This window comes from Bidens hawaiensis, unplaced genomic scaffold, assembly GCF_021521415.1.
Source record: "Bidens hawaiensis isolate Kalapana, Puna unplaced genomic scaffold, B.hawaiensis_p1.1 tig00038524_1, whole genome shotgun sequence".
Lineage (NCBI taxonomy): Eukaryota > Viridiplantae > Streptophyta > Magnoliopsida > Asterales > Asteraceae > Bidens > Bidens hawaiensis.
In genome coordinates this window covers 1,148-73,236 of record NW_027496759.1, presented here as the reverse complement: position 1 = coordinate 73,236, position 72,089 = coordinate 1,148, and the positions used below count along the sequence as shown (strand labels likewise).

The following is a 72,089-nucleotide window of genomic DNA, read 5'->3' as shown; positions in this document are numbered from 1 at the left end:
GGGATTTCTTGTGTTGCTTTCCCTTTTTGCACGATAAGCATTGGTCTTCAAAGTTGAAATTTTTCAAGGGAACACCCAGCACCAGCCCATTCTTGACAATGTAGTTCATTTTCCGAAGATGAATATGCCCCATTCTTCGATGCCATAACTCGGACTCCGATTCAGTTGCTTTTGACAGAAGACAAGATTCTTCTGTTGCCATCTCAGTCGACCTCATATCCATAACATACGTATTCTTTTCCCTTGGAGCCTTCATTACTATCCAATCCTCTGGTATCTTGAAACCAGGATACAGTACGCTCGCTTCATTCTTGGTAAAGTGCACAGTGTAATCTTTGTCACAGATCTGCGATACACTCAGCAGATTATGCTTCAGTTCTTCAACGAAATTCACTTTCTCTAACGTCATTTTACCATTAGTCACCGTCCCAATTCCAATAATCCTTCCACCACTCTCTCCAGCAAAACTTACTCTTCCTCCCTGAACAGGTTTCCATTCGTGTAACAAATTCTTGTTACCCGTCATGTGCCGGGAACAGCTGCTATCCACAACCCATAGATTGTTTGCAGCCCTGTTCAACTGTTCCTGCACGATTAAAGCAGAGGATTAAAATCTGGGGACCCAAGACCTATTGGTCTTGGGTCGATACATCCCGTACTTTGGCTGTCCAAAGTTAGTATTAGAATGATTTCTGTAAGTCCTAAAATGATACCTTCTTGTAGATTGACTATGAGGCCATCCAAACCATCGTGAATTAAATGATTTATTACTAAAGATTTGGTTGTTAACAGGGAAAAACTAAGATCGATTTCTTTGAAAACCTGGATTAGTCGAATGTCTGAACTTTGATGAGTTTTCATTTTTACCATTATAGTACTTACTGTTAGTTCTATTCTCAGTTTTCGAAGACCTCATACCTCTGAATCTCTGCTTCAGAGGGCAATCAGCAATCAGGTGTCCTAATTGATTGCATCTTAAACAACTCCTGTGTTCAACTTTCGTATCAACAACTCCTGTGTTCAATTCCTGTGTCTGAACTCTGATACCACTTGTAAGTCCCCCCCCGGGGCGTCGCCAATCAATACAAGATCCGCACGATGTCTAGGAGTGCGGAATCCTCCTAGACTCGTTTATTGGTGTAGAAGACGAAGAACACAGTTACACATACATAAACACATGAACAAACACAAGAACGGGATAAACGAATCTGCAGATCCTTTCAAATAATAATCATAACTCGTTACATACCAAACACGAAAACAAAGACACGGCCGACCCGAGGTGAGCTCTACCTCGGGTCGTCCCACACGACTCTGCCTCTCTGTTTCTCTCAAGACAATTGAACTACACAAAACACACTCTAACTTTTCTGATTCCCAACTCTAAACAAGACACACCTATATATAGATACACAACTTCGCGGGCTTGGGCTTGGGCCTGTAGGCGAAGTTGTTATAACTTCGCCTAAGGCGAAGTTGTTATAACTTCGCCTAAGGCGAAGTTGTTCTAACTTCGCCTATGGCAGAAGTTGTTAGGCGAAGTTGTTATAACTTCGCCTATGGCGAAGTTGTTCTAACTTCGTACTTCGTTTCCGCTGAACAGAATTGCATAGCGACGGTCACAAAATGCACCAACAACAGTTATAGCGAACTGTGAACAGTGTTTAACGAATCAACTCTTAACAAGGTTAAGATTGACCAAATGGCAAAACAGATAACGAATGAGATGAAGGTTTAGTGAATCACAAGTCAACTTAATGAATTGACCAAACGAATCACAAAGGATTAGTTTAGCGAATCACAAAGTATTAGTTTAGCGAATCAAATGATAATCAGTAACGAATCACTAAGGAATGCTTAGCGAAATAAGATAACGAATCAGCTACAGTTGATAGCGAATCAACTATAACGAATCAGGTTGTTACAACCGTTTGTAACAAACTCTGACACCTTATGCCACGTGGCAAAGGTTGTTAGGACACAAATCCCAAGTTGGACGTGTGTCACACGAATCAGATTAGGCGAATCAGTCACTATAACGAACAGGCTAGCGAACTACTTAAAATGGGTAACGAATTGACAAATTCAGATAACGAGTCAAGATGAAACATCTAACGAATCACCATACAGATGATAACGAAATACGTTCATCTTCAAATCTTCAAACATTCAACATAATTTTCCAGAAATTATGAAGATCAACCCTAGAAACCCAGAAATACCAAATCTGTAATACTACCTCGTTACTCAACCAAAACGCACAATCAACCTACCAAAATCCTCGTAAACCAATTCCAAATCCAGTACACTATACCACTAAGCCAATTAACATCGATTACCAATCCAATTTGACCAATAACAATTCCCTGTTTCGGACTTAAACCGAAACCAAAACTAAATCACACAAATCCAATCCAAACCTCAATTCCACTTAACCACACCTATCCAATACCTTAACCAACACAAACTCAATCCAATTCGTCCATAATTCAACCAATTTCAATCCAAAATCGATTCAAAACTTCTTAAACAGAAAAACTTAATAAAAACGATTACAAAATCAATACCAAATCAAGTGTATGAGCACCAACAGCTCTGATACCACTTATTTGAACCCGATGACTCGTATCAATAACAATAACCACTAACAGATCTCAGATCTGTGTTTATACTATTAATACGATTAAGAATCTAGCTCATAATTAACATTGATTTAGTGTTATATATGTATATCTATTATCAATATATTATCTGTATAATATTAGGTGAAGCTTGAGAGAGAGTTTGGACAACAATTCGTTAATTAACTCTCCAAACTTCTTATTGAATTGTGAGCAGGAGTTCACTATATATAGAAGGTGATATGGTTCGCTAACATCCCCTAGCGAACCAGCCTCTCCTTCGTTACATACATTAACATAGCGAAACACCCCCTGATTCGTTAACATCCCCTAACGAATCAGGAAGGAATACATTTAATGTCTAGTTTGCTAACATCCCCTAGCGAACTAGACTATAACTTAACGAACTAGCTATTAAATAAACTAATTATTACATTAATTAATAAACAAACGTTAACGATAAATACAAAGACCCTAGACGCAAAACCGTGCACTAACAATTTTTATTGACAATAATGCTGCATATTTTACTGTTAAAAATCCAGTTCAACATTCCAAAACTAAGCACATTGAAATCAGACATCATTTCATCAGAGACTGCAGTGAAAAAGGTTTGATTAAAATGCAAAGGGTTGATACAAGTGACAATTTGGCTGACCTATTCACCAAACCACTTGATAGAACCAGGTTCAACTTTCTTCTGAAAGCCCTGGGAATGATCAACTGTGATGAAATCGGATTAAGGATGTGTGCCTGGTTGTGTGTCTCTCTGTGATAACTGATTATTTTGTTAGAGATTACACGTATTGAATGTTTAGTGAATATGCTTGACTATGTTACTTAAGTATGATATTTGAATATGCTACTGAATATGTTAACTGTTATATGCTTTAACTATGTATGCATGCAAACATTGACACGTTTGATCTGATTGATAGGTTTGCATGATTATCTGTTGATGTGCATGTGTGATGTTAAAATAAGTGTCTGTGTTGTGATTTACTTGTTAGAGTAAGCTTATTTGACATCACTGCTTGAATGCTTGAATATGTGTATTATCTGATCATATGATGTTATTAGGATAGGCTAGACCTTGAATGTTAGTATTGTCTGCTTGTCTTGATGATGTTATGTTTGATTAAGCTTTGATTGTGTTACAACTGTTTGTGTCAAAATAAGTTTTATGTCAAAATTAAATGATAAAATGAATTTTCTAATGAATTTTTGCATAAATACTTTATTTTGGTCAAAACATGAGCAAGTTGATTAATGGTGTAGAGATATGATAAGATTATTCAGTTCAAGCTTTAAAAGAAGCTTAAAAGAAGGATTTTTAAAGAGAAGTCTCAAGAAGTTGTTTTTGCTGAAAATTATATCATTTGCCTAGTTGGAAGGACATGCACTTGTGTATGTTTGGTCCTTAAATTTCTCAGATTCAAAGGATAGCCATTGTCCTGAAAACTGAATGCATTTGGGGCAATTATAACTTGTTTCTTATTCCTTCACTTAAAACTATGTCAATAGCTCTAACTTTGAAAGGACATATATTCACATGTATGTTTGGTCCTGTTGACCACTTTTGGTCAAATAGGATAGCCATTAACCTGACAATGAAGAGATATTGGGTGATTGAATATTAAACTGTGATTAATGGGAAATGATAGTACATTGACTACTTAGCTGATCATATGGAATTAATAGGCTAAAAAGACCTTAGTATATTCATTAACATGTATGGTTGCTTTCCCATGATGATGTAAAATCTAAGGTGATATAAACATAATGAATATGCTAATTTTTATGTGGAGATACATAATTGTCTTTGCATGTCTCAAGATAAATCTCTCCGAATGATAGGCAGAAAAGTGATTACCCAGTCATACACGAGTCTGTTGTTATTTGGTCAACCAAAAAATGAAACATCTTTAAATATGACAAGGAACATACTTTAAGAAAATTTGAGAAAATATCAAAAACAAGGGGAAGAATGAATAAATCAACCAAAAGTTGATAAGTGTTTTAAATATTTTATCAAACAAGAGGGTTACAACAAGAACTACAAAGATGTTGGCAAAATCTGTCTCATCTTGAATGAAAGGCATGTTGCTAACTGTAAGTCCAACGTTCAACCTCTATATATGTTTGAATCTAAAAATACAAAAATACAATAAATTCTGTCATACAAAAACTATTTTTGACCAAATACAGGAGGTTGGAGTCAAATTTGGGTGATCTGGGGAAAGCCAAATAAGCTTTGAGAAGAGATATGAGGCATCATAGCACAGTGTTGACAATTAATGCATTATGCTTAAATTGAACCTTAATCATATCACCAAAGAAATGAAATTCATGCTAAGTTTATACCTGCTGTTAACCTATCTATGTTGTCATAATAATGCTGAGAGTGAAGTATTGAGATAGCTACTTAGTCAATATGATCCCATTCTTGAGATCTTTTCAGAAAATGGAAGAAACTGTTTTGAAGAGAAATATAACTGAAATTTGATCTCTAAATGCACCATTTGCTTTTAAACAATGATCTGAAAAGAAAAATATATTTTGACAAAGTAGTTTAAGTCAAAAGGTGTTGCATTTTGCCTAAAATAGGTTGAATATGTAAGTTCGGGTAAGATTTAATGCATTATAACCTTCCCGGGCACAAACTGTTTGAATATGTATTTTCGGGTAAGGTTTAATGATTTACAACCTTTCCGGGTACAAAACAGTTGATTATGTGTGAATATGTTGTTTCGGGTAAGGTTTGATATTTTTCAACCTTTCCGAGTAAGCTTAGTCATTTTTGACTAACTTTATGATTTTCGGGCATGCTTTGAAGTGTTTACACTTTCCGGGTAGAGTACACTGTTGTACTCATTTCCCGAGCAAGCTTGAAGTCTTGAGATAATTATGTGTTATTATAGCTAGCTTTTAACAAGAAATTCTTGTTTCGGGCAAGCTATGCATGTTATATGCTGATTGTGATTCCAAGCAAACTTTATGAACTTAGTCAAGTACATCAAGTAAGCTTTGTGATTTGTGTGAATATGTTGTTAGGAAAGGTTTGTTAATCTTTCCGAGCATGCTTAGATATTACTATTTAAGTTTGTCATTTTTCGGGTATGGTTTGGCATGTTGAAATCCCTCGGGTAAGGGCATACCTGATGATTGAATGTGTTTATCCTAGCAAGCTTAGTGCTAACATAGGATTTTCGGGCAAACTCTATGAAATTTTAGACTATAGCACACTTAAATGTTTATGTGTTTTAATTTCATTCCGAGCATGCTCTGTGATATGTGTGTTTATGATTTCTTTGAAATTACCAGTGTTTTCAGGCAAACTTTGTTTTCCGGGCACACTTTATATTTCGGGTACACTTTTGTTCCCTCAATATACTTGGTAATTTCAAAACTTAACTTTCCGAGTACATTGTCTGCTAGAAATCCTTTTCCGGGCACACTTTGTACTATATGAAGGTTATTCGGGTATACTTTGCATTAGAAAGGTGTTCGGGCACACTATTCTCTTGAATGGTTGCTCGGGCACACTATGTTTTCAAGTATGCTTGATTGAATATGTTAGTTAGTATGATAAAATTGATTATGATTCTTATTAGGGTTTATGCTAGATAAGTTTTAATTTGAAATTGAGAAATCTATATGGGTGTCTTGACTGATTCCTAGTAAGGATGTTTATTTGATAATTATACTTGATTATTTGCCTTGTGATTAATTTCTCAAGAAATCTAGTATTTCGGGTAAGCTCTCTTCATTATGTCTTAACGTTAAACTAATTTGCTTGATCGAGCAAGGTTTATAAATAGAAGTATTCGGGCAAACTTTGTATATTCAAAAGTGAAAATTTTCCAAGCAAAGTTTGACCGGGTAAGCTTTGTAAGTGGATGTATACCGAGTAGACTTTGAAAAGAATAATTCCGAGTAAGGTTTTATTAACTTAAAAGATAAATATTGTATACCGAGTAGACTCACTACCAAGCCCTTAATATTTTCAAGATGAAAGCTGCTTCAGAGATAATCAATCGAAGACAAGACATTCATAATGCAAGAAAGAGACAAGATCAATAGAATAGGCTTTGTTTTGTAATGTCTTCGGACAACTTTCTGATTATGTAATTTTGCTTATGTTATTTGAATATGCAATTTTGATTTTTGATTTGATGTATATTTTTACTGAGTGTAAGTAACCATAGAAATGTTTTTGGTCAGCTGAGGTGTTCCAATCTAGGGGGAGATTGTTGAGTCAAGAAATTGACCTAAGGGGGAGATTGTTGAGTTAAAGATTTGACCTAAATGAAGTACATGGAAGATTGGAATCTTCTCAACCTCCTCTGATTTCGCTAAGTAATGGATCCGAGCACACCTTAGACATCCGAGCAAGCTTTTACTTAGCCGAGTACGATATTTTGCCTACCGGGCAAGGTTTACTTCAAGTAGTCTTCTTTAGTGGATATCCGAGCAGGGTTTGCAAATTAGTGCATTGCTGGGTCAGGTACACTAGTTTATGTAAATCCGGGCAAGGTTCACTTTATCAAGCAAGTCTGTTCTTCAGAACCAAGTATTTTACTCTTCCGAGTAAGGTTTGGTTGACCAAGTCCAAGAAGCCAAGTGATTGGAAGACCGGGCAAGGTATTCATTAATAAGTATGATCCAAGTATGCTTGATAATCTAAAGGAATATCTCTAAGTAATATCGGGCAAGGTTCAGCTCAAGCAAGGAACAGTACTCCCGAGTACACTTTGCTAATAAGTTATTTTATAGCAAAGAGCTGAAATAGGTCATTGAAGAACAAGGTTGCTCGTAAGGAGTTGTCGGGCAAAGTCTGGCAAAGTCAAGAAGACTGAAGTCTACTCGGTGAGTATTTTACTTGGTAAAATACTCTTCAATTAAAGTCTACCCGGAAACTGATCCCGAGCACACTTCTATGTTACCAAGTTATGAAGGATGGCCGAGCATACTCGGAAAGACAAGATTGGTGCAAAGCCTACCCGGAAGACTTGTTTTACACTTAGTTTTTTTGAATATGTAATTTGAATATGTATGATTGTATTTAGGGTTTCTAGAAGGAATGACAGCTGTCATAGGTTGGCAGGCCTATAAATAGAATGTTTAGGGCACGCCGCCAAGAGAGAGAGGACACGGACTTTGAGCCTTTACACTTTTCGGATAAGAAAGAATATTTCTTGAAAGTGACGGCTGTCCTAGGATTCCTAAAAACCCTAAATTGATTATCCACTTTGTATGATGAAAATTATATAGATGGAAATCTTTTGAGTGAATCCTGTGTGTGCTTTCTACCTTTGATTATTCTTTGCAACCGTATGTTTGTTATTGATTCCGCCTTTAACAAACGGATATCTTTCTAAATATAGCAACCCGTCATTAACTCTCTTTTTAACACATTAATCTGTGTGAGTTATGACATGATTAATTAAGATCCAGCTGAAATCGAGGGGCCCGACAAAAGACAAAGAGCATTTAAAACCCACTTTCAAAAAGTATATAAGAGGGAGTTAGGCAAAATTTTCAACATTATTTTTCCATCTCTCTCCTTCCACTGCAAACTGCTTACTCTCAAGTGGATATCAAGTGGATAATGTTACTGTTTGACAGCTAATTAATATGCAAATACAACACTAATAATTGTATGCAAAATACATTATTGCAAATACAACACTAATAATTGTATGCAAAATACATTATTGCATATATGTTATACAACAGTAATGCACATATGCACTATATCGATTTTTTTTAATTTTTGTATATAATATAACACTATTGCAGATATACAATACAAACAACTATATATATGTTATTCAACACTATTTCAAATATCAATATGCACACTATTGCACATATACATTATAAAAAAAGTCGGTGTATTGCATATGCATTACTCGTTAAATTTTTTTTTTTTTTTTATTTTTATATTTTTTTGTGGTGAAGAATAACAACATATAAGAAGGATGAAAGAAAAAAAATTTGAAATTTTTTTTTTAATTAAATTAAAAATATTTCATTATTAGTTCTCTAGTTCTCTCCATAAAATGGAGTTCTCTCATGATTCTTTCCATATATATATATATATATAGTTATACACATACACACAAAAATACTTATTTTATCTTATTATAAAATATTATATATATATATATATATATATATATATATATATATAGTTATACACATACACACAAAAATACTTATTTTATCTTATTATAAAATATTTATCACTTAATTTCATAAATGTAGTCAACAATTGTAGTTATACTAAATACATAACTACTCGATTTCTTCATGGCGTGTTACAAAGTATATAGTGTATGTAAAGTATTTTACCTAAACATTCGTAAAAATATATAGGCTATTAAAAGTAGATATGTATGTTTGATAACTAATCTCTTAACGACTTATAAAAATATATGTTATCTTTAACTTAGTACTTCCCCTAAAATAAATATATAATTTCATATATATTTATTTGCTACTATTTAAATTACAAATTACAAAGATAAATATATTATTGGAATTATATATTTATAAAACGAACTACATCAAACACAAGCATATCACCAACAAGTCGTCTCACATATAAGTTTAGTTTGTTGGGTGAACAGGTAGCATAAACCGACATGCTTGTTTAATACGTTGAACCGACCCTAAGTTAGTCTATACTCAGTGGCGAAGCTTGGGCTTCGTCACGGCGGTGACCGAAGTCACTGACCTAAAAATTTTTTGGTCGACGATTCGGTTCGTGTTGGGTCGACGATTCAGTTCGTGTCGGTGGTTCAGTTCGGGTCAAATTATGACATCTATATATCTAATTTTTTTTCATTCATATTCAAACGATTGTTTTTACAATTAAAATAAACTAGATAATTTTTAACCAACAAGACCTAAAAGATTCATAATAATGCGATAGCCGAGAGGAAGGGTGAGTAGCTTAGAAAAAGAATTACAAAGCATTACGACGACCTTTAAGATTTTTGAATTCCTCAATTATGGATTTCGAATCAAATGTTTCGGCAATTTCTTTTTCTATGTAAACCACCAAGATATTCGTAAAATACTCATCTACCATCTTATTGAGAAGGCGATTCTTGCTTATTTTCATAATTAACCGACTCACTAGTTGAAGCTCTATGACGTTTACTCGTTTGTTCATCATCTGATTTTTTTTTTGAAAAAATATAAATAAATAGTATCTTGCTTTTTTATGATTTACCTAATTAAGAAAATTAAACAAGATAAGTTGAAGTAGAGTTTCAACATACAATACCAATTACAAGCTTAGTTGATCAATTTCCCCAAATCCTCAATTCCACAATTAAGCCCTAAGTTTATAGTCCTTGATCATTAATCAATATAAATGCAATACAATGTTTAACAACAACACAAAGATAAAACTATTACCTCGCTGACAGGGCTGCGCAATAGGCGGTGGAGGCGGTGGACGGAGGATGGCAACGGCTGTGGCATGTGGTGGTCCCCGGTCCGATAGGAACAACCGAACATGTTACAAGGGCGCAGGTGATTTTATAAAAATCTAAACCCTAATTAGTAATCAATCCGCGTTCTTTTTTTTTATGTTTTCTTTAAACAAGATTTATTTTTACAAATAGCCCCCTCAATTTGAGTTTTATAAAAACAAAGTTTTTTACTATATTTTGTAACTTTTGTTTATAAAAACTACGAAGTTTTAAAAAAACAAACATTGGAAGTATCGTGAAAATACATCGGTGGTGACCGCATTTAACACCTATAAAAATTTAGGGAAAATCGCTAAAATTTACCCTACTAACGTAGAAAACGGTAGTGACCGGGGCCTCCTCGGGTCACCCCCCCCCCCCCAAAGAGCTTCGCCCCTGCCTGTACTTGTATTAGGTGGAACGTATGTCGTAAACAAACAAGAGTTCTCACCCATCACTCACCGGCGTCAAGGTGAGTTTCACGACCACTTTTCCCCTTTATTAGTTTTACAAACTAAGGGATAAACATACTAAACTTATTTGATAAATTTGATAACTTTGCATGTACTTAGTTATCAACTTTGCATACACTTATTTAATAACTTTTCGTAAGCTTATTTGATTACGTTTAATAAATTTATTTAGTAATTTCGCAAAAACGTATTTTATAACATTACATAAACTTATTTCGTAACATTGCATAAGCTTACTTGATATTATACATAAACTTATTTAGTACGATAATTAGTAAGAAAGACATAGGATCTTTATTCCAGTATGAGTTACACGAGACCCTTAAGATATTCGGATCAATACATTCTATTATCATTAACTATGGGTTTAGCCGAGGAATATGTGGGTATTACCATCAGGATTGATCCCCCGCTAATTGTTAGTCGCTCTAACCAACGTGTTAATTGGAACATATATTATACAATTCGCACCATGATGGCACGGTTATCGAGCAATACATAGTGGATTTGAGTTTGATTATAGGCTCATTGTCATATATTAATTCGTATTCTTAGCTAGTCTAGACGAAGGATTATCAATCTTGTTTAGGTTATCGTATATATCATATTGCATCGCATACACTCAATTATATCGAAAAGGGATTTTAAGTTCGTAAACGTAAACTTTCTGGACAAGGCTATCTTTGGGAAAACACACTCGTAACAAAAAAAGTTTTCAACTTCTTAAAAAAATTTTAATGCACCTATTAATCACGAAGACATAAATAACTTTAAAACTACGTTTAATTTACGTAAACATGAACAAGTTTTAAAACACGTTTTTGTCATGAAAAAATAAGCTTTTGATAAATGTTTTAATCATGAAAGCATATATTTGAGAAATTATTACTTGTTTTATACATTTTAAACATTTGAAACTCAATATTTTCAACTCAATGGGTTTAATCATGCATTTTAAACCTATGAATTCACCAACATTATGTTGACTTTTAAGTATGTTTTTCAGGTTATTAAAATCAGGAAGAAATTTGTGGACATATACAAGCATCGCATTGCATGTAGGATCACCACGTTAATCAATAGCTATGATTACCCATAAACGCCGCGCACCTGCGTTTATGCTTTGGCAAGGAAATTGACAAAACACCCAACTTTAACACCCTTGCTATAAGCTCTAATAGCATATAAGATATCATCTCCACGAGAGCGAAAATAGCCCACCACAAACTCCTCGAAGCCCTACACAACATCATCTTCCAGTGTTCAAAAAGTCACGCCTTACCGGTTACCACTACTACAATAAATAGCATAAACAACCTATATGTTTAATAACAACACATCAAAGAGGATAATAAGCTTCAAATTTTTTATACGCAGCCTCAAGAGATTTGTAGCATCCTTCCAGATCAATCTTGAACGAAGGAGATAACGTCTCATTATCACCCTCTAATAGCGAGCTAACATTCTTGTCAAAACAACCAACCTTAACACCCATGACATAAGCATTAACAGCAGATAGGATGTCATTTCCAAAAGTGTGAAAATAACCCATCACAAACTCTTCAAAGCCCTGCACAACATCATTTTCAGTTTATAAAGCTACAAACATTAAAAACAAAAAATAATAACCTCAAGAATCATACCTTAGGTGGTTTGTTCATCAAAGCAAGCATTGTTTTGGCAGACTTCACAAAAACAAGCTCGTTATAGAATGGAACATGATGTCCCCCGAATAGAATAGGATCAAACGGTTTGAGAATGTTGTGAAACGGCGTTGCATTAAAAAACTTCTGTAACAAGGCCAAAAAACGGACAACATTTAAGGTCTTGGGCACCCAAACGTCACCGTCTTTCAAGAACCGAACTTCACCAGTTATCTTCGAACTTGGATTTATAGAAAGCCCATAAGAGTTATAGTGCACCAACTTAAAAAAAAAGTTATTAGACAGTTGCTATTTTAAAAATAATGTGTAGTAAATTACACAATTCTAAGAGAGATCATAACAACAACGATCACTAAAAAGCCAAACTGCAGCAAACAATTATAAATACGTAAGACCAAGTAATGCAACCAACTGTAACATTGTAAGGTGTAGCAAACCGTAAAGAGAAAAACAGTTTCTGTTATGCAGCAAATTATTAAAAAACCGTTATGCAGCCAATTATTAAAAGCTTTCTATGCAGCCAATTATTAAAAACTGTTAGGCAGCCAAGTATTCAAAGCTGTTAAGCAGCCAACTATTAAGTAAATTAAGATTTTCATTCAACATCTTGATTCTTGATAAATTGTTATATACTACGAACCAAACTTTAAATAGACTATGAACCAAACTCAAATGAAACAAACTGTAATGTAAACACCAAATAAAAAAACAGAAAGAACTCGATAGTGATTTTAAACTCTTACATATCGTAAAATCGTTTTAAAAATTACAAGGGAAAATTCTTGGAGAAACCAGTTTTAAAAATTAACTCGAAACAATTAACCAGATAAAAGCAAAAAAAGAGTTATGGCATATAGGCATGACGTCAGGGTAGTTGCTTGGGAACTGCAAGTAAAAAAAAAGAGACTATCATGGTAAGGAGTTGCAACCGGTCCAATTATCACAGCTCTCAAAAGATCTGTCCTACCATCGTAAACCCTCACGTAAACGTTCTCTGTAGCAACATTAAATATAAATATTAGTATATAGCATGGAAAACAAAAAAGATAAGAAAAGGAAAGTTAAATCTGCAATTTGCCTCCCTGGGTTATATCGTCGCTAGATGGATTAGCCACTGATAAAGATTTTGCGATCTTTGCGCCACTATGTTTCTTCGGCGGGTTCTTCTTACTCCTGCCATCAGTTGACCCGGCGTTGACTCGTTAAAAATAAGCGAAATTACTATGTTACCCTTCAATCCTTTTATAACATAACATCTACCCTCTTTCCCTTTATTATTCCATCTCAGACAACCCCTCTTCCCCGTAATATTCCATTTTCCGGCAACTGATTGACGGATGTCTCAATCCAAGTCAAGTCAATGCTCCTAGGGTTCACCTTCCAAGCCTTCCCATGCAGATGACCTTTGTGTAAGATGCTCATGTGGTGCCGCGACATGTTACCGGATATCCAGGATCGATGCAAACCCGGGTTGTCGATTCTTGTTCTGTGTAAGTGTTTAATTACTCACGAATTAGGGTTCTAGTCTGTTAATCGATGATGATTCCGGCTGTCGTGTGGCTTAGGTCAATTTTAGGGTTGTTTGTTGATGTGCGCAAATTGGTATATAAAATTTTAGCAAATAATGACCAAGCACAACGAGTAATAAAAACCTAGAATACCCTAAACCAAACCACTAGCAACAGGCAAGTGAACCTATCGGGTGTAGAATAGCTATGGGAAGACCGGGAATATCGAACCCTAGAGACACTAATTTAAATAACGAGACTAGTTCTAAAAGCTAATTTAAAATAATAATTAAGAAAATATATAGTTTTGGATTTTTATTTATTTTATTTTAAAAACTAATAATTAATTAAACTAATTACTTAATTAAATTAAAGTAAACTAGAAAATTAAATAACCGAATAAGACTTTAGCAAATTCAAATGAGAGCAAGAGTTACCTAGGCAAGGAATCCGAATTGTGATGACTCGGGCTTTTATCGGTTACGGGAAAATGTTATGGGAACCGGGAATCTAAAGATATGAAAATCTAGGAATCTTAATGGATCCTTAATCACTCTCAAGGTGTCACCGAAAAAAAAATCTTAGAAATCATGTAAAAGCACCGGCTTATTAGTTCACCTGTCAGTTCACCAATTATGATTAATTACCCTAGAAAACAGCTAACCCGTCGGTTTCACTATCTCAATGCACCTAAGTACACGGGGTGGTTTTGAACAGTTTAAAGGACACAGGTAAACAGTGAAATTAAGGCAAAAATAGGCAAACCTCCTGTCAGATAATTCAACCTAAAACCCAAACAACGTAGACAAACCCGACAACTTATCACCCGTCAGATATCTAAGTAGGTAAGAATATGAACTTTTAATAATATGCCAAAAATCAGTTTCTATGGTAAATGAGCTCAATAAACCATAAACAAGTTGCAAACACACAGTAAACAACCCTAACATGCAACCTATAATCGAATGACACTCAATAAAGTAACATGTGAAACATTCATTTAGACACAAATTAAAAATAAATACGCATGAGACACATCCAATAAATATATTCAAGACTTTTAATTAATCAAAATCCCATGAACAAAACCCGCAAACCGACAAGTCCAATGCAATCAACAAAACATCATCACAAGCCTAGATAACTAAAAGAGTTTAGTCAACAACCATATTCAAAACAATAAAATATTTATGTTCAATAATAGAGTTCATAATAAAGATAATAAAATCAAACCAATCTTGAAGTAGATATAAACCCGAACACAAAATTGTTGCTTAAATTCCTGCGATGAATAGCTCCCAAACTAAACTAATAATAATAATGCTTGTTCTGCTTTGTTCGCTGTCCACACTTCAAAGAAGACTTCTTGTGCCCACTTGTGTAATGGTGGGCGGCTCCCCTCCCAAGAACCCAACAATAATGATAATATATGGAGGCTCTGCTCTAGAGTCAAAATAATAATATTATGCTTCAGCTAAATCTTGCGGCTCCCCCGAAAGAAAAACCCCCGTAGGGTTTTCTTTATAACAATAATAATGATCTTTTAATTTCTTTTTCTCCAAGCAAACCCGTAACCAACTCTTGCTTTTTTGTTGGCGTTACCAAGAAACCCCCCTTAAACCTAAATGCCTTTTGTATCTATTCATTAATTTTGAAGTGGGCTTCTCCTGAGCTGATAAAATAAAAACAATACATACGAATTAATACATATGGATGAATATAAAGCATTCACTTGGATTATATTATTATTATTACACATATTTTTTTCTTCACGAGATGCTTTTTAAACTTTAGTAATAATAATAATGATCTTAATAATAATAACATAAAATATTGATTCAATTCTTTGCTCGTTGATCTCAAGTATAGTAAAAGTACTCTATTTAAGCTCGTTCAAACATCAAACCTTTAAAATCATAATATGAACCAATTGATAATAATATTCAATAAAAAATATGGCTCAAAAGTACTTGAAAATAGTAGGGAATATATATAATAATATGTAAATTTTTGACCACATCATTTGTTTGTTGATATATTTAGTCCGTTATAGAAGGGGAGTTGTGGATGGCTAAAATGGGCTGATGATCCCATATGCCCTAGTTGTGAAAAGGTAATTCAAGAAATGGTGAATATGATGAACAAGAAAGATGAGTTTGCAAAAATGAAAACCAAAGAAGTAACAAGCTTGAAGATGTTTCTAGGAATTAGTTGGTTTTTGTTCTTCGTTTATGTGTGTGTTTATTGATTAGTTATTAACATTGTATTTGTAGTATGGGATAATGTAATCTTTGTTGTTGTTGTTGTTTTAGTTTATGTTAAATTTTAGAGCTTCTTGTTTCATCTATTTACTTTAAATTTATATTCCACATTATCAGTCATGTTGCAGCCATGATGAAATTGAGAATGTTGAGTTTGGGAAGGATGAAATTGAGAATGTGCAGTTTGACCAAGACAAAAGTCAAATGGAAGACAAGGAATACAAATTGGGTGAAGATGAGTTGATGGCTTATTTGGTGCAAGAAGATGACTTATTTAGACCAAGTGAAGAACATGAAATGGATCCTGGTGATGATTATGACCCTGAGGTTGTGAAAGCAGCTTTCAACTACACCAATGAGCCGGAAGAAGATTACTATCATGATTCATATGAAGACGATCCAGTGTGGGACTCTGATTGGTCAAATGATGATTGTCATTGGAAATAACATTGTACTTGGTTTCTAGTATTGTTTGCATTTGAATTGTGCTTTAATTTGACATGATTAAATGTATTGTAATGTTTGCATGATTTGACTACATGCTACTAGTTTTAAAAGCATTAAGCACCAACTGTGAAAATAGCATACAAACCATCATATCCCAAATCAAACATACATTCTACAAGTCTTAAATTTTTTCAAACACAAACCATGATAACACACACATGGTACCAACAAGTTCAAACAAAAGTCTTAGATTGTCTCAAACACACCTTGTTGACATCATTATGGTTGACTTGGTGCCCTGCAAGTTCTGATGTTGTGTCCGTAACCTCCACATCTTCCACAACTTTTTTCATGCCCCATCCTGGTAAGTCTTCCTCCTGCAGAAAACACTTCCTGAACCTCTTCAATCTTCATATTCATCTTCTTACTAGCTACCAATTTCTTCTTCTCACCTAGTGCCTTCTTCCTGCTCTTCTTCGGTCTGCCAATCTGAGTATGATGTTTAGGTGGAGCTATTATTGTTGGGCATTTTGAGGGTGCCCACAAATCAGGGCCTGGTATGGGCTTGATTTGGTGCTTATACACCTTCTTCCAAGTGTCTAACAAGTAAGCTTCATCAACCCACTTCTCCAATGGACCGACAGGCATGTTGTTTTCTATCATGTCATATAGGGCTGCCACAGCATGTTTGCATGGCATACCTGTCAAGTCCCATCTCCTTCATGTGCAAGTCCTATCCTCCACATTCACCACACATTGGCTTCTCAGACTTTTAACCTATGAACATAATTGCATATTAACAAAAGATTGGTTGTAAAATCATAGTCAGACAAATATTCATACATGGTAAGTCACTTCATCAACCATCATAACCGTCAATTTGCTTGCTTCTGTTTGGATTTCATCTTATGCTTTTGTTGCTTGATGTGTTAATGGGCCCCTTGCAGTGGCTTGCATCTTCTTCAAATTCACAATCCTCATGGTCATATACTCTCTAATATACTCCAAGCATGTAATGATCGGCTTGTCTCTTGCTCCAACAAGTTGCTTGTTGAAAGATTCACAAAGGTTGTTCAGCAACATATCACTTTTTGCCCTTCCTGAAAAATGTGATCTTGACCATCTTGCTGCCGGGATCTCACTAAGCTAGAGAAACATATCAAGATTTGTTTTCTTAATCTCCTCCATTGCCATGTTGAAGTAGGGGACATAAGTGGCCGATGATGCCCTATAAAACAAGCCTTTATACAAATCTCCTCTCCAGGTTTGCCTCAAGTTCTCATGGATGTGTCTACAACAAAACCGATGCTCAGCCTTAGGGAAAACATTCTCAACTGCTTGAATAAGTCCCTATAATAGTCAAATCACCATAATTAGTGTACATGAGTTTGCCTGTTACAAATATATGCTAAGTGTACATACCTTTTGTAGGTCACTTATGAAAGTAAAATTGGCATCATGAGGCAAGTCAAGATCATCTTCAAGTAGATTTAAGAACCATTTCCATGAGTCTGTGCATTCGGCTTCCACTATTGCAAAGGCAACAAGATACAAGCAATTGTTATCATCCGTCCCGACAGCAGTCAAAATCTGTCCGGGGTATTTCCCTTTCATAAAACAACCATCCAACCCAAGAAGTTCTCTACCAAGCAATTTAAATCCTTTATCCAAAGCAGCATAACACACATATATCCTTCTAAATTTTCTTGTTTTAAGGTTAGGGTTAGCACATGGTTCAACATCTAATTTAATGGAACTACCTGGGTTTGATTTAAGAAGCTCATCAATATAGGATCTGAGGTAGGTGTATTGTTTGGTTTGGTCACCACTCTTCCTTTGCATGGCTATTATCTTAGCTCTTCGCATCTTGGATTCAGAAGCTTGTATTTGATGCGTCTGCTGGAATTTGGCCTTCAATTCCTTGGTAGCTAAGTTGGGGGTGGTTTGTAGCTCAACCTCAATCTCTTTGGCAATAGTAGACATTGTGTACAGACCAATTGTTCTACTTCTGAGACACTCGTGTTTTTTTGGAATGGCCTTCACACACCAATTATCCTCAACAGATTGTCTTGAGATGTGCAGCGTCCAAGGGCAAGTGGGTTTCATATCCCTTTTTCTTACCTTCAACTTTTCCTGACTTGACACATTTGGCCCCTCACCAGCAACCAAATTAGGATTGGTCCCCAAACAAATCACTCTAAACCTTAAAGGATCATTCTTTTGATATACAAATCTCTTCTACCATGAAGAGCATAACTCTTAACCATCTCATTCAATGTTGCCTTTAATGGTATTAACTGACCAACAAAAAATGGACACTCATCATCATTATTCATTTCCTTCCCCTTGAACTTTCTTAGCTGGCTATTCAAGACACTCAAGCCCTCATCACCAGAGCTCTCATAGGTATCCATGCAAGGATTTAAACCATCATCATCACTAATATGATCACCTACTACTTCTACCACATCAAAATCTACAATAGCTTTATACAACCTCATGTCAACTTCTACATCCTCCAAGGGTGTTTGAAAGGCAGTCGTATACTCAGAATCACTTTCATCTGATCGATCAATCATAAATGTCATCATCTTCCTCACTATAACTATTTTCACCACTCTCTTCATGAACACTTTCACCACTCTCTTCATGAACACTTTCACCACACACTTCATGGACAGTTACAAAACCAGGTACAAATCCAGAATTATATACCCCAATTTCAGCACCACTAGTCCTGCCATGTTCTAAAAAAAATCTCAACAATGTGACTACCTATACCATCACTACCTCTAACCATATCACAAACATCTTGAAAATGATAATCTTCAATCAATGGTTTTAAACCCAAATCCAAAATGACACACGGATGTTTGTAATGAAAACAACAAGCTGTACCACAACCATAATGTAACTTATAGAGTATTCCAACCAACAAACTTTTACAAAATTCAGAAACTTGAACTTCATCGACGTAAGTTATCTTTCCCCCTTCGTATCTTCGCTGCCCCTCGGTAGCGAAATACCCTCCATGGAAAAGTTTTATGGTGAACGCATGTGAATAATTTTCACCTATAACAACCGTTCAGCCCGTTAACAACCTACAAGAAAATAAAAGTTTGAGCAAACCGTAAAACTTTACCATATAGTTCTTCCGGGTCACAATAGTCACTGTCCGGCCTAATAGAATACGAGGTCGGCATTGCGATGTGTGCAGATGTGATGTGCGATGTGAAGTACGATCGGAAAAAATAGTGGTTCAATGTTCGAACATTGGCCGATATTTGGGTTTATGCAGAAAATAGCCCTAATTCGGGGGTTTTATTGAATCAGGGGAGTAAAAGAGTTCAATAACGAAATTACCTTTCACCATTAACAGTCAACTGATGGCAGGAGTCAGAAGAACCCGCCGAAGAAACATAGTGGCGCAAAGTTTGCAAAATCTTTATCAGTGGCTAATCCATCCAGCGACGATATAACCCAGGGAGGCAAATTGCAGATTTCTCAAAAAGGAAAATATAATCATTCCATACCAGGCATCTGTTCCTTAAGATCCTTCAAATCTTTCTCAATCCTTGCCTCCCATACTTGAGATGGCTGAAACAATCAACTATTATGAGGTTATAAATGTTTATGATAGTAGATTATTATTTGGTAAATTTGATGTCTCGACTGCTTATTCAATGATGACACATTCGAGTAAAAATGGTCTGAAAATTCGGAAACTTTTTCCAACTTTTTAAAGTTTTTGAAACGTCTCATTATACTTTGTGAATCAGAGAGTTCTGCCACAGGTCTCGAGTAAGCATCAAACACGGTGACATCAGCCATCGAAAAAGTGGTTTTTATAGAATTCTTGCAGTTTTCAAGCATTTGTATATAGTAAGGTTTCATCTAAAGTAGGTAAAACAACACAAAGTGAAAAGGGAGGATTCTCACTAAATACACAAGATTCAACGTAAAAGGTTAGATACATTACCCGCTTCTCCTTATCAACATCTCGATCAAGCTTCGATGAAATCCAGTAGCCGTCATAGGGCTGCAAAACACATATAAACCCTTTATATAAATTTAAAAACTAACTAAACATGTTAGAAAGATGAAAGATTAGATTTATAACCGTCTTGTCCTCAACAGGATCCATGTCAATGTCGGTGTTATGGGGCTGCATAACAGATAAAACTTTTTTACTATATCTTTAAAAAGTAAATAAATAAACATGTTAGAAAGATAAAAGGTTAGAATTATAACCGCTTCTTCCTTTGAAGATTGAATACCAATGTTAGCACCTGCATCGAACTGCAAAACAGATTATATATCTTTTAATAATAATAATAATAATAATAATACCTCCGTCTTGTTGTCATCCTTCATCTGAAAATGAAAATGATAAAGAACAAACATGTTTAGATATAATACAAAACTGATTATATATCTTTTAAAACTAAAAAAGGTAATAATAATACCTTCCTCTTTTTGGTTTTGGCATCCATAATCTGAAAATGAAAATGAATAAGAACAAACATGGCTTATAATACCAAAATCAAAACTATATGAACAAAAGCCCTAACTAAAGGTTTAGAAATAATATAAATGAACAAATATAAAACATGAAATTTACACCAAAACCATACAAATGTTTAGATATAATACAAAATCAAAGACATATGAACAAAAGCAAGCCCTAACTGAATGTTTAGAAATAATCCCCTAAAATGTTCAGATAAAATCCTAATCCATAGGAACAACACGCTAAATGAACAACCTCTATAATCTCAGATTAATATTCAAAACTAAAAAATTAAAACCGAATTTGAACATTTAGGGGGTGTTTGGCCTAGCTTTAATTTCTTTGTTTATGCTTATATTTAAAAGTAGCTTATATTATTTTCTATTATTTGATAAGCTATTTTTAAGTGTTTGAATTAGCTTATATTCTACAATTTGATTATACATCTTAATAAGTTGTTAAAACCACCATTCTTTGATTTGTTATCATAATAAGTTGCTTCAATATTATTAATCCACCATCATTTGAGGGCAAATGAGTAACTCAAATTACCCCCTTAAACAAATAAGCTAAAAAATCATATTCAGTTAACCTTCTTTAAATTAGCTTATATAAGCTTATAAGCATAAGCCAAAAAGCTAAACCAAACACTAAATTAAATTTATTATATAAAAAAAGCTAAAAAAGAAGCTTACTTGAGGTGTATTAGGGTTTGTGTTGAGAGCGGCACATTCTCAACAACAATAACAATAAGAAAAATATATGAACAAACAAAAGATAAAAACTCACTAAAAACCCGTTGGTCAAGTACATACATTATTCGTAAAAAAACCTAACCGGGATTAACGGTAGACACAAAACATGCAACCATCTCACAATTGTTTTGGACTACGTTTGCAACTTTTTAATAATCTTGAAACCAAATTTGCAAACCAAAAGAACCATTTTTGCAATACCCTTTTTTATCATTTTAAGTCTCGCCTCTTTATATATACGATGAACAATCTCCGGTTTTTGTGATTCCGAACACTTTGTAATGTTTAAATGGTATATTGGTTTTTATTAATCCCAACTATTTTTTGGTCGTTGCCGGTCCCAACTACCGAACTGGCTCATGATAGTCGCAAATTTTAACGTAATTGTTCCCAACGGTCCGCGACTATCATAATCATAATGTCGTTAGTTGCAGGTCGCCGGAAAAACGTTTTTTCCCGAAAAACTCAACGTTTTCTTTCCAATCATCTTTGTAACTTTGTATCGGAACTTTTGGTACCTTTTGTCTAGTAAAAGCCCCAAATATCGAGGCCATCGGAACCCTAGAACCATCACCGAAATCGGGTGGTGGTGGTTGGTTGGTGGTGGTGGCGGTGTTCAGGTGGTGTTTTCGGGGAAAAGATGTGAGTTTCTCGGCCAGGAACTCTTAAGTTAGATGATTCAAAGGATATTTTGTATACTGATAACTATGTTACTAACCCGTGTAGTACACGGGTGGAAAATAGGAAATTCGTCACTTAAAGAAATTTGATTATATATTTATATTGTATTATTTGTCTAATAAACACAAATAATTTTAACCGACAATATCGTCCGTTCTGGAAAGTAAGTTTATTGAACTTGGCTAAAATCGAATGATACACAAAGTTTATTAATTCATATGCTGGGTATAATGAATTGTTAATTAGAAGATCATCGGGAATTTGTACATTCATTTGTTGTCATTTGGACCCCCACCTCCAACATTCCCTTCACCTATATCCAATAATTAATTCGTAAATTATTTTATCTCTTCAACATGTAAGGATTGGCATCCAACTGTGAGCCTCGTGTTTTTTGATAGTTTAAGTATCTTTCACTTTGGCAAGATGTAGGAAGAACTTATTGAAGTGTAATTTAAAACAAACACGAACAAAAGTCTATACAATCTAACTATTTATTTAACAAAAGTATCATAAATTTAATATTTACAACTCCCTAAATACTTCCTTTTATACAATGTTTATACTTTAATTTGTAGCATTTCGTTGTTGTCAAATATTAATATAAAAAGGAACAAATTGGTTTTTTTGATTGCTAACAACTAAACACTTAGAAACATCAATTGGCTTGTATGACTTGTTTAACGATTCATAGAGCCATAACTTGTATACACTTTAATATTGACTTGAACTTGTTATGACTTCAACTCAAGATGCTAATAACTCATCTGGTATTATAGTATTTTCCATAATACCTTACTGGAAAACCGTAATAGTTCAACATCTCCATTGAATTTTTTATTTTGATATTGAACCTAAAGAGATAATAAGAAAATTATATAATAATTAAAATCAATACAAACAAAAAGAGAAAAGAAAAATAATTGTTAATGAAATAATGAATAATATGATAATCGACTATTAGAGTATCAAATTAAACCTTACCGGAAAATAATTAATCTCCCTTACCGGAATTGGCGATGATGGAGATAGTAATCCGAAACAGAGAGAGAGATTATAATGGTTAGGGTTTTCAATCTTAAGATTTATATAATGTAAATGAGATGATTTAGTATGTTTTGAATTCTAATGATAATTAGAATAATTAATATCATAATTACATAAATATGTTAATTATGGATTGTTTGACCAGATTGTAAAAATATTTTAAGTTATTGTAAATTTTAAAATTTAAAATTGGATATCTTTTTAGTAATAATGAATTTTTAATCATGGTACATTTAGACATTATGGAATGTTTGACCAGTTAAATTTAAAATTTTAAAATTTAAAATTGAAAATCCTTTTAAAAGTAATAAGTTTCAATCGTAGTAATGCTACACATTATGAAATGTTTGACCATTTATTTACAAAATTTACCTTTGAGTTACACTTTAAAGTTTTAAAGTTTATAAAATTATTAAAATGGCATAAAACTTTGAGAACTATGGTTATAAAATGGTGACACAAAATAAACATAACTACATATAATTATGATAAAAAAACATATATATATATATATATATACACTTTTGAATGATAAAAATAGCACTAATGAAGACAATAGAAAAAAATTATTATGTTCCAAAATAGAATTGTCATAGAAAATAGTACTAAGGAAGACAATACAAACTATATTTTAATATATATCGTTGGATAAATTAACCTTACAATATTCCAAGGCATGTCAAAATGCAATTAGAGTTAGATTTAGATTTAGTGACGTTATAAATCATTAAATACATAACAATATGTAAAAGAAATTTAACATCACAAAACATACTTGTATACATTTAATTAAATGGTGACCAAAGTTTGGCTGTTTTTATTGAAATGTAGACAAAATTTGAGTACTTAAAAAAAGTCAACTTCGGGCAATATGTAGTCATTTCGATGGTATAAATACCTAAAAATTATACACATACTTATATTATTGTTTGGGCTAATTATACACATAAATATCTCCGGGATATTTTTTTAGGAATTTATACACATGTATTGATTATTGTTTGGGCTAACTACCATTTCATCTTGAACAATCATTTCGATGGACCAATCTTCTCCTGGCTTTGAAGTGTTCTTCATACCCCAAAGTTTGAGAATATGCACTTTGAGGATACAGTCACTGTTAGGACATTCTATTGGTTCAACATGATGATGTTTGTTGGCTCCATCTTCCTGGTGGTGAAAAAAAACATTAATTTCTAAAAAATAACACTTTTAGCCAAAAAACTAAAAAACAAAATGAATGATATAAACAACAGAAATATAAACCTTAGAAACCAAGAAAATCATTTTAGCTCAATTTGGTGTGATAGTATAAGAATTCTTGTGTGAAAGTGAAGTATTTATATATAGTTCATAGTAAAGGATTGAATTTTGGGAGGAATGAATAAAAAAGGAATGTATATACGGAATTAATTAAAAACATAAAATTAGGGAACTTCAATTACATTAAATCATGGACGAAAATTAGGGAATGAGGATTAAGGGATTTTCAAACTTTTGAATTACTAAAATGTAATGTTGTTAAATACAAAATAATTCAATTCAAATCTTTAATTCTAGACTATATTTAAACATATGGAATTAAATTTTTAATGTGGAAAAATAAGTTACTAATTTTTTTATTTACATGAATATAATTAATCATCAATTCAGTCAATTAAATAATTACCGTATATCTTGAATGATTATCAATTACCATATATCTAATATCTAAAATTATGATCAATTATGATATATTTAAATAGTGAATCATATGGTTGAAATTTATAAAAATAGTCAACATAATATAATTAATAAGCATTTGAATAATTAAGTAACTGACATAAGTTGTGTAAAAATAACTAAGTAATTTCTTTTTTTATGTATTAACAATAACACAATTTTAATATAATAAACAACAATTTAAAAATTGAGTCATTGATATAACATATGATAAGTAGTAATAATTATTACAAATTAACATATATTTCAAATTAGAATTAGCCTCATATATTAAAATATTTGATTGACTAATTTTGAATTATTCAATCGGTCAAAATCCGTATTTATAGTAACCCTTAAGAATGCTTAATCAAAACCTTAATTAAATGATCGAATGATATATCATAATTTATTATAATATAGAAATTCTGTAATTAAAGAATCCTTAATCAAATGGAAAATTTATCCCTAATTTATTGAAATTGATATTTCATAAATATAAAATTAGACACAATTATAGTAAAGTTAAATCCGTAATCTCTGTATATTAGGTTGTTTTATATTGAATCCAATGGATGAAATTTCAATTAATTATCTCAAATGAATTAAACTTGGAATGAAGCCTGATGATTAAACTGACCAGAGGTAACGTTGATGGTGAGCACCTTCATCGATGGTGGACTGTGAATTTGATAGATAAATAAATTGAAGGTAGTGAAAGGTGGAACATGATGGAACCGTCAGTGAGAAAGGAGGCGTGAAAGAGGAAAATTGATTTGGGTTTCTAGGTTAATTAAGTTATATTGTTTTTCGAACGATGACTTTCACAGTTAAGCTATCTCACTGCGCGAACACGTCGCGCCCCACCACCCCACTCAGGCCAACTATGTTGACATGATCGGGATCCACGCTGGCATCCGAGTTTGGCTTGGCGTTCGCGGTAAAAACCCAGTTGGCTCACCCCGCCCGAAGGCACGATAGGTTTTTAATGCTCTGGTAAAATCCGGTCGGAATCAGGATTCGAACCCGGGACACCCGGGTCATCCATCATGTTCTTGGCCATTGGGACAAGCCCCACTGGTTAGGTTAATTAATTAAGTTATATTAAGTTAGATACAGAATAATAAAAATAACATAAATAATAAAAATCGTAATTAATTAATAAATAAATTGGTTAATCATTATTAAATTAAATATTAAATTAAAGTTAAAGAGAATTATTAAAGAGAATTGATTGTATCTTATTTTAATTTAATTTTGATTTATTTTATTCAAATGAAAATTAGAGAGGTGATAGATATAGATGGAAAGTTTATGAAACAACCAATAGGAAGAGGGGAAGTTGAGTTAAAGGCTATTGGTTTAATAGTATGTATAGATTTAGAATGAAATACATCCGTAAATAAATAAAATATACATGATGGCCAAAACATAGAAATCCCTATAATAGTAGCAGAGATAGTGGCAGGAATTATGGATGGTCAAAGTTTAATAAAGGAAGAAATATTAATTCCAATAATTTAAATACTCCCCCTCAAGTTGGAGCGTGTAAGTTTTTAACGCCTAACTTGTCAAGAAGAAACCGTAGTTGTTGACTGCCGAGTCCCTTTTTGAGAAGATCCGCTATTTGCATCTTGGAGTCGATAGGAAATGTTTTAATGTCATGAGAGTCTACGCATTCTTGAACAAAGTAACAGTCCATTTCAACGTGTTTGGTTCATTCATGGAAAACGGGGTTGTTGACTATATGGCGGGTAGCTTGATTATCATAAAACAGGGAGTTGCTCCAGCGGAAGCGACATTTAATCCTTCATTAACCATCTAACCCATAAAACTTCACTAACAGTAGATGCCATGGAACGGTACTCTGCTTCAGCATAGGAGCGTGAGATGACAGATTGCTTTTTCGTTTTCCATGAGATCAGTGCTCCACCGAGGAGAAGGACATAACCGGTTCTAGACCTTCTCGTTTATGGACATCCTAGCCAATCAGAATCACAATAAGTAGTAAGATTGAAACCTCCTTGTTTTGGAAAGAGCACACCTTGACCCAGTGTAGCTTTTAAATACCGTAGAAGCTGAAGAACAGCATTCATATGGGCTTGTCTCGGATCCGCCACAAACTTCGACAAGATGTTCACAGAGTATGCAATGTCTGGTCAAGTGGCCTGCAAATAAATTAACCATCCAACGATCTGGCAGCATCGACTAGCATCAACTTTGGGTCCATCTTCATTTCTGCCTAGCTTGAGATTTTGTTCAATAGGAAAAGAGCTAGGCCTACACCCTTTTAAGCCACATTCTTCTAAAATATCCAACGTGTATTTGCGTTGACTAAGCACCAAGCCCTCGTTAGTAAGAGTGACCTCTATACCAAGAAAGTATTTGAGGTTCCCAAGGTCCTTGATGCTAAATCTATTGTTGAGTTCATCTTTGGTTTGTTGAATTTTAGCTATACCATTTCCAACAAGAACAACGTCATCAACATAAATTAAGGCTGCAACAAAGACTTGACCATGTTGATAAATAAGGAGAGAATGATCGGCCTTAGATTGTTTGAAACCAAGTTCAAGAAGAACATTGGTAAATTTTTGGTACCAGCTTCGTGAAGCTTGTTTCAAACCGTAAAGAGATTTCCTGAGGCGACACACTCTTGTTTCTTCTTCCTTAGCAAACCCTTAGGGAATTTTCATGTATACTACTTCGTGTAATTCCCCATGTAAGAAGGCATTGTTCACGTCAAGTTGGTGGATTAACCCGTTTCTCTTGGTAGCAATGGCCAAAAGTGTCCGGACAGTGACAAGTTTGGCCACCAGGGCAAAAGTATCATGATAATCCACTCCTTCCATTTGTGTGAACCCTTTTTCCACGAGCCGAACCTTGTATATCTCAACTTCTCCATTATGCTTATATTTTATTTTATAAACCCATTCACCATTCTCACTATCAACTATATAAGTGGCAGCTAATTCTGTACTTGCATCACCCTTATAACGAGGGATATCTTCTCTTGTCAAACGAGTCTCTTGCTCACTAACTTGTGCAATAGACCCCAACCGATCTTCATTAGGCTCGACCAATAGGATCCATCATCAGTATAATTATTTTCTTCATCGAATTCATATACATCCTTTGGAGTTTTATTTAGAACATAATGCAAACCATCTACTACAGGATCATAGCATAACTTCTTCACATTAACTCATGTTAAGCCATAATCATCTTTCTCAACTTGGTACCACTCACAATGAAACAATACAACTCTAAACTTTGACCAATAATCAAGTTCAATTATGTCTAAAATTCCACCATAGTAGTTAATATTCCTAACCGCTAGATTATTGTCTCGAGAACTTGCAAAGCTAGGAGTTAGAGCTGTAACTGAAACACCGCTATTTTGAGTCTCCGTCCCCCAATTAGCTAGTTGTCCCGTCCGTCGTCCAATCCCTCACTTCGTTTCTGCCTTAGTAGTCTCAAGAAGGCGTGCTACATTTTTCATCTCGTGATTTGACATGAAACCTATATCGGGCATGATAGCCGTAGTATCTCTTGGATATAGGACTAGGACCCTTATCAAGCCAAGAAATATGATTTGGAACAATGATTTGGAACATCATTATGTATTACTTTGTTTTCGAACCATCTGGCGAACTCATGACTATGGTTGTGTGCTCGTGCCCATCGACTTTGTCCGGGTTAACATTCAATATAAGCTTCATTCTCACTGCATCATCATTTAGAAAAATATGACATGAACATTAGATAACTAGTAATGTTATATAAATTATAATTTTATATAGGCTATAAACTGGTTACTTTTTTTTAACTGCTATAAACTGATTACTTGATATAATTATTAACTTTTACACAATCAGAATTGAATAAGGCATAACGATGTGCTTGTTCCCTTGAATGAACATTCAAAGATACATTTTTCCTTGTCTTCGTTTTTTTACCTCCTAGGGGATGGCCATATTTTTTTCATTGCCTTCTATTAAAAACGAATTCCCGAGACGCCTGTCAAAAAGATAGTATCTAGGCTTTGGGATTGAGCCTTGAGGTCTTAAATTTTACCTGGCATAATTCTAGCATTTAGTTTGTGCTTGACATATTTTATTGTAAAGTGCATTTTCCAAAGGAAGTAAGATAAGTTGATTAAGAAAATAAAATATAAAGTATAACAGGATGAAAAAAAATAAAGAAAAAAAATATAGTGGGTTAAATGCAGAAAAAAGAAGTATAATGGAATTGTGTTAAAAATTAGAAAATGAGTTGACTGGAAAACATATAATAAAAAATATTACGAGTTGATAGAGATAAGATTAAAAGCATAAATGAAGTATTATAAGTTGTTTAAAAATAAAAACTTCGTTTGACAAAGAATTTCATGAATAGCTTAATGTTATTTTTTTCAACTAAACTAATTTGGCTAAAGCCTTAAATGTTCCCAGAACGTACACACTTAATAAATTATGAGCTAGTGTTTCTTATTACTACAGTTTATAGGAAGTCAAGATATGCCCGAAATGAACACGTATCAATACTTTGGGAGTCGACTCCATGACTCAGCCCTTTGATCTTCAAAACCAGTATAATCCTCATCTAACTGCGTAAGCGACAATATTTCTTAAAGAAGCAACTCAATTTCTCTAGGGCCCGGCCCTTCTTCTTAACCGGAAGAAAGCAAACTGTTCTTGTAAGAATTGATTTCTGACGTCGACTTCAACAATTTCCTAAACTCCATATGCTTTTTCTATATCAACGAGCCTCTAGAATTCATATATTTGAAAGTATAAATAAATACCCAACTAATGAATCTGTGAGGAAACAAAGATGTCCCTATGAATATTCAAATCCAATGAATATATCAATGCGACCACCACTTTCATCTTAACTTAAAACAGTTTTGAAAAAACATAAATTCAAATATTTGAATATCCTTCCATACATCAAACATAAAATTAATGTAGCATATTAATATTTGAATAATTTGTACTCAACTCGGCTCCAATTCTGTTGAATGCAGACACAAGGGAGTCAATGCATGCGGCCAGATCCTTGTTGAACGAAGCTGAGAATGTACCGAGGTAACTCTCCTCTGGTGCATCATTGTCAAAACACCCAACTTTAACACCTTCACTATATGCTTTATGTGCCTTTAGGATATCATCTACACGACTGCGAAAATGCCCTACCACGAAATCCTCAAAATTCTGCGTAACATATTTGGTTCATAAAAATATAAGCTTTACAAACAAAACAAAAAAAAACTCAAAAGCTTACCATAGGTGGGTTTTTCATGATAGACACCATTGTTTTGACTGATTTTATAAAGACAAGCTCGTTGTAGAATGGAAAATGAATTCCAATAAATATTTCGAGATCCCTATATATGGCGTCGTTGAGCAAAGGCGTTGCACTGAACATATTTTGTAAGAAGACCAAAACTTGGAGCATATTCGAAGTACCAGGCACCCAAATTTTCTCCCCGAACATTCCACCATTTGGTTTGGGGAGCTCCAAGCTAACAGAACCCGACTTGTCAACGTTTGGAGTGATACAAAGACCATGAGGTCCATGAGAATAAAATTTCACCAACTAGAAGGGAACAAAACATTGAATAAGTTAACCTGCATGTAATTATATATAATCAAGTAGATGAAAGCAAACAAGAGATGACATACAGGTGAGGTCTTAGGGTAGGTGCTCGGGAAACACATGTCAAAGAAAAAGAGACCATCATGATACGGCGTCCCCTTTGGTCCGATTATTACAACTCTTAAAAGATCCCTCCTCCCTTCATAAGCCCTCACAAATATGTTCTCTGTAACCATATAAGATAAAATATACGGTACTATATATATTACTTCTTATAATTTCTAATGATTGACATACCCGGCAGTTGTTTCTCAACTTCCTTCAAATGTTTCTTAATCTGTTTAACCCATCTTTTTGTTGGCTGAAACATGTATATCACATGCATATATGTGTAAGAAAGTAAATAAAATGTTACAAAGCAATCAATATTTATTATTGTTAATTAATTGTACAATTCCGTAATTAAGCATACACATACATGCTCCGCGCAAATTGACCCACGTATTCTAAAAGAATGATCTGAATGGTCCGAGACCGTATCAAATCTCTTGAAGCTTGCATACCTTTCCATCACATTCTCTAACTTAAGTGGCGGTGCCACCGGTCTCTGGCTCTCTTGAGCATCAAAAGGTAACACATCTTTGAGAGAGAAAAGGTCATGAGCACCTGTATTCTTGTAGCTCTCTAGTTGTTTCTTATAATGGATTTCCAGCTAAAGTACCATAGAACAACACACAAGCGAGAAGAGAATCCATATTAAAAGAAAACAAATTATTTTATATTTATTAATAGAAAGGTTTGATTGAAACCCCGTCTTTAGCGCGGATGATCGAAGAACACAACATTTCCTTGACTGCAGTTTCATTCTTAGGAGTTGGAGGGTGGTCTGAATCATGGCACATGTCGGAGTGCTGCAAGTTGTAACAAGAAAAGAGCATCGGATAGGATGACAAGTTAAAATCATGTATAACTTTTATGTATACATGCATTATGCATATATATCTATTAAAGTACTAAAAATAATTAATAAGGGTTATTGGACATTTAATAATCTCAAATATTACCTACCTGCCGGGATTAATCTCAACTCAGGAAATGTTTCTAGAGCATCCTAGCTTTGAACGTATTTTTCTTCAACAATCACATACTAATTGAAATGTAACATTTTATGACGTGGAAAATACATATGAGATTGCTAGAAGATAATGTGTTCAAAGTCTGGATTGTTTATAAACATTTCTTGAGTTGAGACTAATCCCGACCAATAGGTTAAAGTTTCAACAATTAAAATCCAATAACCCTAATATAATAAAACTTACAGATTTGTGGTCATCCTCTTTGTGAGTTATAGTTTTTGGGTCATCTTCGTGAGTTTTATTGTCATTTTGAGATGATGCTAGCAATAGCTTTATTCCTTCTTTGAGCTCCTTCAATGTAACATCAATACCATCGAGCCTACGGCTTAAATCTTCATATCGTTTTTCCGTCCGGGTTGGAAGACGAATTCAATTCAATCCAATCAATTACATGTAAACTCACATATGATTAGGTTTGAGAATTGCAAGAGCTATAACTATATATAGTACATTCTATTTCTCCTACATTTGTTGGCCGGTTATGTTAATTTTATCATGAAAGCATGCATGAACAATTTGAAGCTCTTCTTTATATAAATATTGAGGACACAAATATGAATTGACACAGAAGGAATGTTAATTAATATGAATAAAGAAAGAAAAATATTAATTGAAGATACATATAATTCCCTCTTCGAACTTCATCGATCACATCTATGGTTGGTTTTCTGGCGACCGTGTCAATACCTCCTGAAGTCCCTAATATGTTGGACCGGTCACAAAACTTTAAAAAGTAAAAAACCCAATGGAGATGAGGACTGGTTGACAAATGACAATAAAACTCATCAAGATGACCACAAATTCGTGAGTTTTATTTTTGGTCATCTGGAAATAACCGAAGAAATTGCAAACCTTGATATGTTAACATTTTAAATAGAAAGGAGAAATCATATGCATGCAAGCTAGTAAGGAGAAATCATAATCAGGCGCTTAATCATGTAGCAAATTATTTTGGAAAGAGGTTAACCGGATCATCCTAGCTGGTTCAAACCCATCTCAACGATGGACGTTTCTTCCTTAGTATATGAAAACTTAAAATTATTTTAAGGTAAGAACTAAATGAACTTTATATAATAAAAATATTTAAATGAATTCCGACTCGTCAACTTGGTTTGACCGAGTCCTCAACCCATACGAAAACACGCTCTTAGATCTTAGGGTATACTTTAACGTCCAGGGTATTAAAGAAAGCTGATTAGGCAAATGTTAACAAGTGCGACACCACTTGCTTCATGGTTTAGGGGTGTTAAGTTCGAAAAATTTTGATATTTGTGGCCCATATTTTTCCAAAATTACTTGTAACCCAACAATTAACATTCAAACATGTAAATTTTAAGACTATTTTTTTTAAAATGAAGTATTTCGTATTATTTTTTTAATATGGATTAAGTTTTGGATTATTTTTTGTTATGGAACCATTTACTTTTAGGTTATTTTAAAATTAAAAATATTGCATTTATACGAAATTATAAGGTAAACTATTTAACCATATTATAATTAAAATTGCATTAAACTATTTAACCAGTTGAACATCCCGTTATAACCCGGTTGTATCATTTTTTAGTCCAATCCGGTACAAATAAAATACCAGTTTTTATAAAATTGAGTGTGACTAGCCGGCTAATGCTGCTCTCGGCTTTTGACTTGTAAATTAGTTAACGCAGTCTAGTAAAAAATATTGTGAAAAATGTTTGGTTAATGGAAATCAGATTCTTTTTTACTTTAGGCTATGTGTTATGGTTTAACTAGCTTTTGCTAGTTATCGCATCATGTCACTGCTACGTAGGCAACGAGACAATAACTATCTCCTTAGTTGTTTCTTGCGTTATGAGATAATCAGACACATAATCACTTTTTTTAAATTTCTTTAATATTTTTTAATAAAATACAACATTCCATTGAAAATGTTAAATGTTTGTTGCATTAAAAAGTAGTTTTTACATCCAAATAGAAGGAAAACGAGCAACAAGTTGTGCCGCTACTCCAAGCTTTTTGGATAGCAAAACTAAGTCGGTTAAAATACCATTTAAATATCTCGAGGTTACTGTTTATAACATGTTGGACACGACTAGGTAGATCTGCAACCTCAAAACTTGGAAATCAAAATTATTGAATGCAAATGGTATAAACACGTATTGGTTGTCCAAACACACTTTATTGTGCTTGATCAATTTGCCTCAGGCGGCTTTAACGCAGTCTACACCTTAGGCGAAACTTGAACGAAAATGCGGAGGGTTGAGTTCTGATGGTTGGTTAATTTGTATATATTTATATTCGTTTATTTACTACTTTTAACCATTTATTGTGGAAACTTCGATACTTCATACGTGTTTATTATATTTCAAGTCACAAGCGATAAAACAATTAATTTGGACATGTTGAGGCACGAGATGAAGTCCCGTGACGTCCATCACGCAAAACCATGCAAAAGAATATTTGATGCTGGTGAAGAGACCCATCACGATACGTGATGGGAGAGTCTGAAGACTCATCATGTATCACGATGGAACTTAATTATTGATCGTTTACTTTAGTCCATCGCGATAAGCGATGGACCCAGAAGACCCTATCGCTTATCGCGATGGGTTGCGAAGACGGGAATGTTTTTTTATGATATTATTCAATGGTCGACCATATGTATTCACAACTCATTCCAGACAGTTTCAAGAGAAAAGAAGAGGCAAATCCATCATACTAGTTCATACCGAGATCACATACATGTTCCTTTTCATCATAAATTAAGATTTCATTTAGCCGAGCTCGACATCATGGAATCTTCAATTATTAAACACCAAAAAATTATCATTTTCCTCCAACACTACATCCACTTTTAAACACATCTATATTACACATAATCACATACTTCTATATTTTCTTTTTATAAACTAAAATACTTTTATTTAGATATTTTATTTTTTATTTCGTATTATTTAAAAATAAAATCAGTTCTAGTAAATAAATTTACATAAATATAGAAGTCATATAAATAAAAATTTAAAATTACACGAACAGTAAATAAAACAATCGCACGCAAACATAAACTAAAAAAGTTGCATAAACTAATTTTAAAAAATCTACTCACTCAAATTGACTAGTGTTTAATATATATGATCCACTAAATCATTTCAAAACGCATAATAAGCTTCATTGTTACGTATATTCCTGAATCTAGTCAAGTTTCCTTCGAAAAATGAAAACTGTTGCTATTAATGTTGAGAGAAAAAATATTATTATTTTATTAAAGATTTTACCGTTTGAAAGTAAAAGCAAATATAAAATTATTTTTTAATTTAAAAAGAAATATAATTAAAATGGTAGAATTGGAATTGTTTTTAAAATTTAAATGAAAATTAATTACATTTTGTCCACTTATTATATTTAGTTACATTTAGTTTTGTGAATATGATTTAAATTTTAAACTGAACATCACCTCTAATGTTCATTTATCCAGTTTAGAATTCTGAACAATGTCACGTCAGAACTGAACACTACACTGTAGACGTTCTAAGTTGATGCGTGAAATGTGTTTAAATAAAAATTATTGTATATTATAAATCAAAAGAACTAAGTTTCTACGATTGATTAAGATTTTAGAATGTCGTGATTTGTATGAGGAAAACATGATAGATGTAAAAATAGGTTATTTATTGAAAAATAGATAACAGTTTAAAACACTTTATCCATTTCTTAGTTATTTAATGAAAACTCATTGCTTTTTCTTTTTTTTTTCTTTTTTTTGAATGACAAATTTATTTTTAATTCATCGTCGTCTATGAGACATGAACCTAAAACATCTCCCCTACTAACTCATGTGTTGTTTTGTTTTTGTCAATAAACCACCAACCCATTGGTAAAAGAAACCATTGCTTAATACATATTGTTTAAACACGATCGTAAATAATATAAACAAAGTAAGATGACATAGATTCCAACTAATCTTCATGTCGGCAGTCGAAAGACATAATGTAAGGCCCCCACCCCGGTGTCCTACTTTGGCGTTGGATTTACTCATAAACACAGTTCTAAATATCAGGGTTAAATTAAAACTTTTCACGGAATAATAAACTTCAAAACATAAATTACATAATCATTCAAATCTTTCCAAAATAAACAAACTTTTGTTTTTAAACATAATATAAAAAGTCATATCAAAACATTACAACATTCTTCTAAAGATGCCAGCCTTTTCAGTCCAATGTCATGTGTCTCCATTCAAGCGAGTTGTCTTAGTCTATTCGCCTGCGTGCATACTAAAAGTCAACTACGTTGACTGAGTAGTTAATAATGCAACATACAATGCGATCACATACTTGCATATATACATATCCGAAGATACATATTACATACTTAGCATCAGTGACGGATCTAGGAATTTTTTCTAGTGGGTTCACTGTTCGGTCTGGCTCGAAGGTTCAAGTCGGTTTGATGATTCGGGTCGACGGTTCGGGTCGGTTCACATAATAAATATACGGTACAATAACTATAAACTAGGATCGTCATTAGAAATTATTTTTATTACCGTCCCAGTCGGGTTTTTGAAATTAACATTAGTCAAACTTAACAAACATGTTAACCCGAATAATTTTACAAACTGATTGGATTAGGGTTGTCCAAACTACTCGCCGCTCGCCGCTCGTTCGTCGTTCGTTTGAATTTTGCTCGAAAAATGCTCGTTCGATTTCGGCTCGGTTTGGAAGTGAGCCGTTCGGCTCGGTTCGGTTTAAAAGCAATCCAAGCACGAGCAAAGCCTCGCTCGGTTTGGTTCGGTTCGTTTTGCTCGAATTATTTTTTATTTATTAGTTTTATATATAATCTTTATGTATATATATAAAAGTATACTATTTTTTAAAGTTTTTAAAATTGTCCTATTTTGTGTTGAATTCAAAGTTCAAATTTAAACCATAGCCACTCGTTTTATATATGTTTTGTTGTTAACTATGAGTTTTATACATTTTAAAGGTGAAAGTTTAGACAATTTAGAGTTAAAAGTCTTGAATTAATGATATTTTGAAGTTTTAGAAATTTAAAATTGGAAACTTTGTACGAAATCAAGCAAAACCAAACCGAACCAAGCCGCTCGGTTTCAAAACCAAACCAAGTTTAAGCATAAAGATATCGCTCGTTTCTTTAAATTCAATCCGCTCGGTTCGACTCGCTTTCAAACCAAACCAAGTATGAGCATGCCCGCGTTTGGTTCGATTCGTGAACAGCCCTAGATTGGATATTAACAAATGTGATAAAAACAGTTAAAGCTGTCAATTTATAAAGTATGATCATGGACTTCTACTTAAATCGGTTTGGCTTGCGCAAACACCTCCTCGGACTTGAATGGCGGCCGCTCATTCTATGGACTACATATTCAAGTTTTTTTCATTAGTTAATCAATCAAATTTCTATATGTCAGTCTAGCAATGAATATTTTAAAACTAAGGCAACAAAACCTAGAATATATGGATTATAAATTTATAAGTTATAACCATGTGTGTAAATAAGTGGTGTGCATAAAGAGGTGCTAAATGCCATTCTAAAAAGCCATGATCAAATATAAATCTATTAGTTACACGCTTGATGGTAGCAGCGTGACTGCATCAGCTCAAGAAAGACAATTATAAATTATATGAGAATTTTACAATATTTGACCATTTATACACTAACATCATTTGTGATTGTGTGATTAGACCAAATTTGTCTCCTAGAAATTAATTGTGGAGACCAGGGGTTGGAACAATTAATCTTCTTCATAATTTTCATTGCTTTTATTATATCAAAAATGGCCTATAAGCATACAAACATAAAGAAACCTAAATAAATGAAAAATGAAAAATGAAAAAACCTGTTGCCTAGACATTAATTGAGGATATTATGTGGTGCATCACAAGCCTAACTAATTAAGTAACCAGTTAAAAAAATTAAAATGAAAAACCTATTTAGAGAGAGAATCGAACCATGGTCTCCACAATAGAAAGATTTGGTGTTTACCACCAGACCATAGTTTCAATTTGTATATGGGTTCACTCACAATTTATATGTGGGTTCACTTTCATATTTTATCTAGGTGTTATATATAAAATCCGAAACTCAGTGGGTTTCCGTGAACCCGTACTCGGTACCTAAATCCGCCCCTGCTTAGCATGTTACCTTTCTTGCATGCTTACATACATACATACCTTCATTCTTTCTTTCATACTTTCATTCTTATATATTTATTTATTTTTTAAAGAGCATTTCGCCCTATAACATTCGCATATATTATTAGAGTATGTTTCCTACGTTCGCAGATATTATTAGGGCCTATTCCCTACGTTCACAGATATTATTAGGGTTTGTTATCTTTTTACTCGTACAACCATACATTCATATATTCATACAATTCTATAAATTCATCCTTACACATATCCTTTCACATAAATATAACATTCATAAGGCATACACTAACCACTTAAGGCAAATGTATTAGCTATCACATATAGTATGCACACAGCCCCGAAAACATAACAAGGAAATGGTACTAGAAATTCACCTGGATTCTGTTATGTTCAGAGCTAATCGTAATCCTCTTCCTTAGTTGTGCACGACTGACTGTAATAAGGCACATAAGTTAACCACTACTCTAGTGCTCGTTTGTGTCCTTAGCCCTTCTTTCTAGGTTTTTCTCATTTTAAACATTATCTTTCATTATTAATTAGTTCTTTGTTCTTAGCTATACACCGTATAAGTCCATACTCTTTGTTTACATACGTATACGACATATATATTTCTTTTATCTGGAAATTCACCTAAGCTCGTATTGTTTTTGGGCGTATAAGTTATCCCCGGCGTATAAGTCATTATAGCGTATAAGTCATTTCTACGTATAAGTCAGCGCATAAGTTATTACGCATAAGTCGTTCGTATAACTTATACGGCCGCATAAGTTATGCACTCGTATAAGTCCTTTGTGGACTTATACGCCGTATAACTTATGCTTTCATACATATATGCTCATACATACATATGCGCTTCTACATATACGTTCATGCATACATATAGGTTATACATGCATATACGTCATACGTACATATACGGCCATATATACATATACGCCCCGGTATATACATATACGCGTGTATATGTTCAGAACAACCTTTCTTCTTCGCGTTTTTAGGGTTTTTCCTCGATTCTGGCGCCGTTAGCCACCATGGTTGGCCGGATTTTGATTGTTCATAACACAGTAACTTCAGGGTGTCCAGATCCAAGCTAAGGTGGCCCTTAAGCTCGTTTTTGGTTGATTAAACACCCGAATAAAATGTATGACGATCTTCGTTCCATGTTTTGGTGGCCGGGAATGAAGAAAGATATCGCGGTATGTGTATCTAAATGCCTCACTTTCTCTAAGGTTAAAGCCGAGCATCAAAATCCGTTTGGTTTCCTCGAGCAACCTCCGATCCCCGTTTGGAAATGGGAAGACATAGCCCTGGATTTCCTTACCAAACTCCCCACTACTCAAAGTCGCAATGATAGTATTTGGGTGATTGTTGATCGTTTGACCAAGTCGGCTCATTTCATACCGTTCCGTGAAAAGTCCTTCGTAAGCGAATTAGCCCGACTCTATGTCAAGAACATCATTTGCCGCCATGGAACGCCGTTGACCATTATCTCCGATCGTGATGGTCGGTTTACCTCTCATTTTTGAAAATCATTGCAACCCGCTTTGGGTACCGGTAATGATATAGGCACCGCTTATCACCAGCAAAACGATGGTTAATCCGAGAGAACGATCCAAACTCTCGAAGATATGCTCCGCTCTTGCATACTAGACTTTGGTGGAAATTGGGATACTCACTTGCCACTTGCAGAGTTTTCCTACAATAATAGTTTTCACACTAGTATTTCCATGGCACCTTTTGAAGCTCTCTATTGCCGAAAATGTCGCTCCCAAATTTGTTGGAACGAGGAGAATCGAAAAACACCGGTCCCGAGCTTGTTCAAGAGATCGAATCGCTCTTATTCGTCAAAACCTTCTTGTTGCTCGTAGCCGTCAAAAGAGCTATGCCGATAAGTTCCGAAAACCTTTAGAGTTTAATGTTGGTGATCGAGTTCTCCTTAAGGTATCTCCTTGGAAAGGGATAGTTCGTTTTGACAAAAGGAATAAACTATCTCCTTGTTTTGTTGGCCCGTTTGAGATCGTTGAAAGGGTTGGTAGAGTTGCGTATCGTCTCAATCTCCCCAAAGAGCTCTCCAATGTACATCCAATTTTTCACGTTTTCAACCTCAAGAAAGGCTTAGCCGAGGGAAACCTTCATATACCTCTTGATGAAGTCCAAGCCGATGAATCTTTGCGGACTATTGAGAGACCTGTTAAAATCGTGGATCATATGGACAAAGAAACCAAGCGTAGCCGTATTCCGCTCGTAAAAGTTCGTTGGGAATCTAAACGTGGTCCCGAGTTCACTTGGGAGCGTAAAGACCAAATGATGACCAAGTACCCACACCTCTTCGTTACGGCTTAATTCCTAATTTCGGGACGAAATTTCCTAAAGTAATGAATGTTGTAACACTTCGGGTTTTCATTTTTATATTCTTGTAATTATACCCGACCCGTTTAAGGGTTCAGGTCACTCATTTAATAAAACCGACGCATTTATTAAGTATTTTAATTGTTTTAGTTTTATTATTTAGTAGTTTAAATATCTAAACTTACAAGAATTTGCAATTTTCACCCAAACTCAAACTTTAACTCATTCTCGTTTTCATCTATAAACTCCAGAGGCCTGTTATGTAAATTTTGATATAATTAAATAATATAATATATTTAAAAAATAACCCTAACCCACCCCCTGGTCCGACTGGCTTACCCAAACCCCAAAACCCGACCCGACGCACCCAAAACCATTCAAAACCTTCAATTCCCGCTCGTTATGATCAATTAATTTTGGCATTTGGCATATTCCACCGAATAAACGCGTAACCGACATTCAGTTGTTGTAAAAACGCGTTAATTCGTCCGTAATTTGATCAATTAGCTATATTAAGCCCCAAACAAACCCTAGCTCGTGATCTTATATAATCCCTTCGTTATGGATCAATTAAAGTTGCAAAACCCTTATTCTCCCCGTCGCCCACGTTTCCCCTAAACTCGATTTAGTTTACACTATCATCCCATCACCTAAATTACCCCACTTCTGGTCGCAACTCGCGTGATCAAATTCATCATCTTACCAGTCTATATAATTCAATTAATAGGTATGGTTGGGATCGTGATTCACCATAGAACAATAGCCCTAAACTTGTTTGATCGAACATGGACCAGATTATCCAATTGGATAATCTAGGGTTCATGTTCCTTTAAACCTACGTTTATATATTTCGGATCTGCAATGTTAACAACTAGTCAAGTTGGCTCAGTTGATTGGTCCACTGAATAACAAAGGCTGGGTCGCGGGTTCGAACCCGACCCAGCCGGTTTTGACTTTTGTTTCTCTTTTTCTTTTTGTTAACTTTATTTAATGGTTTTGTTTCTTTTAATATTAATTATCCCCTACACAATTAAACATTTAAATATTATAAACTGACACATTAAGCCATTTTCCCGTCATCCTAAAACCGGTTTTACTAGCATTATATTTAGGGATGAGCAAAATCGGTACCGGTACCGGTACCGATACCGAAATCAGTACCGACTTGGTACCGTCGGTACCGAATCGGTACCAAGGTTTTAAGTTTCGGGATCGGTACGGTACGATACGGTACCGGTATTTTCCGATTTTTTACCCTCGGTACCGGTACTATCCTGGTACCGTCTCGGTACTGAACCGAATATTTCGGTACCGGTACCGGTACCAAGAATTTCCAATTTTCGGGATCGGGAAAATCGGGTTCGGTACCGGTACCATCCCATGCTCATCCCTAATTATATTAACATTATTATTATTACTATTAATGTTTATTATTATTATTATTATAAATATTTTTATAAATAAGTATCACCTTTATCAAAAAAATCTTGAATATTATTAAACTTAAATATTTCATTTAAAGTTCCCCGGTTATTATTAGTTATATTTTTAATCCCGAATAAATCAAGTTTATTTTCTTATCTTTTCAATTTATCGCAAGAGAATTATTATTAATAATCCTCTAAAAAAATCAAGTTCGTTGTACGCATAACGCTTTTACAAGGTAAGTAAATGCACATCCGTCGTATTACCGCTTTACAAATTTTGGGGGCGTTATGCGTTCAAAATTAACTTATTGTTTTCACTACAATTCCGTTATATGCATAATTGTAATTACTCGATTAGTTGTTATGTGCGAATATGACTATGTGTTTACTTTATGTTGGTTTGTACCTCATCCTCATCCTCATTCTCATTAGTATGATCATACGCCGTCGGAGTAAACCGTTATCAATGCGATTCAGTTGAAAAGACAAATTTTATTTATTGTTTACTAGTTGTAGTAATTTACGATTATTGCATGGAATTGTCATTTTAGTATTATATATTTTTCAAAAACTGTGGTTTACTTGCTCAACGTTATGTTGACAAAAATATATATTTTCACGCATGACGTATGTAGCTTTATTGGATGAATCAAGTATTGGAGTTTAGATGATACCTTAGGTTGCTTTGATGAATGAAGAATACATTTATTTTAAGTTATTTTTTATTTGATTATTTATTTGTAACGATATTTCTTTTGAGACAACGTTTGTGCTTTTGAAATTTGATATATGAATGAATAATTTAGATATTGACACGTGTATTTCAGTTAGTGTCTTTTGAGCTATGATACAATCAATGTCGCGCCCCGGCATGTTCCGACGTAGGTTGGGGTGTGACACATACGGTCAAACCTAGTCTTCACACCATGACTGTTATTCATCAGCTCGTCTTGATGTCCAAAAATTCTTTCCTTTTTCATTAACCTTTCATTTATAAGCACCTCAGACTGCACCTTGATGATCTCTTCAAAGATATTTGAGTTAATGATCAACTTATAAGACTTCATTGTTGCAATGACTTCCTTATTCTTACGGCTTAGCGCGTCGGCGATCACATTAGCCTTACCAGGATAGTATTTGATATCACAGTCGTAGTCCTTTATCAGCTTTAACCATCTCCTTTGTCTCATATTCAGCTCTTTCTGCTTGAAGAAATACTTCAAACTCTTATGATCGGTGTAGATAGTACACTTAGTACCATATAAGTAGTGTCTCCAAATCTTGAGAGCATGCACTACTGCTGCTAGCTCCAAGTCATGTGTCGGGTAGGTGCTCTCATGAACCTTCAACTATCTGGACGCATAAGCTATCACATTTCCTCATTGCATTAACACGCAACCTAACCCACGATGCGAAGCATCAGTATAAACAACTAAATCCTCGTCATCATCGGGTAGGGAAAGTATTGGAACTTGTGTGAGTCTCTTCTTTAATACCTCAAAAGCTTCTTCCTGGAACTTACCCCAATTGAATACTACAAACTTCCGGGTCATACCGGTTAACGTTGCGGCTATATTGGAGAAGCCTTCGATGAATTTTCTATAGTAGTCGGCCGACCCTAAGAAGCTTCGTATATCAGTTGGGTTTTGCGGAGTTTTATAATTCTCACTATCAACTATATCAGTGGTAGCTAATTCTGTATGTGCACCAACCTTATAAGGAGGGATATCTTCTCTTGCCAAATGAGTCTCTTGCTCACTAACTTGTGCAATAGAACCCAACCTATCTTCATTAGGCTGATCCATCATCAGTTTCATTATTTTCTTCATCAAATTCATATACATCCCTTGGAATTGTATTTAGAACATAATGCAAACCATCTACTACAAGATCATCTGAATAGCATAACTTCTTCACATTAACTCATGTTAAGCCATAATCATCGTTCTCAACTTGGTACCACTCACAATGAAACAATACAACTCTAAACTTTGACCAATAATCAAGTTCAGTTATGTCTAAAATTCTACCATATTAGTCAACATTCCCAACCGCTGGATTATTGTCCTATGAACTCGCAAAGCTAGGAGTTAGAGCTGTAATTGAAACACCGCTATTTTGAGTTGTACATTTTTCATCTCGTGATTTGACATGCAACCTATATCGGGCATAATAGGCGTAGTATCTCTTGGATATAGGACTAGGACCCTTAGCAAGCCAAAAAATATGATTTGGAACATCATTATGTATACTTTGTTATCGAACCATCTAACGAACTCATGACTATGGTTGTATGCTCGTGCCCGTCTACTTTGTTCTGGTTAACTTTCAATATAAGCGTTATGCTCACTGCATCATCATTTAGAAAAATATGTCATTAGATAACTAGTAATGATATATATTTTATAATTTGAAAAAAATATAGGCTATAAACTGGTTACTTTGTTTAACTGCTATAAACTGGTTACTTACTTGATATAATTTTTAACTTCTGCATAATCAGAATTGAATAAGGCATAACGATGTGCTTGTTCCCTTAAATGAACATCCAAAGATACATTTTTTCCCTGTCTTCGTTTTTTACCTCCTACGGGGTGACCACATTTTTTTTCTCTCTTCTATTAAAAGCGAATTCCCCATACAAATAGAGACGTCTGTTAAAAAGATACTCTGAAGGCTCTGGGATCGAGGTCTCAAACTTTACCTGGCATGATTTTAGCATTTAGTTTGTGTTGGACATATTTTATTGTAAAGTGCATTTTTCAAAAGAAGTAAGATAAGTTGATTAAGAAAATAAAATATAAAGTATAACGGGATGAAAAAAAAATAAAGTAAGGAACTCTAGTGTGTAAAATGTAGAAAAAAGAAGTATAATGGAATTGTTAAAAAAAAATAAAAAACGAGTTGACCGGAAAACATAAAATAAAAATTTTATGAGTTGATATAAGTAAGATTAAAAGCATAAGTGAAGTATTGTAAGCAATGGCGGACCCGGAAATATTTTTCATGGGGGCAGAAACTTTTAGGGGTCGTTTGACTAATGTTATATAAAAAAATTTCTGTTGGCCGTTTAAAAAAAATATAGTCAAACTAAATTTGATATAATTAACAAAAGACATCAAACATAATTACTTATATATAATAAGTGGCATAAGTAGAAACTTTTAATCGAATGTTGTACTGTAGGATTACTATAACAAAAATTTAAACATCTTTAAAACTAAATTTTTTACACTAAGAAAGTATAAATTTATTAAAACAAATTAAAGGCAGAACATAAACAAATAAATTATGAATATACAACAAGTGAGAAAATGATTTTTTTTCTTTAATGTTAATTTAGTTTGTATTTAAATGATATGTTAAGTAATATTATGTTTATGTATTAAAGTATATTTTTAGTTAAAGTATATTTAGATATATATTTATAAAAGGATAAGTAAAAGAATAATTAAAATTATAAAACGTAACATGCAATAATTTCATATGAGAAAGTTTTATTAGATTATAATAAATAATTAAATTATTCAAGGTTTGAATAGTAGATTGATGTATGTCAGCTTTGGTGTAAACAGACTTTCACATTGTTACATAAAAGGACAAGAAATAAAGTCATCTTCTCCATTTATAAAGATAACATGCAGGTTTCCCTATACAGACTTTGCTAGAAAAATTTTCCGATCAATCAAAACTTACTCTTTTCTTTTCTTCAATAGTTTCAAAAGTTCAAAAGAGGCGACTGTAAAATTTGATGGGGGGTGTTCGTGATTTTCATGTACTTATTACGCTAAAAAGAAAAATTTTAAGGTGGGCGGCTGCCCCCTTCCTGAAATCCTGCTATCGCCCATGATTATAAGTTGTTTAAAAATAAAAACTTCGTTTGAAAAAGAATTTCATGAATAGATAAATATTATTTTCAACTAAACTAATTTGGCTAAAGCCTCAAATAGTCGAATGTACCCCAGAGCTTACACACTTAATAAATTTTTAGCTAGAGTTTATTTTTACTACAGTTTATAGGAAGTCAAGATATGCTCAAAATGAACATGTATCAATACTTAAAAGTAACCATATATGAAATGAGACTGAAAAAAGATATGTATAAGCAGTTTCACATGTGAACTATCCGCGTGCACGGTTTAAATTTCGGCCACAATTTACTGACTTGATTTATTAGAAGATTAATCGAGACAGGAAGATTAATAAGCGAGCATTCTGAAAGTGGTTTAACTGCTTATGCTGTCAGCGTGGAGATAGTTCCGGGTTTCAAAACATTTAAATGTAGCCTAGAGATGTAAACCAGCAACACGTGTAAGGTATAATAAAACAAAGTACAAGGTTTATCATATAGTAAAACGTACTACAAGCATAGATAATGGCATATGAACAATGTACTTGTTACAAATTGAATAGAATCTCTCTTTAAGAAACCGAAAATCACAACTTAAGAGCCGCTATGGCCTCAGGTTTGAAATCAACCCGCATACCTAAAACCCGCCTCACCTCTGCTGGAGTCAGTCTCCAAGTCATGGGACCCGCATTCTCACCCCAGAAGTCCAAGATCTCAGACACCTTCTCCAAGTTAAGAATCGTTGCCATTTGGGTTAACCGAGCAAACTTATCTCTTACGGTCCGTTGAGTCATGCTTGAAAAATGGCTAACCAGCGCCCTCACGTCTCGGTCCAGTTGCAGACCACCCAGCTGACTGAACCGTTTTTGCATCATGATAACTTCGAGCCGTTTTACAATGAAGTCGATGACCAAATGAACAAACGAGTCGTAGTTGTTGGCGGTCATTAACGGTTGGAGCCAGCCTGTGTTGGTTTCAACAGTGTGAAGAAGCCTCTGGACCCACGGGTCGTTTACCTCGTTTTCTGCGTATTCGGTTTCTGAAAGCTCGTAACTGACGGTTGCAACGCTGTCTAATACGGGTCGGATTCGGTGTGTGACGGTTCCTACGAGCTGTTCTAACCCGGAAACTAACGCTTTCTTGAACGCGTTGCTCATTTCTCCTAATTCAGATAGACATGACTTGATTCTTTCTCTATCGGCTGGAGCGGGAAATACCTGATAAAAAGTAATTTTGTAGAAATTTAAAAAATTTATTAATTGTGTGATTTAAACATGGTAATAACATCTAGTAGGTTATTAAACATCATGATGATTCCATGGGCCTGTAAATGAACCGAACGAACACGAAAGGCGCATGATTATGTTGAATTGTTTAACTTTAACCGTTCAAATGATCGAACACAGAAAAATAAACTAACAGGTTTCTCGTCCGTGTTCGTTCCTTAAGAAAATGCACGTGCTCGTGTTAGTTTATGTTCGTTCGTTAACAGTATTAAACGAACAGTTCATGAACGTAAACAAACGAAGATGAGTAAACATCATGATGATTCAATGGCCCTGTAAACGAACCGAATTAACACAAAAGGCGCATGTTTATGTTCGACCATTTAACTTTAACCGAACAAACGATCGAACACGAACAAATAAACTAAAGGTTGTTCATGTTTGTTCGTTAAGAAAATGCAAGTGTTCGCGTTAGTTTATGTTTGTTTGTTAACAACATAAACGAACGACTCATGAACGTAAACGAACAAGAATGAGTGAAACATATACGAGCGAACATAACTGAACTAAAACCAATTAAAAGTAAATGTGAGTGTGTTAGGCCTAAAAAAGTTTTCTAAATTGTAATGGGCTTAAAAAGTTTAAATGTATATATTAACAAACGTAAACTGATGAACAAAATGAACGTAAACGCACGAACTTGAATGAACAAAGTAAATGAACGAATGAGACATGTGGTCATGTTGGTTCTTTAACTAAATGCACAATTGTTTTTCAAGCTCGTTCATTTATTAAATAAACAAACATAAACGACTTTCCCACTGAACGGTTCAATGAACGTTCGGTTCGTTTACAGGCCTAAAATTCAACATTGGATTCCAACATGTCGACTCTAACTAGCGGACTAATGAAATATTCATTAGCTAATCTTTTAACTATTTTCAGTAAATGAAAGCGTTTTCTTATCAAGAAATAACAAATGAAAACCTATATTTAATAAACGGATATTTATGAAACACAAAATAATAATACTACTAATCTCAGCACACTGTTCTTCAATTTCATGTCTCAACTTAAGAGCATACTCACTGCTAACATCCATATTATTCAAAGCAGTAGCAATATCAACCCCTGTTTTCTGCACAACGCCACCCAAAAACAGCTTTCCCGCAAGATTCGGCTCCCTCATTTTCTGCTGCAAAGCATCATTATACTCACCACCAAGCAAACTTACAGCACTGCTCAACGCTGCAATAACCGAATTAATATTGGACGTCGATATCGACCTGCGACAACAGCTCTGTAACACATAAAACACATCATCAACCATGGAAGTTGTAAGGCTGTCCATCACATGCTCGTCAATCTTAATCGCCTTCCTAACATTTTCAACCATAAAGAAACCCTCCAAGATCACATAATAACTAGTAATATCTTGAACAACTTTGCTGAAATTACCGCTCCTGAAAGCTTTAGTGGCTCGTGGAGTCAACTCCGGGTCAACATGACTCAGCCCTTTGATCTTCGAAACCATTTAACCAGTATAATCCTCGCCTAACTGCGTAAGCGACAATATTTCCTCAAGAAACAACTCAATTTCCCGAGGGTCCGGTCCTTCTTCTTCACCGGAAGAAAGCAGATCATTCTTGTAAGAATTGATTTCTGACGTCAACTTCGACAACTTCCTAAACTCCATATACTTTTTCAAAATCAACGAGCCTCGAGAATCACACTCCTCTTGAAGCTCACAGATTGCATACACAATTCCGTCTTCCCCGCATAAACTTTTCAAAATCTCTTCATTCTCCTCAATTGCTAACACAATATCTTTAAACAAATTGGTCAAACACGCAACAAAATTAACCTGACTCTGATTCTGTTCCACAAACTCCACTAACTGCTTGAATTCAGGCTTAGACCTAACAGATATCACCTTCTTTAAATAACTAACATATGCCTGCAAACAGGGTGAACAAAAACTGAACCGTTAACCAAACTGAATTGAAAACACGAAACTGAACCGAAATTAACCGAAGACCAAATCAACCACAAGTCGGTTTCGGTTATTTTTTGTACCCTTGGTTAACCAAATTAACCGAAACTGAACCATTCGTATTTTCATATATTCATAGCATTTAGACCTTAACTTTATGTATTTATGCATCCATTTAACAAAACTGAATAAAAACCCGAACAATTAACAGAAAACCAAACTAGCCACAAATTGGTTATCAGTTACTCTTTGTACCCTCGATTCACCAAACCAAAAACCGACGAAACCGAGTTGAAATTAAACGAAAACCGAATTAACCAAAAATCGGTTTTCGGTAACTTTTTATACCCTTGATTAACCAAACTAACCGAACCGTTTGCATTTTCATATATTTATATCCCCATTTCATGTATCTACGCATCCATTTGCCCGAACTGAACCGAAAACCAAATTAACCACAAATCAGTTATCAGTTAGTTTTTGTAAACTCAATTAACCGAACCGAAAACCGACAAAACCAAATTGAAACTAAACGAAACCAAATTAACCAAAATATCAGTTTTCAGTTACTTTTTGTGCCCTTGATTAACCAAATTAATCGAACCATTCGTATTTTCATATATTTGCATCTCCATTTCATATATGTACACCTCCATTTCATGTATTAGACCTTAATCTTATGTAATTATGCATCCATTTAACCGAACTGAACCAAAAACCAAAACCCAAATTAACCACAAATTGGTTATCGGTTACTTTTTGTAACCTAGATTAACCGAACTGAAATGAACCAAAAAACCTAATTAACCAAAAATCGGTTTTCGGTTATTTTTGTACCCTTGATTAACCAAATCAACCGTCCCGAATCAATCTTCATTTCATGTATTTAGACCTTAATTCTATGCATTTACACATCCATTTAACCGAACTAAAAACGAACCGAATAACCTGACCTGCAATCCTTCTTCCTCCAAACTCAACGGGGAGTAAATCCGAATAAACCTTATAACCGCCCCATGATCCCTTTGATCCACCGCAGCCGCCAACCGCCTCCTAACGATCGACTCAAGCTGCCTCTTGGCCGCAACCAGCATCTCCCGCTGATCCGATCCCGAATCCTTATACTTGGCATCAATCTGCAGAAACCTCTGGACACAATCCGCAGCCGACTCAAAATCCTCAGTCTCCAGCGCCTTCTGGACACCCGAGATACAATCGGACCGTTCGACAATGGCATCGATGCGGTTCAGCGTCTCGTGGACCCTCGACTGGGCCAGATCGATCTCTCGGACCTTGCCGGAGACCTGGTTGGCGAGGAGGCAGGTGGAGTTGACGTTGGAGAGCATGAGATTGGATTCGGATTTGACGAGGTCGAGGACGTCGGAGGATTTCTGGAGGGAGGTGAGGTGTTTGTCGAGATCTGGTCGGAGTACGAGGATGTTTTCGAGCTGGAGGTCGAGGTTGCGTTGGTAGGCGATGCATTCGTGGAGGAGGCGGGTCATGGTGCTCATGTCGGTCAGGGTTTGGACCAGGGTTAGGGATTCGGGTGACCCGAATTTGATGGGTTGGTGGTGTGAGTCGTCTGGTGGTGATGACGTCATTGTTGGTGGTTGTTACCGCCGGGAAGTGGAGATCGATAATAATAATAATCGGATTTGGAGAAGAGAAGATGCAGGGGGGATTATTATTATTATTATTATTGTTGTTGTTGTTGTTGTTGTTGTTGTTGTTGTTGGTAGGAAGTGTCAAGTTAAGTTTAGTTGAAGTTTAGAAATGAAATAATAAGAGCAAATAGAAAGTAAAAGTTATTGCGAATTTATTTATTTGTTGCAAAAATGGAACTCGAGTCGTGTGCTGTTTTTAAGTTCGTCTGCTTCTAGCATTTCAATCCGAACGGACTACCGAGCTTATCGAGCTACGAAACATTAATTTTATACATGGGTGATCACCCAAAAGACAATGGGTTGTTAGAATCAATGCTAGGTGGAATCTAAAAGTGTTTACCTTAATGTTGATTTCATGCTAGGTTCTTATAAACATCATTATGATATTGGGCGAGACAATAGTAACAAGCTTGATGTGTGGGTTTGATTTTTAAAACTTAATAGGAAAAAAAAAAGATTAGATTAAGAATTAATAAAAGATAAACTCTTTTTTGAGTAACCAGCAAACAGATAATTGTTTAGGTACTCTATACAGGGCGATCTAATGGCAAAATGTCATCGCCAGCTGGTTCAATCCAGTTGTACGGAAATCTTAAGCGCCGTTAAGTTATCTCATGTTCCGGAGAAAACTCACTCGCCGAAATACCCACTAATGATAAGCCTGGACGTCTTAAAACTCGAACCGAATATCACAAACTAACAGTGTTCCTTCATTGAGCCATGCTCTTCAAAGTATTGTAGGATAACCTTTTCGAAAACATTTTTTACCACTTTGTTTAGTAAAGTAGGATACCTTTTTTTACCGGCATTTCTTCACTAAAAATGTAGTTCATCTCAAGTTTCATCCCACCCACGATAAATACGAATACTCCATTCCATTTGAGGAAACAAGCAAGATTCGGCTTTATCTTCATCAACGAACCAAGTACGACGATGCAAACTCCGGTATCATAACTGTAAACTTTCTTTAATATCTCATTCTCCGTATTCTATTGCATCAACTGTACAAATTATATGATGGGTCTGCTCGCCGATTGCTTTTGAGCGATCGTCTGATTATAAACTTCGATTATTGAGGTTTGAATTGATACCAAAGTTTGATAATTAGCTCGCGTGTTGAGTTATTGGTGTTAATTTGAAGAAACAAGAAATGGGTCAAATCAACAATAAAGGGATTTAAGGATTATCTTTTCAGAATTTAAAATTTGAATCAACATTAGTTTTATTGAAACTAAAGATCAATTTTACATGTTCGAATCGATCGAGCTTAAAAATAAACTTGCTTAATAAACGAGCCCGAGTGTCACTTATCGAGCTTGAGCCGACTCACGAGCCTAAACGATGCTATTATTTTTATAAATATTATTTAAAGTATTTAGTGTATGTTTATTTATTCATTATTGTTATATATAATTAGAAAGTTATATAAAACAATTATAAATATATATAATTTTATTAATAAATAATAAAGGAGCCGAGCTCGAAACTAGTCGAGCTCTCTGTAAGTTAAACGAGCCGAGCCCAAGCCTACTTGAGCTCAGGCTCGGCTCATTGGCACAACTTACCAAGATCAATTAAGTTATGAAATGTGTCAAATTTCCAGCTTGTTCATCTTAAGTGGGCAGATGAGATATCACTGGTTGGTGCTTCAGATTCATCATATGATGATGACTCAGATACCTGCATTATCAGTGATCATCGACATCAAGCACTCAGGCTTGAATGGACAGCTTTCACTTTTTATTTTGAGCTCTGTAAACTTAATGAGTAATGACTTATGGCTGCTATTTAAATTATTGGAATTTATGTTTACAAACAGCATAAAAAACACAGAAAATAAGAATTTATCGGCAGATGACATAAACTAAGCGGGACGGTTACAGGGTCTAACAAACGAAGACTACATGGAGAAGATAATGGAGGTCAATGATAAACTTGATATGGTATAAACATTAATCACTATGTAATTTTATTCCTAACAGATTTAAATTATTTTAAATGTAACACAAAATAAATCATTTGTTGTTATTTGCAGGTGAAGGATATAGTGAGACCAGGTTGTTCTTACGAGGTATTGAACACCGCCTTACGTTGCATGTCATCGATTGCAACGATTCTCTCCAAAACGCCACAAAAACTTCAAGCGTCGCTCTGATCGTGTTTTAGTGTGTTTTGATTGTCACTATGTGATATGTAAAGACATAACTCTGGTTGATTTGTTGTACCATGTGTAATCTTTAAGTTGAGGTAGCTGTTTCAAATGGTCAATATAGTGTGTTGACATTGACTTTTACTGATTGTTCATAGTTTGTTGACTTTTTCCAAACAAATTATGACCCAACATTTCTCCATGTGTAGTCTGCTAAAAAGTAATAGTTCATACCAGTATACCAATACAATGGTCGACTAATATTTGACCAATCCGACACGAACCCAAATATTTGACCTCAACCTAGACATATGAGCCATATACGTCATGGATATTCACATGTTGACACAAACATGACTCGTTTAACCTTATTTTCCTGATAACCAAAGGAGATGAGTGAGATAGATAGATACCTGAGCGTCACCACCGATGGACCCCAAATATCCACCGTCAATCGATCCTTTCTGTCACATACCATCGTCTTCGCTATGTGTTTTCCTCCACCCACCGCCATCATTTGATTGCTTTACTCTGGTACAGTTAAAATTTATTTATTGTCAGCTTATAACAAGTTTGGTTAGATACTCTTAACAGGTTTGGTTAACTATTCATCAATGAGTATGTTTTACGTGAGAAAAGCTTAAAGTGTAGTGTTGAACGAAAGTGATACACATTCGCAATAATCACTTTCGAAATTTATAATAGGTATGTTCTCATGTTGATGCAGGAATGGCAACCGATGAAGATACATATATATCGTCTCAGGTCAACAAGGCCTGCAATGTCGAACCCCTCCCGCAGTCAAAACATTTGTGCTCGATACACAAACAAGAAATTGACAATTATTTACCCCATGCTAGAACCAAGATGTACATTTTGCTTTTATATTATTGCTTATAAAAGAATAAAAATGAACAAATGAAACAATTCAAAATGTATAGACTGTATGTTTCTTTATTTTCATATATTTAGTACACTTTATGTTTGTTGGTGCTTCATGTTTTTTATGATTATCCTCATCTGTAGTCAACAGTCAATATAATACCATCTTCAGAATTATATAATAGTTTTACATTAATGCAAGATTTTGCAGGTTGCATGTAAGGGAAATACTTTGGTGGCGGAAAAAGTGTTTTCATCTTAATGTTGTGAAAGGATTCAACTTATAATAGCATGTGATATATGGCTATTTTGATTTATTACCAAATATTGTGAATGTACATCAATTGCTGCAGCCTGCAGCTTATTGAGCTACAACTAGGTGCCACTAAACTTTACGTATCTACTTCTTTAACAACACTTTTGTTGCGGTGGGGTATAGAAACTAGTCACATATAATTTCATTATAAAACACATTTTACAAAAAATAAAGAACAAACCTGCAAGCGTGCTAGATTGTAATGGACCCGATTCATATACCTAAATGTGTTTGCAGTCTCGACCTGAAACTGACCCGAAACCGTTAATACTACCCAAACTCACGAATTCCATATAAATTCCATACATAATCAACCCAGAAAAAAAAAACAAAAAACATATCATATCTCAAAATTAATAACTTTAAAAGAAACACCAACAAAATCTCAATACAATCGTATATGAAATACACATATAACTAAAGAGAAACAGTTCGCCTATAAAGTATTTCATCATCACTTTCATCTTCATCATCCGACACCATTTGACCACCCGGTAAATCCAACTTCCCGCCCATAACAAACCTCGGCCCGTCAACCTCACTTTCAACATAATCCGCATACAATCTTTCTTCAAATCTTCGATCACTACAATTAAGAAACCAAGATAAAGAACATCTAATCCCCTTATGCTGCAATCTTTGATACCGCGGTTTAATTCTTGATTCAAGCCCGTAAGTAAAATACTCAGGAAACTCAACCAACTCCTTCAATGGTCTTCCCATTTCACTTTTGAAAAAATAAAAACTATTTTTCATCAAACTAACTTGCAAAGCAAGTAACTGCGGGCACTTAACTATCATCTTTGCAACATCTTCACCCGACAAACCTCGTCCAACAAGAAAGTCAACGGGCTTCGTTATCACATTTTGACCAAGAGATACCACTTGCGGCATTCTTTCAATCACACGCGCGAACCCTTCAGGGTCAATCTTTAACTTCAAGTTAAAAAAATATTGTTGTGTCGATAACTTAGCTTTCAAAGGAAGCCCTAGCATTTGTGGATATTGAGCGATAACCGAACCCAAAGCCTCTTTTCGCACACCAAAACTAACTAGACAGTCAACATTCGGTTTGACCAATTCGTCAACATCATAACCAATAACATACGCGCGCTTTTCAAACATTCTAGCCAACACCTTTTTTGGTAAACCTAACGAAACTAAATACTCAACCAACGGTTTTATCATCGTCCCGACTCGCATCCCCAAAAAGTACGGATATTGTGTCACCATCGGCCCGATATCTCTCGGGTTAACACCAATGCTAACCAAATATGCAACCGAAGTACTCATCGTTCCTTCCAACTTAAACCCTAACAACTCGGGATACTTCATCAACACATACCCGATATCTTGTTTCTCAACATCTAACCCACGAAGGAACCTAATAACCGGCACGAGCTCAACTACCACACTGGCATGAAGCACTTGCGGATACTTTTTAACAAACTCTCCCATTTTCGACCGTTGAATTCCGACTTTTTCCAAATATCCCAATACCGGAATAATATTCTTTCTCACACTGCACCCGAGCATTAACGGGTACTCATTAATATCGTCAATCGTCAACCCGAGTTTCTGCAAAAACTCAACGCGCTCACGCATCACATCTATCGTCGACGGTAACTCAACTTCCTCTAACTCATCCGGAATAATTCCTATGGATTTCAAGTAATCGGAAACAATTACCCGCGAAACGAGCTTTTCTTTTCGGCCGTGAACGACGCCCCAGGTGACCGTTGGCATTTCATATTCTGGGAATTTTGAAGTGGAATAGGGGTTAACGGATAAAACCCTAGAGAAGCTAAATTGGGGGTTTTGATAGGGTTTAAGAGGATCAAATGGAATAAAGGTGATAGCTTTAGATTGATTGGATAAAAACTGAAGTGGGTTTATGATAAAAGATTGAATTGGATGTTTTCTTCGACAAAGAAAAATCATTTTGAGTGAAGAAAATGGAAATTAGGGTTTGTAATTAGAGATTTGGGGCTGATTGAATTAGAATTAGAATTAGAATTAGAATTAGAGTGTGTAATTGGTGTAATTAAAGATAATAATAGAGGCTTACCGGCGTGAAGAGTGGCTGCTATCGAAGGAGAAAATGGCTCTGTAGACTTCACAGAATTGGAGTGTGTGTTTATGAATTAAAATGGGAAGACAGCGAGAATTATTTTTCTTTTTTATTTTTATTAAATTATGTTTTCTTAACAACAATTCAAATCACTTACGAGCCACCGATTCATCTAGGGGAGTGCATGGTACGGTTTAATGCGGCTTTTGGTTAAAACCAAATCGAAAACCAAAATATCGGTTTTTTAGATTTTTGAAACCGTTTGGTTTCGGTTTTACGGTTTCGTTTTGGGTTCGGTTTTTGGCATTTGAGCTTGAAAAATTTAAGCTGGAAAGAAAGTTGGCCGAAAATAATGAATTTAGGTGTAAATAGTTTATTAAATGTTAACTAATAGACTATTATGCATTTGGACAAAAAATATTTGACTTACATATTTATTAAATTCTTATAAATTACTTAAAATAAAAATTAAAAAAAATAAAAATCTAGAAATTCGGTTCGGTTCGGTTCGGTTCGGTTTTTTGGTTTTTATTACATGTAAAACCAAAACCGAACCGTTAGTTCGCTTTTTACAAAAACGAAAAATCAATTCATCGGTTTTTTTTCCGGTTCGGATTCTTCGGTTTTTTTAGTTTCGGATTGGTTTTTTGAGCTTCTTGCACATCCCTGGATCCACCCGGTCATCTAAAAAAAAAGTGATAAGGTTTAAAAGTGAGACACAAAGCGTAAAAACATACAACTTTTCAAATATGAGATGCAAGATGGATAGAGCTCGCCTCAACCTGCACTTGATGGATAGAGCTCGCCTTTTTTAGCCTGAAGCGCAAGCCCTTGCGCCTTGTGTCGCATCATGTCTAGGTTTGCTTTCTTAAAAACCGATGCTGATTTACATGATGTGGTCTTTTACTTAAAAAGTTAATGATGAGGCAGACAGTAGTAAAACTATAAAAGAGAAAACTATTGAAAGAAATTTTATTATTTATATCCTAAGCTATTACACCAATCGATTTATAAGGAAACGTCTAAACTTTTTATGTGTAGTCAAATTTTAGAAAATTAAATTTGCTTGCATAATAATCAAATTTACTATCCAAATAAACATTGAATAACTCGAAATAAAGACGGCATTGGTGGTGGAAGGCTTTTAAGTTGGTGGATGGTCGATTTGGAGGTGGTGGATGACGGTTGTGACGGTGGATAGTCAATTGGTGGTTCATAATGAGTTTATTGTATTTGGTTACTTTGTTAACAATAGAACATAAACCTTTTTTGAAACAAACCTTTTTTTGGTTTTTGAAAATAAAAATCTTTATTTTGATTTTTTTAGTTTTCGACTTCTTTCATAGCGGGTCTGGTTTAGTTTTTGTTTTCTTGGTTTTGCCATTTATGCTTGGAATTTTTGAAAAGAAAAATGAACCAAATTAATGTATTTGGGTCTAAAACTTTTGTTCTATATTTTTTTTATTTTTATATAATGATTAATTAATTATCACATATTTTGGGTCTAAACTCTAAAGAGTTTGGGCTGCACCATCTATATGTCATAAATTCAATAACAAAAGTCGGGTATTTTGATTTTATAGGTTATGTACGATTCGGTTTTTTGGGTACATGCAAAACCAAAACCGATAACAAAATCGGTTTTGGGAAATTGGAAAATCATTACGACATAACCAAACCATGGGTTCTTATTTTTTTCGGTCTTTTCAATTTGATCATGTCGATCATTTTGGTTTCAGATCGCTCTTTTCGATTTCATGCACACCCATGATATGCATCACGATTCACAACCATAATATACCATGTTTCATCTGATTACCAATAATTTAAGATATAGATTTATGGTACTAAAATCTATTATTATAATAAAACAGGGTTTTTTTACACATGTCATCCATACATCAGCCCTCCTTTTATTTTCACTCTCTATTATTCAAACACGTGGCTTCACCAACCGTTTTCACCACAGTGTAATCCAATCGTATATGAAACCCTAATTTCTTTACAACTGCTTTATTCCGCTGTTCTTCTAGATTATCCAAAGTAGTGCTTTGTATACAAAATTGTTAATCACAAATATTTGATAGAAGCATTGATAACCTATGTTGTTGTCCCTATAGCATGTATATATTTATTATTATTTTTTCTTAATTTTATACACGAAAACTGTATATACATCTGTGTTCTCATACCAATAAGCTGATGTTCCTTAATTCAATATTTGTTTTAGTTACAAATTTACGTAAATGATTCATATAGCTGGTTGAATAATAGTCTTACAAATTAAAATCAATTGAGCCAAGTTATTCGACGAAATTGCATTGTATTAGCTAATTTCGTATGAACTTTACTTTTATTAATTTTGTCATACTGTTTATTAACAAATTATATCTTATAATGTAATGTTAACCTAAGTTAAGAGACAACATACCAATTTATAATACAGAAGTGCAAAACTAAAACATTAATTATCATTATACATTAGTGGTCAAGGTTTTGGAGATTTTTTTCAAGAAAAAAAAAAGAAGGAATAACTTAATTGTACTCAATCTTTCATATTTGAGTTTTAAAATTAATGTAAAATACATTTTATTTTTAGTCCTTCTATGTTGTAGGTTGATTTATTTGTTTCCTATTGGTTGATAGATGTTTCACTTGGATTGATCTTATATATCCTAAAAATGTTCATCTAAGAAACTAACTGCCTCATTATACGGCTAAGATTAATTATACATAAAAGCAGTTTATATTTTTTTTCATCAGCTACATTCATGGAAACATGTTATTTGCAGTTTTTTTAATGACAATTTTTCAAAGTATGTAACTATGTAAGTATAAATAAGTGGCAAGTGTTTATTAACTCGCACATACTATTTTGCATTCTTTTTGTTTTTGTTTTCATAATGTCTAAAGCTGTGAGTCAGGGGACTTCAAAACTGACTCCAAGGTAAGTTACAGTTCTAATAGCACCTGTGATTACCTCATTTTCTGATTTATTTATAACTTACCTTTCATAATACTTACAAGTTAACAAACAATTCTGAGATTACTCACCTCAGCAAACTGAATGCTTCAATGACTCATGTCAAAATAAAAGTAAGAATTATGAAGCTATGGAGACTACATTCCTATAAAGCTGTTAATGGTACGCATGTAATTGAAGTGATTCTTATGGATGAAGAGGTATTTACAAATTATCAATTAAAACTATTTCACTTTGTTAATATATGTATGGACCTTACAATGTGTCTGTAGTATGTGTGTAGGGATCAAAAATCCAAGCAACCATAAGCGCTACCTACCTAATCAAGCATGAAGTTTTTTGTTGAGAAATCGTTTGTTTTTATTCAAAGGTTTGATATTGGTGACAATATATCTACCTACCGTGTCACAAATCATCCTCATAGGCTATTTTTGACTTTTGATTCAACTGTGACAAAATGTAACAAGGAAGTTGGATCTATATGGTTTAACACTTGCTGACTTTGACGTGCTTCGCAACAATGGTGTACCGCCTGACTCGGTTATTGGTAACTAATAATATTAACTTTATTAACTTCACTTTTTATATTTTTATTTTTATTAACTATAAATGTGTATTACATTGCAAACATATCGTTGTTTAACATAGCTTTTAGCTAACATTGTTTATTATATAGATTTAATTGGGTATGTCTACACATACTTTGACATGTATGATTACAAAACGCAAGGAGGCAAAATGAAAAAAAATAAAAAAATGAACCTTCAAGTTAGGTAATTAGAGTAAGTTATGTTAAAATATAAATTTATTTATCTGAATTGTTCAATGGATATCGATAACATACTTTTTTTTCTTTCTATTTTTATATTATTGTAGGTCTCGTAGCATATTTGTTACTTTGTGTGAGTCATACGCTGAGCAATTGAATATCTTCATGGCAAACAAACGCGAAGATGATTCCGCTGTTATCATCCTACTGTTTGGAAAATATACTTTTTCTGGCGGCTAGAGATTTGTTTTCCAATCTTTTAGATTTCTTTTAGAAACAGGTGTGTTTCATTTTCTATTTTACAAATTTTGATTATATATATATAACTAATTTTATTTACTCTCTATTAACAGTTTGATTGGAAATGAAGGACATCAATTTGTTTCAACTCGACGTTTGGTTTCACCACAATTTCCTTGCAGTTTGGAAAATGATTTCTTGACTAACTCTGTTTTCAACACTATAGCATATGCGAATAAAAAGGCAGAGGTTATTTACTTTCGATTCTTTTAATAAATAAATATAGTTATGCAAAATTTATCATTGATTGTTCTAATTATAATTACTGCAGGTCAAATCTATTGTAACCGGTACTATTATAAGTTTCATATCTGGGTTGACCGGTACTACAATGCATGCAAGACTTGCAACAAGAAGGTCAAAACTGTTTATGTTGTTACTGATCCCGTTGCGTCATCGGATAAGGTTGAACCAAAATAAATTATTAAATGTCCTAATGATGCATGTAAAAAAAGAGTAGTGTCCACTATTCCAAGGTTATACGTTGACTATTAATTTTATACTATATCTTACTGTTAATTATTAAGTTACTAGGTTTTATCCCCCGTGTTACGTGGGTTGTGTTTCTTTTTCATGTCTAATATTTATATTTTTTTGGATTTTAATATTATTTATTGTAAGAAAGTTAATAATTTGCTTAAGGTTTGATAATGAAAGACTTTTACAAATAAATTAGATTCTATAATCCGTTTAAAAGCTATGTTTTTGGTGAGACCCATGACTCGCTTATTTTTTACTATAAAATTGTTTCTTAATATAAATAATACTTTTTTCTTAAAAAAATTGGATATTAATTTTAGTATATCTATATTTTATAGGATTTTCATATCAAATATTTTGTGAGATTAATTTTTAATATAATTAAATGTTATAACTCGTTTAAGGTTATCGGGGTTTGGTGAGACCCATACCCGTGAATTCGGGTCAAATGCATGATATGTCTTCATTACAAATAAAACAACCGGGAGGCTTGAGAGAATGTAAGAATCAACCAGAGAGCTTTTAAAGGTTTCGTTTATATATATTTAAGATTAAGATTCCTAGTTCTATTTTTTTTTCTTTTCATTTTTTTCTTTCTTTTTCCCTTTTTAAGCGCGCAACATGTATTGTAATTTACTTACATATGTTGTTTTTCATTATTCGTTTATAATATTTAAATATTTTTTTGGATTTTAATTTTATTTATTGTAAGGAAGTTAATAATATACTTAGAATTTGATGATAAAAGGGTTTTAAAAATAAATGAAATGTTTGTTGGGAGCAGAATTTTTATTCTCAGGATTGATCACGATTTAAAGATTTCAACATATCCTGTCGGCGCAAATATTCTGAGGATTATATTTGACTAATTCAATGGTCCTTTATTATTTTGTTTGTTTTGCAGATAAGACCACGTGTTTAATATGCTAATAAGAACGTGGGTTTGCAACGGCTGTTATTAGGGCTTCGTCAACTTGAACGTGGGAAGCAACGAGTAGTGGAGGACTTAGTCTAGGGTAATCCCGGATTTCTCGGAATTTATGTTGTAACTTTTTGTTTATATAATCGAGCTTATATGATCATTAGAACACACACTTCACTCACTTAGCTATCAAAACACATTGTAACACTTAGCATACGATCATTGATCAGCTCCACCAGTTGTACCCACCTTTTTGTTATTAATAAAAGAGACGGTGATAGTTTTCACCGTCCGGGGTTTTTTTTTTGCTGGAGATCCACAAGATCAAGGGTTTTTTCCCTCGAAATCAAATCATTGTGTTCATTTTATTCTTGATCAAGCACTCTACCTCACATACGAATTTGATCACTAAATTACCTTGTTAATTTTTGACCGAAACAATTTGGCGCCCACCGTGGGGTAAACGGTGCTTTGATCATTATTAACCCTCAAACTAAACCCTACTTTCAACATCCACAACATGCCTTCCCAACCGAAGAATGTTTCCTCTTCTGTCACAGCTTCAGATTCCTCTGTGAGGCCTTCCCCTCCTCCTCCTGCTAGTGGTATCCCGAAGAAACCTGACAACACTCAGAAGAAACCTGCTACTCCAGTGTTTTCAGGATCAAGACCGTCTCCCCAGGATCCCTTTATGGTATCTAACAACGACCTTCTGTCTATGTATAGACGGTTACAGGAACAGGTGGATCGCCAAAACAAGACCAACCAGATGCTCGTGAAGGAACTCGAAGATATCAGGAAAGCCAAGAAGCCGGTGGAAGAATTCACACCACTAGTCCCGAGATCTCTGGATTTCACTCCTCCAGGATCTTCAGGATTGGTGCGTCCAGAGTCTACCATGGCATACAACTCTGGATCCTCGCTTTTCCAGCACTCAGGGTCTACAGGATTGCACTCATCTGGATCCCAGGGGTACTTGCGTGCATCTCCTGCTGGGCCGTTTCAACATGCAGGATCCTTAGGATTGTCGCAGCAGGGAGGATCCTCAGGATCGTTTCAATAGTCCGGATCCTCAGGATTGTTCCACCACACAGGATCCTCAGGTTCTTATCAGCAGACGGTATCCTCAGGATTTCAGCAACATGCAGGATTCTCAGGAGTGCCTCCATCAGGATTCTTCAATCCTCAGCAGCCATATGCTCAGACTCAGCAATTTTCAGGATCCTCTGAGGTGCACCAGGGAGACTTTATCCCGATACAGGCTAACGCTCCGACTACTACGGGAAATACTATGTTTGGAAATGCAAGCTACAACACCCAGACTATTCCTCAGAATATTAACTAGGGTAACACTTTCAATACAATTCCATTTAACGCTAATCAAGGATTTTTGCAGGATACATGCATAAGTTCAAGTTTAGCCCATGAATTACAGAAGCTTAAGGACATGATATCAAATGTTCCTGGTGTAATCCGTCCCATAGCTGAAGTTCCCACTGATAGTCACATAATATCCCAATTTGTGCCATCACATGGTGACGTACAGATCCCAAAACGATTTCAAACCCCAAATATGAAGCTATATGATCGTTCTACGGATCCTGAGGAACACGTTGCACAGTACAGAGAACGTTTGGAGATCAACCCAATCCCTATGGAAATCAAGGAAGCATGTCTTTGCAAGGGATTTGGGTCTACCTTGACCGGAGCAACCATGAAATGGCTACCGAGTATTCCTCCTAACACCATCACCTTCTTTTCTCATTTAGTTAACTTGTTTAATAACCAGTTTTCTTGCAGTAGAACGTTTGAGAAAATGACAGGTGATCTTTATAGGGTTACCCAAAATCCTGTGGAATCCTTGAGAGATTGTATTACCAGGTTTAGCAAGGAGTCATTGGAGATTCCAAATCTAAATCCTGGTTCGGCAGTGGAAGCTCTTAAGTTGGGGTTAGAGAAAGACTCCTCTTACTACGATGATCTTGTTATGACTCTATGCAAGTCGTTAGATAAAGCAAGAAGCAGAGCTCTAAGGTTTATCAGGCTAGAAGACGATAAGAAAAACTTTAAAAAGATCGATATCCCAAAGTATGATCAGACGAACAGGAAAGCCGAATCCCCGGGAAAATCATATCGATCAAAACCTTACTATAAACCTGATAACCCTAGGATTAACGCAGTAGATGATGAAGATGATGAAGAATATCCTAAGATCTCTGATTATTGTTTTTCTGTTGATATTGGTGGATTAATGTGTGCCATGCAGGACTTAGGTGAAAAAGCCAGGTGGCCAAAGAAAACGGAAAGACAAAGAACCTGGAAAGACAAGTCAAAATGGTTCCACGAGGATTTCGGGCACTTGACTGAGGATTGCATTGCGCTCAGAAGGGAGATTAGCTATCTTCTCAGCAAGGGCCACTTGAAAGAGCTACTTGGCCGAAAGAAGGGAAAAGAGAAAAATCCTGAGAAACTTCCTGAAAGGGCAACTCCTCCACCAACGGATGCAAAAACAATCATGTTCATATCCGGAGGATCTGACATCTGTGGAACCTCTTATTCTGCTGCAAAAAAGAAATGATCATCAAAGAAAGTTAGAGGTGGCTGACAGACCAACAAAGACATCCATTCTCACTCAAGCAAAGACCATATCCTTTGATGAAAGCGATAGAGTCAATATTCAAGATCCTTATCATGATATATTGGTAATAACATTATATGTTGCTAACCATTATGTGCGCAGGATCCTCATAGATGGTGGAAGCCCAGTCAACATTATTCAACTAGATGTGCTGAACAAAAAATATTTCTGAGGATGAGATTATCCCCAACTCCTCAGTATTGGTTGGATTCAGTGGAGAAACTAAGAACACTATTGGGGATATCAAGCTCCCAGTATATGTTGAAGGGATAAATAAAATGCAAAAATTTTGTGTTATTGACTGTTTATCTTGTTGCTTAGGCAGGCCCTGGATACACGACATGGTAGCAGTCCCCTCCACTTATCACCAATGTGTGAAACTCCCAAGTCCGTGAGGAGTTATCAAAATCATCAGCGATCAACAAGATGCAAAGAATTTCTACACCTCTTTTATGAAGTGTACTGCCAAATACCAATAGGCGTAGCAATTACAGAAGCCAGCATGAGACGTAATGGAGACCAGGGAACAAGAAATTAAAGAAGTACTTCCTTATACCGAGGATCCTGAAGTCAAAGTGCTGATAGGAACGAACATTCATGAGGATATTGAGTCAAAGTTACTCGATTTCCTCAAGTCGAGACTGTCAACATTTGCATGGAAACATGAAGATATGACAGGTATTTCCAAAGATATTATAACACATAAACTTGGAATTGATAATTCTTTCAGGCCAATCCATCAAAAGAGAAGAAAGTTTGCACCTGAGAGAAACATAATCATCCAAGAAGAAGTTGAAAGACTCTTGAAGGCGAATATGATTAGGGAAGTTCAATATCCTCGATGGTTAGCAAATGTGGTGGTTGTGCAGAAAAAGAATGGCAAATGGAGAGTTTGTGTGGATTTCACAGACTTGAATAAATCCTGTCCTAAGGATCCATTTCCTCTACCACACATAGATTCAATGGTAGACGCTACAGCTGGCCACGAAATGCTGACATTTATGGATGCATCCTCAGGATTTTAGCAAATCCAAATGGATCCCTCAGATCAAGAAGACACAGCCTTGATGACTCCCACAGGTATTTATTGTTATATTGCTATGCCATTTGGACTTAGAAATGCAGGTGCAACCTATCAGAGGTTAGTTAATATGATGTTCAAATAGCAACTGGGGGATGCATTGGAAGTTTATATTGATGATATGGTGGTGAAGTCCAAGAAAGCTGAGGATCACCTCCAGGATATCAAGACTGCATTTGATATCTTCGACAAATATAACATGAACCTAAATCCTGCAAAGTGCCATTTCGGAGTGAAGGCTGGCAAATTCTTGGGATACATGGTCACCAAAAGGGGGATAGAGGCGAGTCCAGAGCAGATACAAGCTATCCTGAATCTGAAATCCCCAGCATCAGTCAAGGATGCTGACTGGCAGGATAGCGGCACTCAACAGATTCATATCCAAATCTTCAGAAAAGTGCAAAGAATTTTATGACATCCTGAGGAAAAATAAGAAGTTCGAATGGACCAGTAAGCATGAGGAAGCTTTAATATCCTTAAAAGCTTATATTTTCTCTACTCCTCTACTGGTAAAACCCGAAGAAGGTGAACCTCTATCTTATATCTAGCTGTATCAAATAATGCTGTGAGTGCAGTTTTAGCAAAGGATCTCGAAGGTCAACAACATCCCATCTATTATGTAAGTAAAAGTTTATTGGATGCTGAAACCAGGTATTCTTATCTTGAGAAATTAATTTTAGCACTTATTATGGCATCTACTAAACTTAGACACTATTTTGAAACTCACCCTATATGTGTTAAAATTAATTACCCTATTAAGTCTGTTTTGAGAAAATCAGAAATGTCAGGTAGGATGGCAAAATGGGTTGTGAAGCTGAGTGCATATGATATAACATATGAACCTAGGATTGCCATCAAATCCCAGGCATTAGCAGACTTTGTGGCTGATTTCACCAGGGAACTTAAAGAGGAGGCAGACTTGGAAGTCCAAAAACTTGAAGAAACCAAAGATAAGTGAACTCTATACACTGATGGTGCTTCAAATGTTAGAGGAACAGGTCTCGGGATCCTGCTGAAATCGCCACAGGGGGACATTATACCTCAATCCATATCATGCGGATTTCAAGCCACAAATAATGAGGTAGAATATGAAGCTTTGATAGCGGGATTACAACTAGCAATCGACATGAAAATCAGGTTTATTCAAGTACATGTTGGTTCATTATTATTAACTAATCATTGGTTCATATACTGTTAGAGGAGAAAAACTAATGAAATATTTAGAGCTAGTCAAAAAACTAGCAAAGTGTTTCTAAATGTTTGATATTTCACAGTACCTAGAGAAGAGAATGTTAAAGCAGATGCCCTAGCATATTTAGCTTCATCCTTCAAGATGCCAGAAGGTGTCAAGATTCCTATCATACATATCCTGAGCCCAGCAATAGGAGAGCAAGGTGTCAACGAAATATCAGTCGATGATGAAGATACGGGAGTCAAAAATCCTGAAGATAACAAAAATTCTTGGATTATCCCAATCAGGAGATATATTCAGGATGGAGTTATCCCCAAGGATGAAAACCCAAGGGCTTTTCGCACAAAGGTAATCCCATATACTATAATGAATGATATATTATACAGGAAATCTCTTGCATGACCATATCTTAGGTGCTTGGAGAAGGCAGAAGCTCAAGAAGTACTTCAGGATATCCATGAAAGAGATTGTGGGAATCACACTGGGAATAGGATACTTTTGGCCAACGATGAAGAGGGATGCTATGAATTATTCTCAGAAATGTGATGCATGTCAGATACATAGCAACATTTTGCATTAGCCAGCAGAACCCTTGTACCATGTTATATCCCTTTGGCCTTTCATGAAGTGGGGAATGGGTATTGTGGGAAAACTACCAAGAGCATCAGGAGGAAAAGTCTTTATGCTGGCTATGACAGATTATTTCTCGAAGTGGATTGAAGCGAAAGCTTTTGTTCAAGTCAGAGAGAAAGAAGTTATCTCATTCATCAAGCGCAATATCCTGACAAGATTTTGATCCCAGCAGAGATAATGTGTGACAATGGCTCACAATTCATCGGCAATAGAACAACTAACTTATGTGCCAGTTGGGGAATCAAGATGATCACTTCAACACCTGTCCATCCTCATGCTAATGGTCAGGCCGAGTCAAGCAACAAAATCATTATCAATAACCTGAAGAAAAAGTTGGGGTCTAAGAAAGGGAAGTGGGCCGAGGAACTACCTTTTGTTCTTTGGGCGGATAGAACCACTTCAAAGAATGCTACTGGTCAGACTCCTTTCTCATTAGTATTTGGAGCTGAAGCAGTTATCCCGAAAGAGATGGTTATCCCTATAGCTAGAGTTAGTCATCAGAATCCTGAAGATAATACTCAAAGTCTAATTGAAGATCTAGATGCAGTAGAAGAACTCAGGGATTTAGCGAAGATCAGAATGGCCTCTTATCAGCAGAAGATAGCAAAGTCCTGCAACAAGAATATCAGAGTTCGTAGATTTCAAGAAGGGGATTTAGTTCTCCGAAAAGCTTTTCAAAATACTACAAATCCTGCGGATGGAAATCTTGCACCAAAGTGGGAAAGTCCTTACTTGATTGAGTCAGAAGCAGGAAAGGGGGGCATACAGATTGTCTACTTTGGATGGTGACCTATTACCAAGAGATTGGAATGCTATTCACCTCAAAAAATATTTTATGTAAGACCTCTATCCCGAGGATAATTTAACAGTGATGATAAACAACTGAGGTATGTATTTGAATTTATATTTTTATTCATTTTCAATATTATTATTATTTTATCATGGTACTGACTTAAGCATCGGAGGGGGTGTTAGCCTTCACTTAGATTTGACTGTTTTATAGCCTGAAAATATGTGGTATTCCCACATGAAATGAAATTAATAAGGGCCTTGTCGCCAGTCTATTCCTAAGGTTTAAGAGGTTTCCATCTCTTCTATGGGCCTTGTCGCCAGTTTCTTCGGGCCTTGCCGTCAGCTGAGGTATTATTCGATGCCTTCTAAGGTTTAAGGGGTTTTCACCTCTTCTTAAGATCGCCTGTAGCGCATGTTTATTCAGCCGTAGTTCGAGAGGCAGGGCCAGCACATGAAATATAGTGACTTGTTACCTTGCTATCCTCAGCTATTGGTTTGAATCTAAAGTCAATAGTAGATGTACCTTTCCTAAGGTTTAAGAGGTTTTCACCTCACATAAGGGCCTTGTCGCCAGTTTATTCTTAAGGTTTAAGGGGTTTTCACCTCTCAAAAGGGCATTGTCGTCAGTTTATTCCTAAGGTTTAAGAGGTTTTCACCTCTTCTAAGGGTTTTGTCACTAATATATTTAGGCCTTGTCGCCAGTATATTTAGGCCTTGCCACCACTTCATTTGGGCCTGATCGCCAGAATTTCTGAATTTATTTTCAGGATAATGTTAACATTGCAGGTCTATCGGTATATCCCTAGGATTGGAGGAACATTCTGAAAAGTAATCTTACTATAAGGATAATATGGTCTACACATTATCAAAGTTAGTAGCTATATGATTATGGTATGATTTCCTATTTGTGAATATTCTATATTAGTTATCTTATTTAAATGACGAATTTTATGACTTGGTATTGGTTTATTGAATTTAGCTTAAACTGTTATTAAAGAATTTCATTCCTAATAAACTCAGTTTTTTCTAAAAGATTTAATAACATAAACGAGGATAAAATACCAACATAAGTCATAAAAAGTTGTTATACAAATATTATAGTGCAGGAAATGATGATTCGGGTTTCACTCAAAACAGAGCCCATCCACCTGAACCATCAAATTGTTCAAAAACATGAAATAAAAGTTAGCTTGGGCTTCGTCCTGAACCAGGATCCCTCCACCCAAACCATTATCCTAGGCATGTTATATTATCCATACATAACCAAAACACAAATTGTTCAAACAAACCGAAAACACATCAAATTAACCTGGAAACCAGGTTCAAACCTTGTCACCATCACCCTAATCACCCTCCTTATTCTCCGCTTCCGCCACCTCACTAGCCCTCGTCTCCTTCATCGCCTCACTAGCACATGTTTCCTTCGTCTCTTCTGAAGTACTTGGAACCTCATCTTCTTCCACTTTTTCACCCCTCAGCATCTTCAGCTTCTTTTCCCAAGCTGCAGAATTCCAGGAATCCATCGCATATCCCTTTGCCTTCACCTTCTCTTACATCTTGAGCATCGACTCCAGGATACTTGTAGCTACAGACTTCTTGGCTTCTTCAATAAACTCGGTTTTCTCCAGCTTGAAGGAAGCTTTAAGATCCATAATCTCCTTTCCTTCTTTTTGTGAAGCTTGATCTTTGTGTCTACTGCATGTTGGAGTTCGGCAATCTTGCCTTCAGCTTCTTTCAGAGCCAATTCAGCATCATCTTGGAGCCTTTGTTGAAGATTGGCAAGAGCTTGCAATTTCTCATCAATTTCAGCAGTGTTCATGCCAACGAAGGGCTCAGTCTCGGCTGAAGTGGTGGCCTTCCTATTCTTCTAGACAACGCTCTTTTGGCGAGTAGTTGGAATCCTCGGCTTCGGGGAAAGAGTCTTGGAGTGCTCTTGCTTCACCACGGTTTTGTCTTCAATAAAGTCGTCCAAGTCGATCAAGCTGAAGGAAGATTTTGGTTTTGGCATCTCTGCACGATAATTTATCAAGTTATTCTCAAGAAAGTGAAATCCTAAGAATTCTAGGAAATACCCAAGATACTTACCAGAAGACATACTTTCAAGAGACTTCGCGGAAGTCGTGCTGGTTTCCCTTATTTCTTCTTCAAACCGAAATTCCCTTTCTTGTGCCGGAATTGTGAACAAACCTTTAAGCCTTCGATTCGTATCTTTCCTGTACCTTATCAAATCCTCAAACACAACTGCAAAAAAAAGGCCGTATTAATACAAACTGTTTGCCAAAAATAAATTCTCTCATAAGGATTTCCTACCTTTGTGAACCTATTTAACAGGCAAGTTTACTCCATCGAGAATAGAGTCACGGCGAATGAAAAAAAATTTCTTCTTCCAATCGTGATCATTACCAGACACCTTGGGACCATGTAAAGGCGGCTGGATTTGGATTGAAGGCAGTAGCGGTGAGATCTGTGTGTACGGAGGTTATAGGTTGCGGCTATCTCAGGGATTCCTATGGACAATTCATGGGTTCTATTCAAACGATTTATTGTAGACAAGACTCTCCACTCCATTGGCATGACTTGAGAGTAAGAGAATCCGGTAATATTGAAGAACTCCTTAATGAGCGAAGAAAATGGATACGAAAAACCGATCGAAAGAGGTAATAGAAAAAGAAAACCCAGGTTTTGGAAGAAAAGTCAGCTTTGGCTTTGGGGTCGAATGGTCTGATGACGGACTTGGTGGTAACAAGTCGGAGTCTTTGAGAAATCGAATATCAAGGTCGTTGAAAAGACATTGATCTTCATCGGTGGCGGGGATGTGACCTTGATCGATGAAATCTTCAGAGGTTGCGAAGGATTTAGCAATCGAGGGGTTCTTTTTCTCATTATCGTTCGAATTAAAAAAGCTTCAGAATATTAAGAAGATGAGGAAGAGAGAAACTGACCTGAATATCAAGCGAATGAGAGAGTATTATGATTAAGAAATTGGGATGTGGATTAATTATAACCTAGAAAGGACGGTTTTAAGTTTTCCTCAATTCGCGTGCCGCCCTTTCAAATCGCAGAAGATATTTTTATTTTTGAAATTTAAAATTTTTTACAGCCGGCACACGCTAACTGTAAAAATTGGGGGCAATTGTTGGGAGCAGATTTTTATCCTCAGGATTGATCACGATTTAAAGATTTTAACCTATCCTGCCGGTGCAAGTATTCTGAGGATTACATTTGACTAATTCAATTGTCTTTTATTATTTTGTTTGTTTTGCAGATAAGACCACGTGTTTAATATGCTAATAAGAACGTGGGTTTGCAACGGCTGTTATTAGGGCTTCGTCAACCTGAACGTGGGCAGCAACGAGTAGTGGAGGACTTAGTCTAGGATTTTATCCCGAATTTCTCGGAATTTCTGTTATAACTTTTTGTTTATATAATCGAGCTGATATGATCATTAGAACACACACTTCACTCACTTAGCTATCAAAACACATTGTAACACTTAGCATACGATCATTGATCAGCTCCACCAGTTGTAACCACCTTTTTGTTATTAATAAAAGAGGCGGTGATAGTTTTTACCGTTCGGGGGTTTTTTGTGCCGGAGATCCACACGATCAAGGGCTTTTTCCCTCGAAATCAAATCATTGTGTTTATTTTATTCTTGATCAAGCACTCTACCTCACATACGAATTTGATCACTAAATTACCTTGTTAATTTTTGACCGAAACAATGGTATACCCGGCTTTTAAAGTTATCAGGGTTTAGTGAAACCCATGACCGCTTATTATTATTATTATTATAAAATTGTTTGTTAATTATAATAATATCTTTATAAAAAAATATGGATATTAAATTTTAGTAAATCCCCAACTGACGTAATGTATGGGCATAACTCACTCATTTAGAGTGCATGCTTAAATTAGTTTTTTCTTATTTCTAAAATAAGAGCCAGATTAATATATCTAAATTACTATTTATGTAGGTCATTTCATTGCAAAAGAAAATAATTATTGTAAAAGGTAGCCTGAGCCGTCCACGAGTCCGAACGGACGGAGCCCCTAGCGGTCCACCTATTGAGGGATTCCTCGGATAAAACCCGACCCACACGCCCGCCAAACGGCACGACAACGAGGAGCCGGTAAAACCGGGTACTCGAACCCTGGCAAGCCAGAGTCATCCCTCATATCGGTGAAAGTGAGGTATGAACCCCCTAGCTCTCACTAATAAAGTGAGTGCCCTACCATTGAGCCACATCCAATTTATATGTTATTTGACTTATATGTTGTGCCCCTTTTTATTTATCATTGTATTTTTTGGTTGTGTGTTTTTACTTGACATTAAG

General features: G+C 35.0%; 4 protein-coding genes, 1 long non-coding RNA gene and 1 pseudogene across 5 annotated transcripts; 1 reads left to right on the top strand and 5 right to left on the bottom strand.

Moving 5' to 3' along the window:
- Window positions 1–11,920: 11,920 nt before the first annotated feature.
- On the bottom strand, window positions 11,921–13,682 carry LOC143590398 (putative ubiquitin-conjugating enzyme E2 38). The gene is made up of 3 exons (XM_077070893.1): window positions 13,623–13,682; window positions 12,225–12,506; window positions 11,921–12,151 (listed from the first exon to the last, which is right to left on the bottom strand). Exons 1-3 carry the CDS (start codon window positions 13,680–13,682, stop codon window positions 11,921–11,923), a joined length of 573 nt encoding a protein of 190 aa, XP_076927008.1.
- A 3,058-nt stretch (window positions 13,683–16,740) lies between these two features.
- On the bottom strand, window positions 16,741–17,160 carry LOC143590397 (uncharacterized). The gene has a single exon (XM_077070892.1). It carries the CDS (start codon window positions 17,158–17,160, stop codon window positions 16,741–16,743), a length of 420 nt encoding a protein of 139 aa, XP_076927007.1.
- Window positions 17,161–17,607: 447 nt separating this feature from the next.
- On the bottom strand, window positions 17,608–18,444 carry LOC143590396 (uncharacterized). Its single transcript, XM_077070891.1, has 2 exons — window positions 17,884–18,444; window positions 17,608–17,811 (listed from the first exon to the last, which is right to left on the bottom strand). Exons 1-2 carry the CDS (start codon window positions 18,442–18,444, stop codon window positions 17,608–17,610), a joined length of 765 nt encoding a protein of 254 aa, XP_076927006.1.
- Window positions 18,445–46,172: 27,728 nt separating this feature from the next.
- On the bottom strand, window positions 46,173–50,481 carry LOC143590395 (conserved oligomeric Golgi complex subunit 4 pseudogene; annotated as a pseudogene).
- A 3,800-nt stretch (window positions 50,482–54,281) lies between these two features.
- Window positions 54,282–55,996, bottom strand: LOC143590394 (transcription termination factor MTERF4, chloroplastic-like). The gene has a single exon (XM_077070890.1). The coding sequence runs from the start codon at window positions 55,830–55,832 to the stop codon at window positions 54,309–54,311; it is 1,524 nt and encodes a 507-aa protein (XP_076927005.1). The 5' UTR covers window positions 55,833–55,996; the 3' UTR covers window positions 54,282–54,308.
- A 3,216-nt stretch (window positions 55,997–59,212) lies between these two features.
- LOC143590400 (uncharacterized) lies at window positions 59,213–59,929 on the top strand. Its single transcript, XR_013145468.1, has 3 exons — window positions 59,213–59,492; window positions 59,622–59,713; window positions 59,822–59,929. It is a non-coding gene; the product is annotated as an uncharacterized LOC143590400 (long non-coding RNA).
- Window positions 59,930–72,089: the final 12,160 nt, after the last annotated feature.

Coding starts and splice junctions, on each gene's coding strand:
- LOC143590398 (XM_077070893.1), bottom strand. CDS start 13,682: ATGTCGCGGCACCACATGAGCATCTTACACAAAGGTCATCTGCATGGG. Junction 12,507..13,622: donor TGCATGGGAAGGCTTGGAAG/GTGAACCCTAGG, acceptor TTTTTTTTTAAG/TTGGTGCACTATAACTCTTA. Junction 12,152..12,224: donor TGATGAACAAACCACCTAAG/GTATGATTCTTG, acceptor GATGTTGTGCAG/GGCTTTGAAGAGTTTGTGAT.
- LOC143590396 (XM_077070891.1), bottom strand. CDS start 18,444: ATGTCTACTATTGCCAAAGAGATTGAGGTTGAGCTACAAACCACCCCC. Junction 17,812..17,883: donor TCATAAGTGACCTACAAAAG/GTATGTACACTT, acceptor TGACTATTATAG/GGACTTATTCAAGCAGTTGA.
- LOC143590394 (XM_077070890.1), bottom strand. CDS start 55,832: ATGATTTTTCTTTGTCGAAGAAAACATCCAATTCAATCTTTTATCATA.
- LOC143590397 (XM_077070892.1), bottom strand. CDS start 17,160: ATGCCATGCAAACATGCTGTGGCAGCCCTATATGACATGATAGAAAAC.